At 39.4% G+C, this 72089-nt stretch overlaps 2 protein-coding genes across 4 annotated transcripts in view; both read left to right on the forward strand.

Annotated features, from left to right (window-relative positions):
- Positions 1–723, forward strand: part of NDUFAF4 (NADH:ubiquinone oxidoreductase complex assembly factor 4) — an 8253-nt gene extending 7530 nt beyond the window's left edge. The window contains exon 3 of the mRNA XM_085217611.1: positions 1–723. This exon is cut by the window's left edge and continues 4553 nt beyond it. The gene's annotated coding sequence lies outside the window, so the exon portion shown is untranslated.
- A 24979-nt stretch (positions 724–25702) lies between these two features.
- GPR63 (G protein-coupled receptor 63) lies at positions 25703–54019 on the forward strand. Of its 3 annotated transcripts, none has more exons than XM_085217612.1 (3): positions 25703–26145; positions 43389–43505; positions 48561–54019. In XM_085217612.1, exon 3 carries the CDS (start codon positions 48705–48707, stop codon positions 49962–49964), a length of 1260 nt encoding a protein of 419 aa, XP_085073738.1. In that variant the 5' UTR covers positions 25703–26145; positions 43389–43505; positions 48561–48704; the 3' UTR covers positions 49965–54019. The 3 variants fall into 3 exon arrangements, with proteins under 3 accessions (XP_085073738.1, XP_085073739.1, XP_085073740.1); XM_085217613.1 differs by lacking the exon at positions 25703–26145 and adding an exon at positions 26472–26575; XM_085217614.1 differs by lacking the exon at positions 25703–26145 and adding an exon at positions 26631–26853.
- Positions 54020–72089: the final 18070 nt, after the last annotated feature.

Consider the following 72089-nt stretch of genomic DNA (forward strand, 5'->3'; position numbering starts at 1 on the left):
AAATATTTTTATGTTTGATATGAGATGTCATTTATTGCTAAGAATATTCAAGCTGAATGCAAAATATTTGGTTTTAAGATATCCCTCACCTTGCCATATAATGGGAAATATTTTGTTATTGTTCTAGTCAGTCTCAGAAACAAATGCTAAAACTTCTGATAAGCAGAAGTTCATCCCAAACTGGTTGCTGCCATTCACTCCCTTGCCATGATCCTGTCCTCCCACTCTCCCCACTAATTTGTTGCCGGGTGCCATCTGGCAAGTCTCTAGCCCTGTGTCACAGATCTGTAATTAACTGTGTACAATGAGTGAGGCTGATTTACTGTGTATCTAAAGCTACAGTGAAACTGGAATAAACAGAAAGCAAGTGCATTGAGTAGCAGTGAATTAAAGCAAAGCAGGCTACTGAAGATGTCTTCTGGAAGAAATAATGCCACATGGCTCGTTTTGTTCCTCCACAGGGGAAGGAATTGGGAATAAAATTCATATTGTGTTCCTCCTTTCTCAATTACCTGTCATCTGTTAAAGATTTCCTGTGTGGGAACAAATTCATAGTTGTTGTCACTTAAAGATAAATTCTATCAGCTCATTTCTGCACATGCAGTACTTTAATATTAAACTGGAACTATTTTTCCTGTGACTGGCATTTAATCGCGGTTTCTTAGCCTTTTTGGAAACAATACACTGTTTTGTATATTTTTAATAAAGGTTATTTGAATTTTACCATGGCCACAGGTCGTGACTAAAAGCTGACAAGATGCAATTAAAAGCAAGTCTTGTTTCCACCAATGACAAATATCCATTTGTAATGCATAGGTTCAAAAACATAAATAGTTCTCTAGCCTTAAAAAAGTAGTGAAAGAGCAACGTTTCTGAGAGATCCTAAGGAAAAAACATAGTTTCACTGACAGAGCATTATAGGAAACCCTTGTTGGGTTTTTATACTCAAAATGTTGCATTTTCTGCAATTCTGCTGCTTTGGAACTTGTTATGGAATTCAATCCTTGCTTCAGCATTGTGCTTTATAATACAACATTCAGTTCTTCCAGGATATGCAATTAATTCTCAGGACAAAGGCCTGAGCTGAATGTGAGCCATACTCCTCAAATCCCATTAAGATTGCTGCAACCTGAAATAATACTTTTCAGAAATATGAACCAATCCCATTGTGTTAGCTGCTAGCTACTTCTGAAAATGAAAAAGGAAAATCTAAATCTAGTTAAAATAGAAATGCAGAATATGATATTAATGTAAATAAATTACATAAAGCTTTTGACATGCTGTTGTTTGTTGTGTCTTGAATTTAACTTCTCTGTGGTAATTTCCCTTTAAAAAAAAAAATCATTTTTAACGGAGTATGAAATGCCTTTCTTGAAATAATACTTTATCCTTGTTGAAACAACAGCATCTTCTTTGCTATCCCCTGCACATATCATCAGGATTTCTCAGAATGAGGAGAAAAACCAGCAGACAAATAGTGCCAGGCTAAAGAACACCATGAAGGATTTTGATACGCTTTGCCCTGTCTGTGCAGGGCACGGTTACAAAGCACTCGTGCAGTCTTGATCAAAGCTTTGTTTCAAGTTGAAGGCAACTGGAGTCTGAACTAACTTCACACACTGCTGGCTTCAAGTTATTTTTGTGATAAGGAAAAGTGATTACTGAAGAGATAAAAATGCAGGGTTTGTTCCAATTGGTCAAACCGTTTCTATGGTTGCAGAGTGGTATCTGAGGATTCAGCTGAAAAAAATGTGTCTTAAAGATGAGAAAGCAGCTTATCTGTTGCATCCCTGCACTACATTTGCTAGGCAGGAATGGAGTTCCAGGCTTGAGAGAAGATACAGCTTGATGGTTTTGTTACTGGATCCTTATAAATAACCCCTTTCCCCCAAATAAAACTTTCTAAAAGCCAAATCCATCTTAATTGCAGTTTGCTTCCTTTCTTTGTTTTATGCTGTTAACTGGGAAAGCTTTGAAGTGCCCCCAGAGATTTACCAGAATATCGTGTGACTTTTTTTGGAAGGGGGATTCAAGGGACCTGAATGCATTTTTTGGGAAGATGACCTTCCAGGATGCACCTACATCTGAAATATGAAAGCAGATGTAGTGTTTGTTTTAGCTGTGCTCTGCAAGGTCACTTCACCCCATAGCTTTTAGGTAAGTCATCGCACAAAGGACTACTTAATTTGCTGCTACGTTTTTTCTCTGACTTATCATTAGGAATAATCTTGTCCAACATCACCTAGCACCGGAGAAGGAATAAAAAGAAATATAAGAAATTAATATTGAATTGTCTTAGTCAGGATTTTTTTTAACATATGTATATTTTGCTTTTTCTACATTTAGAGAGGTTATATTTATTTTACCCGTAAAATTGCAGATCATTAGAACCATATGTAATTCCTGTAGCTCTCTCAGAGCTTGTCCTTAGTCTGTTAAGGTTATACAGTGCCAATTGTACTGGATTAAATGAGTGCTGGATTCTTATTGACATGCAGGAGCAGGGTGACATAGCTTTAATAGGGGCTGAGCAACCTCTGTGAAAGTCAAATGTAAGTAGCTATCTAGGTATCTGGGACCTAATCATTATGGTGTTGAGGAATTATCTTAGTGAAGGGAGAACTCAGCATCTCATATGGAAAAGAGGCAGATCATTTGCTACATTGAAAGGTTGGGTGCCATGTTGTAAGCAGTCTTGAATCCATAGAATTGCAGCGTAATTTATATTGTAAGGAAATATTCTATTGTGTGCAGTCAAGCTCTGGATGCTCCCACAGCTGAAAGCTGCACAACTTGGGCAACCACTTCTGGTCCCTAAGGATGGGGAAAATTGTTTCCTTACATTGAGGCAAAATTCTCCTTGTTGCAACTTACCTGTTGCTGTTCTGCTGTGCACTGCTGGGAAGGGTGATTTCACATTTCCTATGCTCTTGCCAACATTAAGAATTCTGAGAAAGAAACTTGATTCTGTTCACCTCTGTCTTACTCCTCCACTTGGAATATCATTCTTATTCCTGCTTCTTCCTGGAGCTCACTTTTTTATCTCATCTGTGAGAGAACAGGAAGGTGAAATACAACTTAGAAGACAAAAGGATCATTCAACAGAATGCAAATATGCAACGTAAGGATTAGTCCCACAATTGTAATAATGTTATTCTTTTTCCTGTTGTCTTGTGCGTTTTCTCTGTATGTATTTCACATCAGGAAATGCAGTGATGTCTGAGAAGCACAAGCCAGGCTTCTGAGCAGGAGAACAGGGATACATGAGTGAAAATCCAAACAAAATAGCATTGCCTTATTTTATTTAATGAACAGCAGTGTAGAAAAATTGCATGTAAACTCACAACCTCTCTTCCCCTAGCAATTTCTCTCTAGTAATGTTTTCTGATAATAAGGTTACAGAACCCACAGTACCATCAGAGCACTTTATGAAAGGAATTGCTTCCACTTACTGCACACATTAAAGATTTTTAGTTGTTACTCATTTTCAAAATCCTCAAACTATACGAAATTGTTGGGAGCAAGCATGTTACAGATCAGCTTTAGAATTTATGTTGCTTTGATTCTGCATTTTGACAATATTGTATTGATCCATTGAGTACTTTGATATTTTGCTTGCATGTCTCCCATGTTTTAACAGAGACGCTTCACAAAAACTTGCATGCAATTTCTTTATGCTTCAAGTTTGCATCAGATATATGAAGAAATCTGGGTGTGAAGCCTGATGTTTTCATTTTTGAAAAGCCATTCCATAGCAACACACATCACATTTTTTCAATTATATCTCTTGATTCACTCCAGGAATCCCAGAATGGCTGGAGTCAGAAGGGACCTCCAAGTCTATCTGGCCCAACCCCTGCCCAAGCTGGGACATCCAGAGCAGGGTGCCTAGGTCATGGCCAGGCAGCTTCAGAAGATCTCCAAGGAGGAGACCCCACAGCCTCTCTGGGAAGTCTGTACAAGTGCTCTGTCACATGCAGAGCGCGGAAGTGCTGGTTGGTGTTCAGAGGGAACCTCCTGTCCTCCAATTTAATGCTATCTGTGTTTTAAGAAAACTCTCTAGTGGCTTAGCGCCATGTGCACATTTGTCTCCGTGGCGAGTGCTCACTTTAAGTTCAGGTTGGTAGTAAAGAAAACTCAAAAACCTCACTGCAAGAGGATGGTGAAATGGGAAACCTCATGCTCCAGTTGCAGGGGTATGACTGCTCTTGCTGAGTGAATGGAACAGGGTAGACTCTCAGGTCCCCTGGATTATATGTGTGAATATATGTGTGAATATTTGTGTGAATATTTATATACAAAAATGATCAGGTTCCCACTGACTGAAATGACTCATGAGATTGAAAATATGAGCAGTCAGGCCTTAAGATTAGCTCTGAGACTCCAGTAAATTTCTCAGAAATAAGGCTATTTCAGTTCACTTTTTTTTCCTCTGAGGGATGAAAAACATTGAAATGCTCTTCTATGGAAGTGTGAAATGGCACTCTTGTGAGTACTTAAAGTTATCACAATGCTCTAGTCATGTGCTATTGATCTGACCATGTGAGAACACTTTTAAAGTAAAGATGATTGCAATAAATTCAATTAGTCTAACACTTTAGAGATTTCCTTTTTACACACAGTGATAGAATATTATGTTCATAGAATCATAGAATAATTCTAATATTTTGTTTTATTACAAAATCTCTGACACTAAATCCTTAGCCAGTAAATGAGTGAACCTTGAACAGAGAAAAAGACTGTTTTGCTTATAGACAAATATGCATGTCTGTGTGTATACAAAAACACAGACAAATAATGCCAATCATTCTACTATTAGTGCGATAGCTTAGCTCTTGGGAGCAGTCTAAGCTTGTGAAGTGTGCGAAGTGAACAAGTGTGCAAGTTGGAAAGAGGTGCTTTTTTTTTCAACTTTCTCATTGCAGTGTTCAAGAGTGTGCCGTTCTCTGGCTCACTCACTGCTGCTAATTCTGTCACATGGGTCAGCTGGATCCCAGGTCAGCATGAAGTCATTTCTCCTGCGTGCAAAATGAAAGTCAGTCTATTTATGTGTAACATCAGCAGCTGGAAAGCACCAATGTTTTATCTCTTGTCACTCATTTAAAATAAATCGTATCCTTCTTCAAAATTGCCATGCAGGATAGATATCAAGGATTTGTATGATATTGTTCAGTGTTTAGAAAATATTTAATCATCACTGTAGGGTACAATTAGCATTATTCCCATTTTTCATGCCAACATGATTTGTATGGCAGCCAATGTATGCTAATTAGTCAAATTTCCCTAATTAATTTTTGTCAATGTGTTGTCCAAACATGACTTGAAATGTACAGCTTATTGTATTAAATGTATTAAAACTGCTTCTGCTTTCCACCGTATACCAGGGAATAATTTACTACCAACAGCGTTTACAACAATTTTTAAATGCATGTATTCTAATTAAAGTGAACATCCAACACGTTGGCAAAGAGTGAGTCATACTTCATAATAGCTCTACAGGGAAGAAGGTTTGAGTTATGTGTTCTTTCAAAGCAATGGCTGTGAGAATAAATTGATTTCTTTTGTACGAAGTACATTTTGTGCTGTTTGTTGCACGCCTAAAAGATGGATCAGTGAATATGGAAGTGTGAAGACTGGGCATGTGTCCTGCCTGGGACAAGGAAGGCAGCTGTGCTGCAGGACTACTTGAAAACTTTCTTGGTTTGCTTTTATTGCTAAGCTCAAAGCCCAATCTGTGCATTTTTATCACTGAGGAATGAGCAGATGCCACCCTTGTTACCATAGTTTCTGTCCAGTCACAGTGCCCTCTCAGAAAAACAAGAAGTGTAGTTTTATATTTGATACATATATTCCTTGGATATCTTAAAACAGAACTGCAACTTGTATATCCATGGACATGTAGTCAGGGTTTGACTCTTGAATGAGGCACGTGCTTCCCTGGGCCTAAAAAATTCTCCTTGTGCCCCAGAGAGGGCTGAAAATAAATGTCACCACAGCAATGCCTTCTGCAAAGAGCATTGGATGGTGTGCGAAGAACCTTTTGAAAACCACAAGTTATGGTGGAATGTGTGCAAAGAAGAAAGACATGAAAGGAATCAGTGCTGTCAGAACAGTAGCGGGTATTACCCATTTTTTAAATGAATTTTTAGCTTTTTCTTGTAGTTATGGTTCTCAGAATATGATGAACAAAGGGAGAAGAAGCTGTTCTTTAGGTAGCAAATTATGTGTGAAATGATATGATACATGCCAAGACAGATGAGATAATCTTATTTTAAATGTGCTAGCAGAAACAAGTCAGAATGAAATCTCAGTACAGAGCTGAATCCAGGGGGCTTCAGAGACATATCACAATCACAATCACTACCCAAACCTGTTTGTGATTTTCTGATCCATTACCACTTCCAACTTTCAACACATACTAAAATACTTGTGAAGTGAGACACAAATAGCACATGTCACTAAAAAACTGTAAGGAAGACTCCTCCTGCCCTAGCTTTTCCCTTCTCCTCCCTCCGTAGTAGATGAGAGCCATGGTAAATCTGTAAACCAGTGAAAATGCTGATTTTCTGACTGATTAATTGGGCTCATAACTGCAAAGGCAAGGAGACATTTCTGCAAGTGTTTAGATCAGCTTTGTCAGAAGTGAGTCTGTTGCAACAACTACACATTTAGTTCTACAAAGAACACATGGGGAATAAATCAACTTTTAGGCTTGAATTACAGTGCAGAAGGGATAATTACCATCACAGAAAATTTGCTTAGAAACAAAAACCTCTTGTAGTGCACAAACACCTGGAATAGAATTATGCTGAAAATTAATGCCAAGCATCCGATCAATATCCAGTGGGAATATTGACTAGTTACACCAGTCAGAGCTATGAGAATTTGTATTCTCAGAGGGAATGGAGAAGGACAGTATTTGAAGAGACTTCCAAAAGATACTGAGTGATGCTGATGGCTCACAAGGATCCATTGTTCCCCAAAGCCCCAAGTACTGTGGAGCTATTTGTTTTGCAGACCCCATGTGTTTGCCAGGGAAATTACCTAGATGTTCATTATGGAAGGCCTGCTTCAGCCCTATTAATTAGACACTTGATTAAAAGTTGTATCAGAAATCTAAGATGTTCTTTAGGATCTGGACTGCTGGAGCTAAGCTGCTTTACACAACAGTCCTGAACCAAACTAAGCCAATTTTGCATTCAGCTAAGTACAGACTGGCAATTTGTTCTTCCCTGCAATGTGCGTTCCCATCCCTGCTTTAAAATCTAGTGATAGTATATTATATGCTCATTAAATTGTATAAAGCATTTCAAGTCTACCTAGGTAAAATCGTGCAGGTTACTGAATTTTGCAAAATTTTGCCTGTTGTAAAACCTTGGTTTCCTTGTTATTGATGCCACTAACTGTTCCCAGTCATCTGAAGTCCTCCAATCCGAACAAGATTTGTTGCAGTTATCTTGGAATGCGGAGTCAAGGCTATAACACAATCTAAGATCTTATATTAAATAACTATAAAGAGGTAGTAATTACAATATTATCAGTCCTAAGCACTAAGGTCTTCTGCCTCAGTTGCCAAGAATCATATCCCTCTGCCATTCAGAGGGACCCAGACAGGTTTGAGAGTTGGGCTCATGCCAATCTCATGAAGTTCAAGTGCATGGTCATGCATCTGGGTCAGGGCAATTCCAAGTACAAGCACAGGCTGGTCAGAGAATGGCTTGGGAGCAGCCCTGAGAAAAAAGATTTGGGGGTGTTGGTTGATTAACGTCTCAACACGAGCTGGTAATGTGTGCTTGCAGCCCAGAAAACCAACTGTATCATGGGTTGCATCAAGAGAAGCATGACCAGCAGGTCAGGAGAGGTGATTCTACTCTACACTGCTCTCATGAGACTCTTCCTGGAGTACAGCATCCAGTTCTAGGGCCCCCAGCACAAGAAAGATATGGAGTTGTTGGAGTAGGTCTGGAGAAGGGCCACAGAGATGATCAGGGGGCTGGAGCACGTGCCCCAGGACAAGCTGAAAGAGCTGGGGCTCTTCAGCCTGGAGATGGGAAGACTCCAGTGGGACCTTATAGTGGCATTCCACTACATGAAAGGGGCCTACAAGAAAGATGGGGAAGGACTTTTTATAAGAGGACAAGGCAAAATAGCTTTAAACTGGAAGAAGGTAGATTTAGATGAGATATTAGGAAGAAATTCTTTTCTGTGAGTGTAATGAAATACTGGAACAGGTTGCCCAGAAAGGTTGTGGATGCCTCCTCCCTGGAGGTGTTCAAGACCAGGCTGGAAGGGGCTGTGAGCAACCTTGTCTGGAGGGAGGTGTCTTTGCCTATAGCAGGGGATGGAACTAAATGATCTTAAAGGTCCCTTCAAACCTAAACAATTCTGTGATTCTATGATATTACTGCCCAGGCATCAGATAATTTGAAAAGAAATATGAGATTCACAGGGGTGATTTGATTTACAATTATTGAACCTTTGCTGCTGACTTTTAATCTTTTCTTCACAATCATAAGGCTTAAAACTTTCATTAAAAAAGAGAGAAATAAAGCTTTTCACCTGCTAACAGGACTGAAGGAATTAAAACTTCTTTTTGAGAGGGAAAAAAGTAATATATTTATCTCTGAGAAAAAAGATGGAAAAACTAATGTAGGATAAATTATATCTTAATCGGATAATATGGTTTTGGTTTGGAGGAAGGTTTTCCAGCATATAATTAGGCATTTTCTTCAGCATTTATGTCTTCTCATTTTTCTTAGAAAATGAAAACAGACAGCTCATGCATTCTGCCTATAAATGGAATTATACCTCAGATATCCAGAACGTACACTGCTGATTTAGCATATGGTGTATTATGGTTGACAGAGAACAATCACATTTCTTTTACTCAAGAAGAGATTGCATTTTAGAGATGCATGGAATAATGCTGTATGTCATCTGTATATCACTTTGGATTACCACAAAGAAAAGTAAGACGTAAATCAGCAATGGTGTTATTTGCTATCAAAAGACCTCAGTAGGTTACCAAAGGAGAGTTTCTGTGTAAACAAACTGATCTTTATTTCTTGTGGTTTATTCCAGAGCAAATTGTCTTTCACTGGTTTATGGGTATTCTGGATTTTTCCTTTATCCTTGTTCTCATATTTCGTACAATCTTAGATGTGACTGCTGTGATGATTGAGTGTGATCTAAAACACAGTGACACAGTGTTTCTCTATTCTTTGAAACAGAAAACAAACTCCGGGGGGGGGAAAACGAAGTCTTCTACTGATAAATAATTACCCAGGAGAAAAAAAATCCTGCGTGATCCTTAGAAAATCACCATTCTGGTTTATTATCTTTATGACTCACAACGGGGCTCTACTTCAAGACTGACCATTTGTGTTAAACTTTCAGTTGTTTTGTGATTTTTACTGGCGCTTATTGTACTGAAAACAGATTGCAAACACAAACTGTGATTGAGGAGTATTGTGAAACATCATCTCTGTAACGTGTACGTAAGCAAACACAGTTGGTATTCATCTAACAATGTATAGACGATAGGAAATACCTCTAGAAGAACAATTGTCAGGAAAATGACAGGCCTGGAAAAAATACCAGTGATGCCCAAGGAGATGTGCAGGCAGCTCTAGCGTGATTCCTGCCCTATTCCTTGTGGAGGAGAGACACCCTGGAGGCAGAAGTCATTTTGGTTTTGTTCCCTGCAGACTCATCAGAGGCAGGCTGCATCTCCTACGCATGCTGATGTCGTGCTGTGACCAAAACACATTTCTAATAAGGCTGGAGCTAGCACTGTCGCAGCAGATCTTTTCCACTTCTGGCTTCTGTATATGTCCCTGTTGGTGCAACTCTGAAGAGAGAGTACAAAAAGGGCAAGTGGCCTTCGAGGGACACAGAGATACGGCATGCAGACAGATCTGCAAGCCAGTCCTTTTTTTTTAGTGTGTAACTAAACTGTAGGACTCACTGCCATGAGATGTTGCAGAGGTCAAAAGTATAAGTGGATTTAAAAAAAAAAAAAGTTGAACAACGTACAGGCAATGAAGTGGAAGTCCATCTGTAGCTGTTAAACACAGCAGTTGGGATGTAACATCCGATTTAGGAAGAATAACTGCTTTAGGAGGTCCATAAGTCACTGACTGCTAGAAACCAGATGTAATCACTCAGTACATGGCTGTGCCTGCAAGTATCTATTGATCACTCTTAAAATGAATGGAATGGGTCAAATGGATCTTGGCCTTGGTCAGTTTTGTGTCCCAAAGGAAGTTTAAAATGGTGACAGCCTCATGATTGAATCCACATGGCAGCATGCCAGCATGAATGCTATCTTCGTCCTCCTACTTCTCCTCCTCCTGAATCCCACCCCAACTGCTGAGTGTTGGACATTTTTCCTTCTGTGCTTCAGGAATTTCCCAGTGTGCCACAGGAATACAGCTGAGAATGCTTAAATCTGATGCCGAAGTATTTTCCTTCTGTCTACAAATAATGCAAGTTTAATAATTCAGAGGTCTTTGCCACACAAACCCTATCACTTAGATGGCAGTAGAAGTAACTGGTTATTATAATCAGACATAGCAGTGGCTGCTGCTTCAGGTGATCACTGCAGACGTGGGAGAAATGGCTGAAGCTGTTAAGGCAATTTCACTCACACTTCATTGACCCTGCAGTCCAGCTGGTGGGATGGGCTCTGTGTGCACCCCAGTCTGCTCCTGCACAACTCAGTGGATGCACTTTGAGCTAATCTTGGCTGACCTTTAGCTGAAGCAAAGAAGAAACATTTGTATGAACCTTTCTGCCAACTCAGCTCTGCAGACAGTGCCCTCCAGCAGAAAGGTAATCATGTCAAAACTTCTACAGATATTTTCACAAAAGTTATTTAACACAACTCCACAGCCCAGCAAGAGCTCACTCCCTCTGTAGGCAATGCAGAATATAGATTTTTTTCCCTTTCATCCCTGAGACAGAGCTGGAGCTATGTTTCCACATAGGCAGCAGGTTGCTCAGACTGCCAAATTCCATTTTTTCAATACAAGGAAGAAAGACGCCACGCTGTGTTGCAGACTTCTGATTAAATTGGCAGAGCTGGAAATCATAGATGTCATCTTTGTACCGAAAAGAGTTCATTCCAATGTGGCTTCTACTGAAAAGCTGTTCCAGAACCAGATTCTTCTGATGATTAGAGACATTCTACATTTCAAATCTGAATTTATTCATTGCTCTTCTTCCTCCTTGGTGATTGCTGTCTTAATGCCTGTGTATTTATAGGCATCAATCCTAATATTAGAAAAGACTTTATGCAGAGCAATCAGGACAACTATGATTTGAGATTGTAAAAAGGACAATTTTATTTTTCCAGTGATGTAGATTTAATTATATCTTTGCTGTACCCACATCCTCTCTGCATAAGAAAATCAGAACTGGCAGCAGCTGGTTTGTTTGAAGACAGAAAGGGAAAGAAGTATGCCAACCAATAGCAAAAGGTTGAATCTTTTAATGTTTGCTTTTAATAATCCAGAATTATTTTAAAAGGGGATAGAACTCCTTCAGTACTAACTTTCTTCTCTCCAGTTGTCAGCATTCATAAAATGGAATAGACAATAAAGTAGAAACTATTCATTTAAAGAGATAATTTACTTATTCCTGGATATTTTATCACCATCCCACAAAACAATTAGCAACAAAGCAGAAAAAAATCCAAAACAAACAAACAAACAAAAAAATGGGTAGAACTTCCTCTTATTTTCTAGAAAGGTGATTTAAAATACTTGGATTTATAAAACACAAAATTAATTAGCAAAGAGCATTATAAAAGAATAGCTTGTGATCTGTGTGACTGCCTTTACAGGTGCCCTACCTTATTGTTTCTGGTGGAAACCAAATTAACAAGGAACAATGCATCAAGCAAAATGTAATATCCGTATCTTAATACAGTCCACAGGGATTCTCCCTTCTCCCTAAGTGTTAATATAGATGACAACAAGAAAAGTGATTTAAGAGCTTTTTTATTGCTTGGCAATCTCCATATGTTTGATTCATACATATGGACAAAGAGAGAATAGCTACTGTATCAGGAGTTAAAGGACTATGTTAATCTTCCTGTTCTTTCTCAGACTTCTGTCTGATCACTAGAAAGCTATTTGTTCTCTCTTTGTCTAAGTAAAACAGATAAGGAAAAAATACATTTCTTCAGCTTGTAGCTAACCATTTGAATTCCACTAAATGGTCTTCAAGTCAGGGGACATATCATATAAGAGCTGTAGGCACACACATGAAAAGCTCAATGATAACAGCATCTTAAGTACTCATTATTGGTATTTGTGCATCTAGAAAACTGTGATGAGTTTAAGAGAAAAATTAAAAATCTATGGAGGTCACAATGATGTTTAAGAAATATCCATTCCCTTATTATTTTCTCAGTGTGGAGACCACCAGCCACAAGGAAAGCTGATTTTTCTGCTACAGGACTCAGATGCTGCTACAAAGGTAACAAATTTTCTCTCTCTCCTGTCTTCCTAACTTGGATCTATAACTGCAGCATTTTCACCTTATCTACCTCATACCAAAGATAATAAGTCTGAACTTATGTAAGAAAGAATTCTGCTTCACTCAATGTAGATCTGTTCAGCTGGAACACACACAATAAATACATTCATACCTAGACAATAAATTTTTAGCATAATCATACAAAGGATTCAGAATGAAATTCCTGTGTTGTTAACGTTGCCTTTAAAAATTAACACCACTGCTTAATTGGCTAAATGAGTTGGCTTTCTTGGAAGCACACAGATTGTTAGATAGCACTGCCAGATCTAACCAGCAGATAAAACACAGAAAAGGTATTGGAGTTGCTGGACAGCTCTCTGAAACCACTGGGTGAACTCATAGCAGCACTTAAAAAGGGAGAGGAGGGAAAGGCTGTTGGCATCATCTGAAAGGAGAAAGACAAAGCAACATTTTGCCATAAATCTAGTTGCACACATTTTGAATGATTGACATAGTTCTGTTCTTGGTAAATGGAAAAATAAATGATAGAGTTACAGAAGATGGGAGGCAGGAAGATCATAGAATAACAGAATCATTAAGGCTAGAAAGGTCACTAATGTCATCTAGTCCAACCATCAATCTGTCACCACCATACTCACTAAACCACATCCCTCAGTGCCATAGCTACCCTTTCCTTGAACACCTCTAGGGATGGTGATTCCATGAAGAAAGTAAAGGGATAATGAAAAAAAAAATTACATCAAATACCAAGAAAAAGCAAGATAAGTTGGACAGCAAATGAAAGAAAGGGATGAGTTCAACATTAAAAAAAGTACAGAAGAATTGGAGGACGACATAGAACAGAGAAACCCTGACATCACTCCTTGAAGAACTGAAAGACAAGTGGTTTCTGCCCAGAGGTGCTCTGCCTGATGATGTGGGAATGAGCACAAGTCCCACAGTCTGCAGAGATCCACATCACCTATCAAGCTTCTTCGTCCTGGTGACATGAATGACCAACAGTGCAGGCCCTGGAAGAGATTGACAAATAGCTCTTAGAACTTGGAAGGGACATGGTGAGAGGCAAAAGTGCATCTGGCACTTCAGTCAGAGGTTAAGGCAGAGTTGAAAGAGAGACCACAGCATGGGCTATTTGACATACACCCAAAGTACCTGTCGTGTACCAGGACCTCTTTCCACTGTCAGAGAAAAAGAGGATCCCTGGTCTAACCCAGAAGGATGTTTCCTGTGTTTGTGTATGTTCTTAAACATTTCATTTCTGCCTAAGGAGCGTGAGTTGTAAAAGCCTCCAGAGGTGGAAGTCATTGTTCAATTATTAACTGTGTTCTAAAAATTGCAGTGGACGTTTAGGACAAATGGAATTTAAAAAGAATTTGAAGAATGAGCTAAATCCAGATGTTATTAAAATAGAAGAGAGCAATATCATAGTAAAATTTTAATATTCCAATACCAAATAAAATTTGGTAGTGAACAAATGCCAAAAGTTTTAACATAATTCACAAAATTAGACTTTGTAATACAAAATTTGCCACACAAAAGAAAGTGTCTGGTAGTAGAAGTCCTGTTTTATTATGTTTGTCCTATTATATTTTTCTGTGCAAAACACGGGGCATGTTCAGACACTGCATTGTAGCTAGTTTAAGGCATTTAAAAGTCAACCTAGCTAGTGTTATTAGAGTTCAGTTTAAGGACCTGTAAGGATTTGCTGGAAATAACTATCATGTAATTTCTTATGTTGTCAGTTAAAATAGTTATTTTAAATAAAGGTATCAATACAAACCATAGAGGTTCTACTGAAAATTGAATAAAACAACCAGAGTGGATATAAGTACATTCTGAATGTGACAAAATAGCAGGCAAGATACTTGAGGTATTCCTAGGAAGATGCATTTCCAAAAACCTTTGCTGCATATAATAATAAAATTGTTATAACTTGTCACATACACACCTTGTTCTTACAGGTGTTGCATAAACTGTTAAGCAGTTCTGTGTAATTGGGATGATTTTGATAACTGAAGTGCAGTGTTTAAAGGTTATCTGGTATTTCCAGTAGGAAGTAATCACAAGAACTTCAGTACTGACATACTCCTCTACTGCTGCTGAGGTTCTTTTAAGAAAGTAAAGTTTCTTTGAGTTGGCTTTTGCTGAGCTGAAGATGGAAAAGCAAGTTGATTAGTGCAGAATTGAAGCTGAAGATAAAGGTAGAAGCTTTGAACTAAATGAGGAGTTAAATATTGGTGTCATGTTCAAGATATCATATAGTTCTGACTTGAAACAGTCTCTCTTCCCTCTCTCATGCAACTTTACAAGAAACATATTACAGTATTTTTAAAATATAATGAAATCCTTTTGCTACCTATATACTAACTCATTCTGCTCTAACATGGTATTAGGGGAACCCTGTGCTTCCGCTGCTGTCTTCTGGGCTTTTTCTCATTTATAGTAAGCAGTGTTATTGGCACCACACAAATAGAACACAAGTTGTGAGAACTGCAGATCACCACTCATCATCTTCATAGAATCACTTATGTTGGAAAAGACCTTTCCACCTGTGATGCAGCTTGTGGCCATTGCCTTATGCTCTATTGCTTGTGTCCTGAGAACAGAATCACAGAATCACAGAATGGCTAGGGTTGGAAGGGACCTCAAGGATCATGAATCTCCAACCCCCCCTGCCAAATGCAGGGCCACCAATCACCCCATTTAATACCAGACCAGGCTGCCCAGGGCTCTATCCAATCTAGCCTTGAACACCTCTAGGGATGGGGCATCTACAACCTCTCTGGGCAGCCTGTTCCAGCACCTCACCACTCTCTCTGTAAAGAACTTCCCCCTGACATCCAATCTAAATCTTCCCTCCCTCAGCTTAAAATCATTTCCCCTTGTCCTGCTACAGGCAAAACACAGACACCCTCTCACTGCAATCTCTTTTCAGGTAGTGGTAGAGATTTACGAGGTTTCTCTTTTTTCCAGACCGAACAACCCCAATTCCCTCAGATGCTGCTCATATCTCTTGCTTTCTAGCCCATTCACCAGCTCCATTCCTCTTCTCTGAATGCATTCCAGCTACTCAATATTCTTCTTGTAGCAAGTGGCCCCACCGTACTTGAAATATGGTCTCACCAGTGCCATGCAGAGGGGGACAATCAGTTTTCTGGTCTCAATGGCCACACTATTTCTGATGCAGGCCAGGAGCTATTGGCCTTTCTGACCACTGCATTGGCCTTCTTGGCTACTACTTGTTCAGTAAGCTGAACAACCTTAGAACAATATAAAACTGTCTCCTTAGACTTATTTTGCTGCAGATATTTAGGAAGCCAAGGTTTGTTAGAAGATGAGCAGTCAGACTGGAGCTACATGTTTGACAGTTGCACAACTTAAATTGATGTAAGTAGTTTTCACATTTCACAGAACTATTGTGCCAGATTAGACATGGTTCCAGAGTGAGCTGCGTTTGTTAGTTGGTCCAGCTACTGAAAAATCCTGACATTATTTTAAATGCTTGAGTGGGTCAACCTTTCAGAGCTCGGTTCTGCAAGCAGCCTTACCTACTTTGTAAAACTGGAACAGGGCCAGAATATTTCCAGCCAATCCTACTCCCGAAAAATAATTGATGTCACTGCCTCAATACCTTTGGAAACCAAAATGGCAGATTTTTTTCACCTGTTTCCTATTCACTTTACAAACTACAGGAGAAGGCAGAATCTGTGTATTTCCATTTTAAGGCTAGGGCAATCTAACAGTAGAAAGGAGTGGTTCTTTTTCACTCCTAATTTTCCCCTCCAACTTTTCTTGTATCCTAGAGATCTAGTGATGGTGGGGGTATGGGGTGTGTTTATTCAGCTGGTTGATTCAGCAAAATGTCTTTACTTAAGGGTGGGACATAAATTTTTCTTTGGGATCAGCCAGCTGCCCAATTCATCTGCCTGCCCACTGTAAGACCCAGCATTATTGGGACTGGTAGCAAAAGGGCAGGGAGGATAGGGAGTGAGTGAGGATTAGAATGGGAATGAAACATTCCCACATTTCTAACCGTCCTGTGGGGAAGAAAGTGTGCAGCAATCACTAGTTTCTCTGTCTTAGGCAGTGGCAGCCAGCATTCAGCTTAGTTTAGCTGTAAGCCAGTTTCTGGTTTCTAAGGAGATTTCTTAAGGACTACAGTCTAATTTAGGGCTTGGGCAGTCCTGGCTTTTCCCTTTTAGTTGCACTGACACATGGGTCATCAAGGAGGGACACAGCTGAGATTGCTGAGCCAGCAGGCAACAAGCCAAAAAGAATTTTTTTTCTTTTTTCTTGAGGGACCAGCTCCCTTTGTGCTTTTGGCTGAACAAAGAATGTGAATGTACAGTAGGGAGTGGGATTATAGCATAGAAAGCATGAGGTACAACTGCTAGCCTAAGTATGATCTACTGCTGAAAGGGCACATACTTGCCCTTTACTCAGTCCTGAGCACACGTCCAACCTCCCTCTTATGTGCTCAGATCATAGTGATGGATAGTGAGCAATCTCAGAGGAAAACTAATGTGCTTACTCTTTCCTTGTCCCTTGTCAGTTGCCTTCTGCAAGATTAGTGATCAGATAAGACCAATTCATGGGGAAGCAATATGAATGTTAGTGCTTGGTAGTTGCCAAGAAGGCTGAAGTGGGAGCCCAGAAGCCTTTTTTTGGCCCTCAGCAATAGGTTATGAGGTATCCCAGTGTCAACTTGTAGTCATCCATACATTTCACTTTTCAATTTGCGCTTTCACAAGCTATTTAAAATCACACACACACACACACACACAAAAAGCCTTTTTGTGATCAAAGTCCTTAATACAGAAAACACAGCGTTCCTCTAGGTTCTTCTGTTTGCTTAGCAGTCTCCAAGTGAAGCACTCAGTGAAGAATTTTTAAAGCAAACGACGAAGTGAAATGCTTCCTCTTCGGATCTGCACTGTGCTCCTTAAACTGGGATTTATGAGTTTACTGAGTTGTGGGTTGCTGAACTCAACCAAGGATAGTGGGTACTCCACACCTCCAAAAAATCAAAGCATAAAATCAAGATCACTGCTACTGCACTGCTGGCATCACACTGGCCTCACATTTCAGAGATTCACTTGAGAGAAGCTTTGTTTTCCTGTTCTCTCTTGTTTCAAGTTTACTGCCAGTACTGACATTAAATCTAGGCTGGTGTGAAAATGCCTGTTAAATAAATGACAAAATAATCTTGACAAAAGATAATTCATGACTCAGATTTGTACTTAAAACATTTGTTTCTAACCAAGAAGTCCAACTGTTGCCAGCAGGAATGGCATAGTTCTTAGTAAATTTGGAATGGACAGCACGCTGTCACTCAGTAGGTTCTGATTCCTAATCAATGATGAGAAGAACCGCATGTTCTTAAAATCAAGAACATACTGTTTTTCCAAGTTTAAAGAAAATGCTGCATCCTCTCCTGTTCTTTTTCAGAATACATGGTGCAAAACTCACCTCTTCCTAAGCATGTGTGAACTCCTAATGAAACCAAAATCTGCTTCAACCAGAATTTAATCCTGCTAGAAAGTATAATAATACTCTCTCTTCTGCATTTCAGTGTTATGTAGTACTTTACTGTTCTATTTTCCATTTCTGAATTATCAGAAACAGTAGGAGCTCCTCTAAAATTATCCTATATTTGGTAGCACTGAGGCAACGCTTTACTCAAAGGGTGAAGCTAGGGTTTAAAGAGGGCCTTAGCATAAGAGATTATATTTAGTACTGGGGAAGCATATTCTAATAAATATTTGCTAGTTGGCTTACTAAGTGAAAGTATGTTTTCAGGCTTTCTGAATCTTACATTTTTCTCTCATTTCCGTTATGTGCAATGGCAAAGCAGAACTCCAAAAAAAGGACTGTAACCATCCAATTTTCAAGTGTCTTTATGATGCAAACAAAAGAACATCCATTGCAGGTTAACCAGAAATTCATCTGCCCAAGTCTCTGTCCCTTGCAAAAGATGACAGAAGTCAGATCAATTGGGCCATGGAAAGCCAGGTAATAAGGCTGGTGAAAACGCCAAGTCTCACTTTTCCTATGTCAGTCTCAAAGTATCTGTTGTTCAGTATGCACCTGCCCCTTTGAAGCAACAAAATGAACAGAGCTGGTAGACAGCTCTCATGCTGGAGGCACTTGATAGCTAAGATTCTCAAGCTGTCTAGGAATATGATTTCCCAAGATCCTCCTCCTGTACCAACATCTCACCATCTGCAATGAGAAGGACCTGAACAAGATGCTAAGAAAACCCATAACTGACTCCCAGTATCCATGTTGAACTGCTGCACAGGAAAGTTAGCACTGGCAAAGCTAAGAGCAAGCAATTTAAGAAAGGACAAGTGGGAGACTACAGTCCTAAGGTAGAAGGAAGCTAAATGAGATAAGCATGCACTCACGCTTCCTATGTACAGTAACATCCTCCCAGGATGCTAACTCATGTTGTCTCTAAGTGCCAGCAAAGGGTTCCTCTTCCGCAAGTTTCTCTAAAACTCTTTTAAAACCAAGTTCTTTAGAGAAATGTAACGTCCTTCAGCAAGATGTTCCAAAGGCCAACTAGGCTTTTATGACATCTTCTCTTATCAGCTGTTGCTGTTCTGAATGAGGCCAATAGTCATGTTAGGTTGCAGTGCATTTTCTTCCTATTCAGAGCCTTATGAAGTTTGGAGTTCCTGACACTATGGTCTAAAACTGGTTCAAACATTACTCTGGGCAGGCAATGCTTAAATATGGAAAACAAGTAGGCTCTATATCTCATTCCTTTCTCCCCTCAGCATCCCCAAGTCTAGAAATTCCTACTGAAGGGAAGTATGACCAGTTTCCCTCTCTTTCATTTCTGAAAAAAGTGCATGGTCGTACTTAAAACATGGGAGTTGATATCCCACAACTATTTCTATTACAGCCTGGTGGTCAGAGTAGCTCAGATGTGGAGGAGCCCAGCATAAAATCCCACCTCTGTTAAAAATATTTGAGTCAATTGATCTGAGATGATGAGTTGAACTGTTAGCTCTCAAACTGTCAGGCTACATTTCCTTGGCACAGGATTCAGAGAATTCAACAATCCTATGGGACCAATGGTGGTGCCACTTTTGAGATTGCCTCCTCTCTCATAAGGTGCCAGTCACCTTAAAAATCAGATGTTCAGTTCCACCTGCCCCAAAGCATTTTGAGGCTCACAGAACACCTCAGGGGCAAGAGAAATTCAGGACCTCCCATTTGCAATTCTGAAATTCCAACACAAAAACAGACACAGCTGGAAGCTCTGTGACGGCCATGACTACACTTCTTTTACTGTGGAAGGAAAGGACAGAGAGTTGGGAAAAATGTTTATAGTACAGTTCCTAGTTCTCTAGGAAGTCTGTCTGTCTAGATTTTTTGCCTCTGGTTCTGATTTAAAGAAGAAAATAAAAACAACATTACAAAGAATATACTGACTTCTATATCTATCGCCCCCATGTCGATATCTGAAATAACAGTATGAGCAGACTGAGTACAAGAGAAAGTTCTTGCTGGAGACTATAAATTAAGAGAAGTGCTGAGAGTCTTTTCTTAAAATTGGGAGCAGGAATGAATACAAACATATGCAGAGCTGAGTTTAATGGGAAAAATAACACTTTCAAGACTATTCCAAGTCCTGTCTTTAGCCTCCATGAGCTTCAGAAGTAATTGCTAAAGGATGGAGTCACAGTCCAGACACTCAGAGCCTTGTAGATCAAGAGCAGAATGCTGAATTTTTCCAAAACATTTTTTTCTAAGGCAATGTGTTTGGTGCACAGATGCAATAGAGCCTTGGTCTACCCTGCTTCAAAGATAAACAGTAGCAACTGCAGCAGCAAGTGGCCTTTGAGAGGAAGGTGAATTTATGATGTCTGTTGATCAGCTTTTATTTTTTGCTATGAGAAATAAAAGAATGAATTCAGTAATAGTCAGATGGTCAGATGAGAATACAAGACACTGAATGCATGAGTGTACCTGAAATTACATAATAAAAGTAATGACAAACTATAAATTATGTTCAAATACTTTCACTTTCTCTGTCTTCCCCTCAGAATAAAAACAAGACAGAGAACAAAATACTGAAGCTGTGAGGACACGTGTAGTTGATATTTGCTCTACGGCAAAAGCAGCTGTAGAGGATCTTATATCTATAGAGAGACAGTGGAAGTATTTTCATGCCAAACTTCAAACTCAGCTCCAGTTCACAAGCCTTCTGCATCAATTCGCAGATAAACATCATAAATTTCCATTTCAAAATGACAGCCTGTTTTTTCACCATAATCCTCACTAATCCAGACTTTCTTCACTCACTCTTGTTATTGCAGTGAGTTTGCTTACATTTCACATATGGTCAGAACAAGACACTTGTGTAAGTTCAAACACGTGAAGAACTGCACTAGGGTCAAATTTTGGTACTGTCCCTTTGTCATTATGCTATACTGTGTTTTTTCATGTCTTCAAATTCATTCCACTGCAACGGAAAAGGAGGTTAAGAATTGTAAGGTTTTTATTTTGGATATATCAGAAAACAGTTTTGAAGCCTTCCTTTTTTTCAGAGTACAGAGTTCAGAAGAAGCCTTGAAACTCTGGGCTCTTTTGGGGAGGTAGGCATCTTATATCTAACTGATTAATAAAATAAGTGCAAACAAAATCTCTCACCACTTGATTTTTTATTTTTATTTTTTCGTTTATCTGCATGATTTCTTGCTACTGTTACGGAACAAATAATTGCATTTTCAATAGAAAATCCACGTTTGATGTTTCTAAAAAGTGGACTTTTTCTTTTGGGGAAATAACCTTTGTCCCCCACTTACCATTACACTTCAATTTATTCTGTATGGAAAAAAAAAATTATCTGTGAGGTTGGATTTTAGTAAAAGGTGAAGAACAGCCATGCTACAGCCTGATTTCTCTTCAAAGAGTGCTGCTGGCTTCATAAAAAGGCCTGACCATGTTCTCTGATGTTTTATGTATTGCACTGGAAATGATCACTGAGTAAAGTATCATAAATAAGAATAGAATAATCAGAAGAAGTCTAAATAATGCTGAAATGCTCATGTAAAATGCTTTCAAGTGACAACTGAAGAATACTGACAGTGGCATGTGAAGTAAATTAGCATAAGCATTATGTTACTTATATTGTAATAATAATAACAACAAGTTAATGTAATCACTAGAGCAATGAAGTGATGACTCATTGCTCTAGGAAAATGACCAAGAAGCCACCAAAAGCCTAATAAATATAGTAATCAACATATACTCCCTGCCTTTGGTGTTCTCTGGAATTAATGAGACCTTCCTCCACCATTATAATAGCAGACAGAAAGAGATATTCTACCTTTATAGACTGGGTTGCATTGAGGCATTACTCAAAAGAGATCAATTTTACCCTGCAAGGCTTAGCAAGTTGGGATCAGAAAAGTGTGCCAGCAGTCAGAAGTTTGACCACTGTGTTGCCAAGTCCCTTCATGCTAAAAAAAAACCAAAAAATTGTAGCTTTAAGATTGGCATTGCTATTCCATGCTGCGTCACAGGGAGAGGTATGTGTATTAGTGTTAGTACAAGAGAGGGCAGAGCTCTGTAAAGAAGTCATGGTTCACTCTTGCATATTAAATTTAACCTCAATGTGGAGCCTGTTTCTGGGGTGAGGTAACTCATAGAACCCTCATTTGTACAACAGTTTCCTCTTGACTTCTACCTGCACTAGACCCGTTTTTCCCTGTCTTTTTGGGTCTGAATGACTAAGCTTTTCGGCAGCCCTTTCTCAAGATAACCTTTTTTCTTCCCTATAAGGAATAGCTGGAATAACTAGGCCTTTGTATTTTAAGTTATTCATTAAAGTTAAATGGCTTTCTCTTCAAACTTGTCCTAGGGCAACTATTATAAGGTTAACCTTTCTATAGCTGTGAATCCAGATAAGTTGCTCAATTTCCTCTACACCCAGCCAGACACAAATATGTATGAATATGCCTTTTCCATGGTTCATAGCTGCTGCCTCAATACCTATTCCGATTTCCCAAAGCAGCACTGAACATCAAGAGAAAAAAAGGTCAAAAGCCATGAAATGCAGTTTTGAGAAAGGCAGTGAGCACCTCATTGTTTGTTTGTTATTTTTGTAAGACAGATGGTGATCCTCAGTACAATACCCTAAATATAGCCAGGGTATTTCACTTATTATAAGGTAAACAAACAAGTATCCCTACAAAGCAATTGTGTTTAATGGAGCTTTTACCACAACCACGTATCCCCACAGAGCGCTGCTCAACCTTGCTGTTCTTTTCAATAGGCTTCTTCAGTCTTACAATGAGTCACTGAAATTTTGGGGACTCCTTGGTAGCCTCACCTCGAAAACATGTTACTTTCTGCTTTTGCTCTCTAGTTCAGATTGCACACTTCAATATTTTCCTAAAATTCCTTCCTAAAACAAAGAATAAAGAGATCTGATGGTCATACCTAAATCCAAGAACATGCGCACAGATCCATTGGGCACAATAAGGCAGACTGAGAATTAAAGAGCCCAGGCAAGATATAGCATTTCCTAAGGGACAAAATTCATCTCTCCAAACTACTGTTTTTGTTTTTGTTTTCAATTAAACACTATACACAGGTTGCATAATAGTTATGCAAAGTGCTGGGGGGAGCACTAATCTCCACAGTGGCGATTAAAAGCACAAACTCAAACAGTAGGATATAAAATTTGTCAATGGAATAAAAAGCTCTGAAGAGATATTTTAAGGCTGTCAAGGAAGTTCATTGCCTCTGAACAGCAAATCATTCTTACTATGTCCTTCTTGTATCTGCAGATATTTGCAGTTCCTTGATTCGGCAGTGAGAAACAGACATTGTTAAATTTAATTACTCAAAAAAAAAAAAGTAAAACAAAACAAAACAAAAAAACACTGCAGGATCATTTTAAATATGTTGCTGCCTCTTCCACAAGATGGAGTGTAGTGATAGTATCTGAGGATTTTCAAACTGAATCAGTAGATTACATCTCCCCTATGTTAGGAAGAGCCTTTAAAGACTTCGGTCAACTACAGCAAAGCAAATCAGAGGCCCCTGTGGGGCAGTTGCTCACTGTTTAGTTATGGTTGTTTTAGATGGGAGGAACTCAGATGCATCCCAAAAAACAAATGGAGCTCACAACTATTGTATTTATTTTTTTGTTTTGTTTTGTTTTAAACTGTCCAAAAAAAACAGTAGAACTTGGCAGCATTTTTTTCTCTGATAAAGAATGAAAGAAAAAAATAACAAACTCATACTTCTAGCCACTTGTTAAATACATTTAAATAATAAATGTAGTTTTATTTGGTTAAGAATTATTAACACCAGATTGCTTCCTTTGGCTTTGTGTTGCGGTTCTCAGCTCAGTCAGATAAGAGTGGTACTTCTTAAAAACCAAAGCAAGAGCAGTGGATGGAGCTGCCGGTGTTCTGCTGGTACATTGGCCTCATGTTCAAGAGACCCATTCGGAAGAACAGAAGCTTCCTTTTCTCTCTCTCATGTACTGAGCTCATTGCAGGTGGCTGTGATCTGATACAGGGATCTGTTATTGGCTGACAGGTAACTGCAGTTTGAATAGGGAAAAGGATTGTGAAAGACTCTCCCTGACTCAGACATCAAGCAGTTCTGTGATATAATAGAACGCAAGAGAGCTCATATCAATTTGCGGTGTTCTAAACCCATTTAATACGATACAGCAAGTCTTGCCAAATGATACGTATTTTAATTATGACAATAGAACTAGTAGTTGAATTGTGTTCCAAGCACAGGAACATGCTTCCTTATGGGTTGGTTGATGTCCCATGCTTGGTAGTGTTCAAAAGGCATTTGGACAATGCTGTCAGTAATGTGCTTAACTTTTCGTCAGCCCTGAGGAGGTCAGGTAGTTGGACTGGATGATCTTTGTCCCTTCCAACTGCACTATAATGTTCTGTTCTAATTCTGCTCTGTTCTGTTCTATCCTATCCTATCCTATCCTACTCTGTTTAATTGTAACCGTGGATCACAAAGACCTCAGCCACAAATTACAAGCTATAACCTTGCAATTCTCAGCATCGGGAGTCCCCCAGCTCAGGTTGAGGTTGATATGGTTTTGGCCAAATCTTCCTCCTTGGAGACCAAAGTGGGTTGTTCATCCATTCATGCGCATCACTAATTAGATGATGAGGCATTTGGCTACCTTAAGAGAGTCATAGTTACTCCCACCATTTTCCCCCACTTCATTAAATTTCTTCACTTTGACATTCAGAGCACTGGGCAGAAATCACTTTGCGTCAACAACTGCGTGTTGGCATAAAGGCATAAAGGCTTATCTTAGTCCTCAGACATTAGTCAATGTACACAGTGATTGTCCCACTCTGCTCTGCACTAGTGTGGTGTTACCTGGAGCACTATGTGCAGCTTTGGGTACCACCATGTATATGGACATAAAACTATTAGAGACCATCCAAGGTTGGGCCACGAAGATGGCACATATGTGGAGCGGCTGAGGTCCCTTGGTTTGTTCAGCTCAGAACTGAGGGGCAGAGGGGAGGCTCATGCTCTTCATGAAGGGAGTAGAGGTGCTGTCCTGAGCTCTGCTCTCTGGTGACAGCAGCGGGATCAGAGGGAACGGCATGGAGCTGTGTCAAGGGAAGGGCAAGCTGGGGGTTAGGGAAAGGTTCTGCACCAGAGGGTGGTGGGCATGGAACAGGCTGTCCAGAGCAGTGTCATGGCCCCAAGCTGCCAGAGTTCAAGATGCACAGGAAAAACACTCAGCCACAGGATTTGAATTTTGAGTGGTGCTGTGTGTAGCCTGGGGATCGACTCAGTGATCCTTGTGGATTCCTTCCCACTCGGGATATTCTAAGATTCTATGAGTTTATCATTATTTCTTCCTTTACATATGGAAGAGCTGCAACATCACCACCACAACGCACATGTCCAACCAGACAGGAGGTTGGAATTACTAGCTCTGCCTTCAGCACCTCTCTAACCCGGCTTTCCAAGAGTGCTGTCTCCGACTCAACAGCAGCGCACAACACGCTCAGAGGCGGGCAGCGATCGCAGACCCTCTCTCACTTGGCACAGGGCTCGGGCGCACCAAACGGGATCGAGGACGGGAACCGGGCAGCGCAGTCGAGAACCTCAAACCACCCCCGCCGGCAGCTGCAACTCCGCCGAGCCGGAGCGTGCGCGCGCCCCTGGGAGGCGGAGCCCCGTGCGGAGGGGCGGGACCTGGCGGCGCTGCGGCGAGCGGGACGGGCGGCCGCGGGGTGGCTGCCGCGGGCGGGCGGTCGGTCGGTCAGTCAGTCAGGCGGGGGGGAGAAGAGGCGCTGGCTCGCCGCCTGCTCGCTTCTCGTCCGTCTGTTCCGTGGCGCTGCCCGTGCAGCTCAGCCGGCGCCGAAGCGCATGGGGAGGCGGCGCTGAGCGGGCTGCCCTCCGCGGGGCCGGTGGGCACGGGCAGCGGCGCCGCGGGAGAGCGATGCTCTTCATGTTCCTGCCTGCGCTGCCCTTCCTCCTCCTCGTCCTCCTCTACCCTTTGAAGCTTTTGTTTTCCGCGGCCGCCTCGACGGCAGGAAACTTCCCGGAGGGATGGGCTTCGTCCGGGCTCGCGCCGCGCGGGGCTCTGCAGGGCGCCGGCCACTCTGCGAGGTGAGGCGAGGCGTCGTTCGGCTGCCGGGCTGCCCCTGCCCGGGATGCTCCGAGCGACGAGAGCGCACTCAGTTCCCCGCGAGCGCCGTACGGCTATGCCGGCTGCCCGCATTCCTGCCCGCTCCGGCCGGGGGTGCTGCGGGCTGCGCTAGGCCGTCCCGGGCTGGGAGCCCCGAGGGGGCTGCTCGGGCTCGGGGCGGCCGGGAGGCGGCGGGACCGAACGGCCGCGGGGTCCTGTCGCCACGGCTGGGCGCTGCCCTGCGCTGCGGGGGTTCCTCCGAAGGCGGAGGGTGGGGGGGGGCGGCGCTTCCGGCGCGCTGCTTGGCCCCGGGGCCGGGCTCGCTCCGCGGGGTGAGCGAGGCGGCGTTCTGTCGGCATGTGGGCGTGCGGGAGGGTTGGCTTGGGGACCGACTGCTGCTGGTGCTGGCAGGTACGGGGTGCTGCGGGGGCACTCACGGAAAATAGAAGTGCCTCGCTGAACAACACCGGTTGTTCTTTCGTCTTTTCTAAAGCCTGCTCTTTTCCTTTGGATGTGCAGCGTGGTCTCGCGTGTGCTCGGCTTTTAAAAGTCAGTAATACAGAGCAGGCTACTGTAGCTCACAGAGCACGTCGTAAAGTTCACCTCGCAAAGCAACCAGAAGCTTTCAAGAGACGGGCTGCGCGTAAGGATGCGACAGGAGCGGGCACGGTTCTGATGGCCGGGATTGGGTACGGCTGGCACGTTCTCAGTCGTGCTCAGAGGGATTGCTAACCAAAACTGTGTGTTCGTACTGCATTGGTTTACAAAAGGGACAGTTCTGTGTAGGTTATGTAGACTCTTCCTGGATGTGTGAAGTTATGAAGGGATCTCAAAGAGTACTGCTTAAACAGCGATCTACCGACAGCTCTCCGATGTCTTTTAATGGATGTTTTTGTGGTTACCTGTTGTGAAAATGTTTGCTAACATTGCTGTAGCCAAGTTTCCAGGATAACATCATAGATTCACCTATAATTATATTTTTAGTCTGTAAAAGCAGACTTAATAGTTCTACTAATTGCTAGCCATTACCATTTCTAAATAACTTTCAATTGAAATGTCTACTGCCAGATGATCGTCCCTCAGAAGCCTGGCTCCTTACACTGTTGTTGCATGACTCACTTATTAGGCAGTGGCCTCGCAGTAAGAAGGCATGTCAAATGCATGCAGAACTTTTCTTTTTTAAACTAAAGAAATTAAAATTGGACAGTGGATGTCATTAGACCATGTGTGAAGTCTGCCTGCTCCGAGGAAGCAGGAACAAGCCAAGATGATCTCTACTCATTTCTAGTTTTCTTCTTATGTTATACAAGGTGTAGGTAATTTTTGTGTGTTTCGTGGTATTTGGCATTTAAAATCTTCCTGTAAGAGTAACAACAGATAAAGCCTGGAGATGCTGCGTCTTCTACCTGTTAGTTAAATATCCCCAGGATTGTTTTCTGATCCTGAAGCCTGTTGGCATGGATTAGCCCTTATCAGTGTTGCTGACCTTCACAGAGGGGGGAGCTGTGTAAGGGCAACTTGCTGGGAGTGTTTCCTGGCCCTGCTGCATCCAAATCATGCTCGAGGGTTGTGTGGGAGAGGTGTAGTGTGCCGGGGTGTGAAGCACACTGTGCTGGTCTGCAGCAGGTTGGCAGTCTGTGTCATCAGGTGAGCTCCATCGCCTGGCAGTAGTTCCTGGTGTTGTTTGGTGCACTGATGCAGGTATAGTCTATCAGTAACACTGTAAGTAGTCTTTCTTAAGTCTGTGCTCAGTCACAGTGATCTAATTTGCCTGCATCAAAGAGCACAGGCACTGCAAAATGCTGTTTTTCTTCGTCAGTTGCTGATACCTGCAGGGCTGCTGCTTTCTCCTTGTGCAGGTGGGTGCAGAGAGGGCAGATGGAGGCTTGGTGGCTCTCCTGCTTGCCCATAAAGGAGAGTAAGCAGATCCAGGAGATGGCACAACTTTCATCTGCCTTCTGTGAGCGTGCTTCCAGTGCACTGCATGTCCATAAGCAATCCTAGTGGCTAGATGTGAACTCATCCGTGGCCTGTGTTCTGATGTTGTTTTGATATCTTCCAAATTGTTTTGCTAACAGTACTGAGCTGGGCAGAGTAACTTTTTAAAAAATTCTCTAGAGAAGATTATTTATGTTTAGATGCCAGTAGATATTTCTACACTGTTAAAATTATTAGAGTAGATATTTAAAATAAATCTTGTGAGTCTTGATCATTCTTGCAGTCTTTCTTTTTTGACACTGAAATTGGTGCACGGTTTTGCAGTATCTCACAAATTGTTTCAGTAATGAAATGCTGTGAATTTTACACTTTTTGCTATGCTTGCTTTTTGGATATGGATATATCTAGGCTATCTCACAGAATAGTCTCATAAATAATTTTCAAAGCAATTCTCAGGGATATCAGATTTAATTGTTACAAATGAGAGAAGTGAGACAAGAGGAAGTGTGGCTATTTTTCTGAGGAATCTCAGTTGTAGAATCCAGAAATAGAGTCTCAGATTGAAAATTGATCTGTCAGGTCACACTGCCTCTCACAGACAAAGAAAATACTTGAACAGAATGGTGTATTTTATCCCTATACTTACTAACAGCCATTATTTTGCTAACCTAGCTAGTGGTGTAGTTTGAACTTGAGGAAAATTGTTTAGTTGCCTCATTTTCAGCTGAGGATAGCTTATTTAAACCTTATGTGTGCTGTGGGACTTGGTAAGTGCTTTAAGTGCTTTCCTGAAAAGGCAGTTTAAGCGGAGGTCTCTGTGAAATTCCATTCAATTTCATTTGAATGAAACTTTAGAAAATATTTATTAATATTTTCACTTTAGGAGAAAGGTGAGCAGTCCTTTCCTTCTCCCTTTGTGCAGAAGCACTATTTCAGTAGGTTGTTTGCACTTGGGCATATGTTGAAGTGTTGAAGGAGTCCCATTGGTTTGAACGGCACTTAGAGAAATCTCTTGCATAACTGTAACCTAATTTACCTCAATCTAGATGGAGATTATACAAAAGCTGTGTTTAAAAGAATGTTCTTCAGGCCACATAAGCACAGAAGTGTTTGAAAATTTAAAGCTATGAAGTGTTGGTGATAAGGCCTTTGGGAGCTCTGTTTTATGCAATGTAGGATCCATTTTTTTTTTTCCAGAGCATTTAGCGTCTAAAAACAGGCAGCCAAAATCAGTGGATGCTTTTTGCATCCCTTCCCTGATTTTCTCCTTCATGGAGTTACTGAAATGGAGTTCGGCTTGCGTTGATTAAATATGACATGGTAGTACACAGTAATTATAGGGAGAAGGAGTGCTGGGCCTTCTAAAGGAAGTTGGATTCTGTGTGGATAAATAGTTTTTAGTCACATAATTAAAGACTATGTCATAGTGTTTAATTGGATTTCTGTAGCTGTTAGTTCTCAAGTCTTGTGAGCCTTTCAAACCTTAGTAGCATTTACTTTTTAACATTAAAGAGTGGTTTTTTTTTTTTCCCCTCCCTAAAACAAATAATTATTTTGTGGAGTATCTATGATCCCTTCCCTTGTCTTAGCAGAGTTAGAACCTGTAGCCACAAGTTGTGATTCATATGTGGCTAGACAAGGAAGGGAAGTAGCATGACTTATATATGGAATGTGAAGATGATTATCTCAATTTACCCTTGTTATCTAGCAGTTTCAATGTAATATAATGTAGCTGACTTAAGAAGGATGACAAAATGCTGGGGCATGGTTTCCATTCCATTATCTGAATGGCAATGCTGTCTGGTGAATTTACAATACTTTCCCCTTGCTGCCCTGTTTCTTCTGGGCTGTCTTGTTGGCCAGCTGCTTTCTGTGTTTTTCTGCCAGAACCTTCCCTTGGTTGATCTCATACATAATTTCTAGTTGCTGGTCACTTTTAATTGGGCAATTAGAATATTTTATCTTGATCTAATCTGCAGCTATCTAGTCTCTTTGAAGTTTCTATTTTTTCTCTCACATGATAATGCATTGCATTTTCCAATAGCTGCCTGTGTTATTATGGTTGCTGGTTTAAGAGGTAAATCTAAGCCTTCAGCCTGACGATCTGAAAGCTAGCTATCCTGTTTTGGTTTTCAGCATCATTAGGTCTATGGACCCCTGCCTGGCAAATTGAACCCCGCAGACAACAGCTTCCTTTCAGAGATCTGTTAGAAGTTAGCTGTGTTGTGTGGTAACACTGCTGTATTCTCAGCTGCCCTTCCAGACACTTGTACAGTTACTGGAGAAAAATAAGCTTGTTCAGAAAGTGGTTTATCCCAGCTGTGATTGTATTGCTGTCTGTGTTGCACCTCTGCTCTTTGTGGTGAGAACCCTGATACCTCTATTAGCCTTGCTATCCACCTGTTAGGACAGCTAATATTAGGGAAATTAATCCTTAGTGAGCACCTTTGCAAACTTCTATTTTATTGTCATTATTCAGTATATGGTCGCATGCCTTACTTAAAACCCACTCTGAATGAGCAAAAGTTCATTTTGATGTGTGCTTCTGCAACGTTATTTATCCCTGTAGTGTCTCAGTTCTTCAGGAGCATTGTGTTATTCATTACTTCACTATCTCATGTAAACTTTCTCCCCATTTTAAAAACATTTATGCAATAGACACAGATTTACAAGAAAAAGTTCACAGACAGAAGGTCTTCTGTTTGAGTTTTGAAAACGAGGGGAAAACTGCAACAAATGAGGAGGAAGTGTAAATTTTAAATACAAAAAATAATACTTCTATCTTTCTAAAGCTATCTTAGAACTTGAAACTTAGTACTTGATACTTCTTGAAAAGATTATTGATGTACGTTTTCTGTGTCAGTGTAACTTGCAGAATTACTCCTTACGGAGTATTGTACAAGGTTCATTGTGCATAATGATAGAAAAGGTATGTGAAAAACAGATGACTTTTTCTTTGTCAAATGTGAAAAGTAATTTTAAAACACACAATATTATAGGTTGATTCAAATCTTCTGTAGATAGTATTTACTCCAGCAAGCCTTCTATTACTTAATAACTTTGATTTAGAATCTTCTGTCTGTTATCACTTCTGAGTTTTCTCAAGACTTTTCTTTCTTGAATTGTACATGCTTTTTGTGGATGTGTTTAGAAGTACATGCACATAATGCATTTATGATATTTTTATTTCTGCATCACTAAGTGTATGTGTATGTATTTTATATATGCATAAACTCTAAATTGAAATAATTATTTCAAGCTGTATTCCTATCCAAATTTCTTGTTCTTCCTCTTACTACCAAAATCATTTTAAGAAAGAAAGTAAGAATCTCCAAACTGAACTCTAACCTTCGAACATTTAGCTACATGAAGCATCAACAGAAAGTGTGCAGTATGTTGGTGGTTAAATTCCTCAAAAGTGCACACTGGTACCCCAGAACTTTGTGTGCATGTATTGAGTACTCTGGACAAATTTGTGTGTGGTGTGGAGAGGAATTACCACATCTGGTGACAAACCAACTGGCTAGCAGTGGAACTTCCCACCTCTTGCTTCATCTCTGATTTGAAAGGTACGTGAGTTGGTAGAGCTGAAAAATTAATTCCATCCTTCACGCTACCAAATCTTCAGCATGTTTACTCAAGTGCCAAGTGTGTCATTTATGATAAGGAGGTGACATTTAAAATAAATTTAGCAATATTTAATGCTGACTCACAAAGACATGTTCAGAGTATTTATAACAGGGAGAGGTTGTGCTATTCTTTACTGGTGTTGGGACATCTGCGTCTGCCATAAGAAATTTTCATTGCATTTATTATGAGGATAGAGATGGGGCTAACCTAAGTTAAGAACCCTTTCCCCTTCTCATTCCTTTTTTTTTTTTTTTTTTTTTTTTTTTGTAAGATAAGGCAGATTCAGACTGTAGGCATCTTTCCTAGAAATATCAAATCAAAGCATAAAATTTCAGGTAATAGCACTTCTGCTGTTAGACTGCTAGATACAAATGAGTTGGATTACATCCGTGTTTTCAAGGCCACCACAAATAATAGACTTGAAAAAGCATCTGCACAGTACATTGGCAGTACAGTGATGTGCTCCTAGCTGTTGTCAGCAAGGCTGAAATCAGTCGTCATATATTCTGTCAGGTTTCCCTGCTGTTTTCCAAGTCTGTCTCTGTTCCTGGGTGGTATGCACCTATGAAGCATTATGCAGCTGTTACATGGAAATATATCACTGAAACAATTGTTTAGACAGTTCAGATGCATGTAGGTAGATATAGTTACTTAGAGAAGTAGAAATCATACACTGTACTGTTAAGAAACAAGGTAACTGTTTCAGGTATCTATTTTAGCTTAGATTACTTCTGCTTTCCAGAAATAATGTCTGACTGCTGACCAAGCCGACGTGACTACTTCAGTTCTCTGTTGAAATTAGCTGAGATCAGTCTCAGCCTTAGTAGGAAGGATATGGCTGGTGGGGAACAAAAAAACATTATTAAAGGAAACAATCTGTTGTCATATCTTAAGATGAGGTTTCTTATTGATGAGTGCTTCATGCAGTTTGTGAGATGTTGTCTAAAAGGCTTCTCAGTTTGCTGCTCGGTGTGGGAAGTAGCAACAGAACTGGATCCAAAGAGCTGTCATCTACACAACAAAGAGATTACATGCGTTTTGAAAGTGATTCCAACTATATTCATTAGTTAATCTGTGATTAATAGATAACCTTCTGAGATCTTGCTGTGGTCACTCATATAACATGTAATTTGTATGTAACAACTTCTTCTTTATTAATATTTGTGAATTCGAGCTGTTAGGTTGGAACTGAATTTCATTTGCCAGTGGGAGTTGCCAAATTTATGCAAAATGATGTATGTGCGAGATGCATTCTGCTATTTTAAGTTGTATCTGTTCTTCCTGCTAGGAGATGTCCTGGTGGCGTTCACTGTTTCATCTTAACTTGGCTGCATCACTGCAGAATTGCTTGCTGTCCTCCAGTCTCAAAATTGATTTTCCTGACTATTTTAGGTCTTACTTAAAGTTTTTGGATGAGTACGGTAACAAATTACTTCAGCAAGTGGCTGAAAAATATCGTGGTAAAGACTTGCCTTGAGTCACGGATTAGGGTTGAGCTGGATCCACACAAGGTTCCAACTGTTCTGTGGGCTAGCTGAAGGTGTGGCATGCATGGTCTAAGGAATCTAAGGAACATCACACAGTTGGACAGTGCTTTCTAATGTGGGACATCCACGCTGACATCATCTCTGACGTAAAGGCGGTGTGCACAATCTCTCCCTCAGCGCAAAGGACCTGGGTCTTCAGCAGCTTTGCTTAGGACCGCAGTGTCAAGAAAGTGATGCTGTTGTAACATCACTTTCAACTTGGAAGTTGAAAGACTGCATGCTGTTTGCAGTACGCGAATCACTGATTCAAGTGATGGAGAGTTTGTGTCTGCGTGTGTTCTTTAAGAACGTTATTGCCTTTTGGATTCGCTTATGTGCTTGCTAATCACAGTGACTAGATGCTGTTCAAAATATAAATGTTTTTGAGGCTATTTCCGGTGTACAGGAGGATATGGTTTAGGAATTTAGCTTTCTGCAGCCAGATGGATTATAGTGTTGCTAAGGAAACGGACTGTAAATGAAGTGGCAGCTGAGTGTCCCTAGAACATCAGACTGCTTGAGGCTGGTATTTTCAACTCTTCTAGGTGGGTAGATAAATTGATGATGCAATGAGAAGTTAATTTCCTGCATTTTACACTTCATTAATTTTCATTGCTTTGTTAGTATTTACAAAAGATACCTTAAATTCCCACTCAGCCATCCTGGTGTGTGGGTCACTGAGTAAAAATTTGCTATTAAAATTAGAAAATGGACAAAAACTGTATAGTAAAGCTGATCCTAAAATAGACATTAAAACTACAGGACAGCAGTTAGATTATGGTTTAAAAAAGGCCTCGCAGCCTCACGGTCCTACTGAAAACCCAAGACTATGAAACTGGGATTATTTCAAGTTTGTGGGAAAGAGTGGAGCTACTGATGGACCTGATGAAGTCATAAATCTGGAACTTCATGTAAAGCTATAAAACACGTGTATTTTACTTGGCCGCTGCCATTGACTGGACAAGGAGAAGGCAGGAACCTGAGCTATGAGTAGCCAAAGTACTTACAAACCTTCAAAAAGGGCATATAGGTGGGTTGTAGGTGCTCCCCTTCCACTTAACCAAAGTGGTAATTTAAGAGGTAGTAAACCACACGCTTGTTTCACATTTCTTGCTTTACTTCTAAGTGCCTTGTCCTCGTGCCGTTAAAGTCCTTTCCTTGCAAGCTTGGTGGGGTTGGAACAATGACTGACTAGAATAACTGGTGCTATTCACTTTCTCAGTGTTGTGTGAGTTGTGGCTTAATGCATGAGGAATAAGTAGTCTGTATCCAGTAGGACACATTTAGGATTACACTCACTTTCAAACAAAAGCCTCAAAGTGACAGTAGAAGATAGACAGTAAAGGGCAGCACAAAAACAGGGGAGTCTGCTCTGCTGTTTTGAAATTGTATCCTGTGGATACATGGGTGTAAATTACAGTGTATGAGCAAGTGCTTATTTTATTTGAACGTGTTATTTATGGGGAATGCTTACTCAAAATGGAACAATATGCAAGAATTTCATGAGTTATTTTTGCTTAAGAGAAGAAATTAGAGGTCTGCAGTGAGATCAGGCACAGGTTGAGTTCTGTAGCGCTTCAGAAACTTCAGTACTTCTATAATGAAAAGAGGATATCTGAAAAGCTCATTGTAAAAATAAAAAGTATATGAACTTACCAAGCAAAGATAGTTTATGCCATAAATAGGAAATGGGAGGCTGAGGAAGGATTTAAAGTACGTACAGCGGGTTGTTAGAATTACCATTCTATATTTGTTGAATTGAAATGAAATTTTCAATAAAACACATTCTGGTGTTCAGTGTTAAACCTCTTCAATGTGCAGCATTAGAACTGCTATTCAGAGTACGTTGGAAGAAAGAATTTCTGGCCTTTTCAGCCAGGTAGGCAATAGAGGTCACTGGAGGAAATAACATTAAGTGCACTAGAGCCTTTCCCTACATATTTGTCATATGGCTGGCTTTATTACATTGAGAGCGGTACTGTTAGCTTGTAAATCTATCAGCACCTGCCACTGTCATATCACTTGGAAACAGCCAGGAACAGGGTCGAGCTGTTAAAGGATATAAATCATAATTTATGATTTGCTCTTGAAGTACCCGTTTTCCAAGAAATTTTAGGATTGAGACAGATTAATTGCTCAGGTGGCTATTTCCTTTCAGAAAGACTCATGAAAGTCTCTCTTCTCTCCTGTATGTCTGTTGGGTGCAGAGGGAGTGGCTGGAAACCATAAGAAAGCCATCAAGGAGAAGGGTTTGCTGGTGGACCACATTAACTGCTGTTGCAGAGTGCCCTTAGGAAATAAGGTAGCAGGGAGAAGACAGCAAGCAAGATAAAACTTTTCTGAAGGATGAATTGTGCCTCTTAGACTGCTGGTTTAACCTCGATGAGAGCTGTACTTTAGTAAGGGATGCTGGAATGAGTCTTGCTGAAATGATCTTTTCTCTTGTAAATGAAATAATGATGTGTAACAGGGTTGGCTTTTATTGGAGACATTATAGAGAAATACATTATTAAAATTTTTAAATAGAAAAACACAATCTTTGTTAGTCAAAGGCTTCTGTTATTTTGAATCACCTCAGAGTGCATGAGAGCTGCTTATAGAAGCTTGACATCTGGAGTAGGAAAGTGTTTTCAATAGAAATAAAGAGAAAATAACTAGATCAGGCAAAATTACTTCATCTATCCTAGAGAAAGGCAGAAAAGATACATTTTAGTTGACAGTTTAACAAGTAGTTTAAAATCAACATTTTTGTCTTGAAATATAGGAGGAGCATCGCTTCTGATTTGATATGTATCCTTTTCTAGATCTTGTACTAAGTAATGTTAATTCCAACACAAAGAATATTTTAGGGATTATAAAGGGATTTTTATAAAGCACACTGGCAAGAGTTTCATTTCCTGGCTTCTTCTGATGGACATTGTTACTTTTTTTTTTTCCCCTGTACATCTTGCTTGTAACTTTGTTACAGGCATTTTTTTTTTTTTTTGTTACAGGCATTTGTCAGCATGCTTCTCTTTCAAAAATCAGTATGAGTCTGAATTTTTTCAGCAGTTTCTAAGTAATTGAAATCAAATTAGAAATTGTGTTTTAGGCTTACTACCCTCTTCAGAGTACTTATGAGGGGAAAAAGAAAGGAGAAAGAGACTGAGGGGGGTGGTGAGGAGAAAGAGAGACAGGAAGAAAAGCATCACCAGTCCAGGTTCCAGTGTTGACCCAGCCAATGGAGGGGAAGGTTGCTTGATCTGTGAGAATGCTTATCCAGAGGTTCTGAAGCCCCTAAGGTACCAAATACTTCAAGACCTTCGCCTTAAACTTCTCTCAGGCATTTTCTTTGTGCCTGCCGTGTTTACCATCAACAAGTTTGTCATCAGCAAGTCTGTAGTCAAAACATAAAAGTAAACAGAAGTTTTGGACCAAGCAAGATTGCCTGCACAGGACTTCCTTGTCTGACCATGTCTTCAGCATTTAGCGTGTTGTCATGGCAGTGGTCTATCTTGCAAGTGTTTGAGACTACTCCAGATATACCATAGAAAAAGTGTTTTTTGTTGGTCTGGCATGGTCCATCTCACGGCTCAAACTTCATTTTGCCCCTGTCCGTTGCAGGGGAGTTGGACTAGATGGCCCTCAGAGATCCCTTCCAACTCTAACTCTAATTACAGAAACTCTGTAGTTCACAGACTGTGATGATCTGAATATAATAGATAGGGCAAAAGAAGAGAGAGAATGAGGAGAAAGGATAAAAGAGATGTAGTTTTCTGGAGATCATAACTTATGAGAATTCTATGTTAATAACTAAAATCAGAATTTGAATAATTTACAAGCCATTTTCCCCACCGCATCAATCTTAAAAAGCTTAACAGGGGATCAGATCCATCCAGCTTTCAAGAGATCTGCTCAACAGTCACATAGTTTGAAACAACTCCTTGGTCATTTCAGTGATTTTTTTTTCCGTGTAACACAGGCCTCCACACCATGTCTCAAACATCTTACAATTTGTCTTTGATGTTGATTTGTACATAACGCGCAAAAAAAAATAGAAAAGAACAAGCAAGCATAGGCTTTACACATAATAATGCAATATAAAATAGAAGCAACATGATGATTACATTTCCTGTTTGTAGAAGCAACACTAAACCATCCTTTGAGTGAAAGTCCAAGAACAAGTAAGATTTTAACTAGCCACCCTCCATGTCATTCTGCTGCAGATATTGAATAGTGTCTTAAATTTAATGAAGATAATTTTTGAAGGCAGTTGATTCATTCAGTATGTTAAAATGTGGCTTTTCTAATGCCACTGTAGGCAGGCGTTCTATCAAATCTTAAGAGAACCCTTTCTTGATACCTTCAGCCCATAATATACTTCTCCTTGCTCCAGGGGGATGGTGATTTCCTTGCTGTTCCATTCTCCTAATGGCAGGCTTAGATTTAACAATATTTCCTGAGTTCCCACCCTTCTGAGCTATTTCTCTCCGGGTTATGGGCTCTCTTTGATTTCCCTGTCTTGTCTGATTCACGGAGCCAACACATCATGCAAACAATCTTGTAACTTAACCGCACATAAATTCAAAGAGTCTGTCAGACCCTGGATCAGGGAAGTCTCTATTGGAGTTGGCTACTAATAACGTAGGAGAGTGCTGGTCCTGAATTAATTGCCTATTATGCATCACTTGGAGACAAGCATCCTTTTGCATGCTTTCTGTCAAATGATTTACAATTGAGGTTTCAGTACACACTGGGTCTCTTGTTTCCCCAAGAAAACCAAGTTAACCAGCCCAGTATGCAGCTCTTTACGGACCAGTACTCTGCTCAATCATTGATAGTTAAGAAAATTCCAGGCCCATCATATCCCCGTGCTTCATCTTCTGGTAACGAAACTTGGTCTCCACCTGTAAGAGATATGTCCCATACATTTTTTTTATCCTTCTGCTTGTCTGTTGAAATATCTATCTTTTTGAGCTGACATCAACACTACTCATAATACAGCATGCATCATGGTGTTTTTTTGCTCTGCAGCAAGGATTGTAATCCTTTCCTCTGCAGGATTGGGATCATACCAGTTGTTCTGAGCCTAAGCCCTCCCCTCCGGCGGAGGGCATGCATTATGCTTTTTCAACTTCTCGGTTACAGGAAGCAATCCAGCACTGGCATTTCCTGGGCAGCCATGGCTTGCCATCGCACGTAGGCCCTCCTGGCTTACAGCCATCCTGGCATATAGCTGAGAGGTCACTTCCCAGCGCTCCCGCCCCCAGGTGAAGTGTCAGTATCCATCATACCTCTCCTGTCTTATGGCAACCCTGGCATATAGCTACGGGGTAATCTCCAGAACTTCCTGCAGTGGGAGGATCCTACTGACTATGCCAAATTAAGATGTCGTGTCCTGTTAGGTTTGTGGACTGGGGATGCCATAACTGTATCCTGGGAGACAACTGATCTGGTGTACAGTTTGTTTAATAGTTTCTAAGTAGCAGAATACAACAGAGTATTGCAAAAGCCACTCAATTAGCTATAAAGTTATTTGCAATAGCAAATTATAAGATGCTTACAAATATTAGTCCTACAAGGAATTTGTTTGATTGGTATTTGTTTTCTTTGCATTGTTATTTAAAAAAAAATCAAAGAATTAGTGTTATCTCTTCTATTACATTAAAACAAAACAGCATGCCTTAAAAATCACCACATTTGTTCATTTAAATATTTTTGACTTACAAATATCTTTTATTAAAAAAAAAAAAGGTTCATGATTCATGGAATGTTCCCAGTTCTTGCCAGTCACACCTGTATAGAAATTGTTTCTGACTGTACTGCACAGGATCTGCATGTCTGTTATATGTCATCTCAGCCTGAGCTGTCCAAATGAGAACTCTTCAATTTAACAATTTTTCTAATCTGTTGTACGAGCAGGATTGATTTCTAACTAGGATTGTTTCTTAGAGGTGAATTTGCTGTCTTCAGACGGTGTTATTTCAGTTGACTGGCATGAGACAAAAATTAGTCTGAAGCCATAAAAACAATAGATGACATGGCTTAAAATAGTTAAGAGTTAGCCTCTTTCCATGTTATGAAAAATAAGATAATAGTCTAATGTGTAACTATTAGTCTGAGTTAGTCTATCACAACAAATTTAGAGTAAATCTGGAAAAGAACACAAGCCACTGTTGTAGTATGTTGTGTTAAGCATTTCTGGTTTTGGCTGATTAGAGATGCTAGTAACTATCAAAGATGTATGCGCACACATGCATATTTAAAATACTAAATCTTTATGTAGCTTATATCTAAATCTTATCTGGACAGCATTTAAGAGCTCTCAGAGCAGGATGCCATAGGAAGCAGCATTTCTGTTACTGAAACGTTGTCAACTCATTTAACTTGTTATGGACATGTCTGCTCTGTAAGCCAAGTAAGAGCTATGCAGAGAAGGTGGATGAGGCCAGGCTCTTCTCAGTGATATGCAACAATAAGGAGCAGTAGCCTAAAACTTGAACACAGGAAGTTCCATACAAGTATGCAGAAGACCTTCTTTACGGTAAGAGTGTCAGAGCAGTAGAGCAGGTTCCCTAGAGAGATTGTGGAGTTTCCTGTGGAGATATTCAAGACCTGTCCAGGTTCCTACCAGTGCGAGCTATTATGGAGAATCTGCTTTATCATGGAGACTGGACTTGATGATCTCTTGAGCTCCCTTCCAACCCCTGCAGTTCTGTGATTTTATGATTCTGTGACATGCCAAGAAGCAAGATCCAGATCACCTGTAGGGCATCAGCAGGCCTCTTGGGCAGAAGTAGGATTTGTCTGTAGCATGAGCTGAATTTCTGTGAGAAAAGCATAATCAGGACTGACCCTTTTGCTCTAGGAACTCACCTGCATCTCAGGAACCCAGTGTGGGCTTCACAATTTGAAGAGAATACAAATTCAGTGTTTTTTTTTTTTTGTGTGTGTGTGTGCTGTGTGTGTGTGTCATTCTAATAGAATTATAGGGATTGGAAGGGGCTTCCAGAGACCATCTAGTCCAACCCTGCTAGATCAAGTTCCCTACAGTTGATAGCACAGAAAGGCATCCAAGTCTTGAGTAACTTCAGAGAAGGAGACTCCACTACCTCTCTGGGTAGCCTGTTCCAGTGATCTGCTACCCTCACTATAAAGTTTTTCCTCATGCTCGTATGGAACTTCTGATGTTCCTGTATGTTCCCTATGTCTCTTGTCCTATCACTGGGCATCACCAAAAAAAACCTTGTCTCCAGCTTTTAGATATTTGTAAGCATTGATAAGATTCCATCTCAGCTTTCTTCAGGCTGAGCAGTCCTAAGTTTCTTAGCTTTTCCTCATAAGGAAGATGTGTCAGGCCCTTAAACATCTTTGTAGCTGTCTGCTGGATTCTCACTAGTAATTCCCTGTCTTTCAGGAACCGAAGAGCCCAGAACTGGACCCACTATTCAGAATGTGGCCTCACTGGGGCAGAGTAGAAGGGGTCACAGCTGATCACGCTGTTTTTAGTGCACCTCAGAATACCACTGGCCTTCTTGGCCACAGGGGCACACTGTTGGTTCATCACTTTTCAGTGGCTAATCACTTATCCAGTAGTGTCTCTGTATCTTTCTGTAAAAAGGATGAGTTTTCATTACATTGATTTTAGTTCAAAATCAAGTTTATTCTTATGGGAGAGAAAGCTTAATAAATTCCATCAATATAATACACTGTCGATGATAACGTTACTCATTTTAAAAAGTTAATTTTTAGCCCTTTGCATTTGGGAAAATTTTTATATTAATATGAAAATGAACCAGAAAATGCATTTTCCCTTATTAGAAGAGGACAGTGCAGCAGTGCGCTGAGTGTATTGCAGCACTACAAAGGAGGAATGAGCAATTTAATACAGGGAACCTGTAGGTCTCTACCTGTGGTATATGAAGATGAAATAACAGTTTTCCATTCAATTGGAGAATGTATTGGAGAAGTTGCTCATATATATGAGAAACTAAAATAGTCTTAGTTAGGACAGATGTTAAAAGTTTGTGACTCAAAGCAGATTTTTTTTACTTGCCTGTAATCTTTTCATACTGATATATTTTTTTATTTTTTTATTTTTTTGATGGAGAAAGGAAGTTTTCAGTACTTAGGTACATTTAAGAGTTTGGAGTACATTTTGAATTGCCAGGAGTACATTAGGAAAAATATGTAAAAAATGACCAAGGACTAAGTGCAACTAAATGTAGAGAAATACCAGTAAAGTACTTGACAAAAGTTACAACTCATTTGAAAGGCAATAGAATACAGGAGGCATAACATTTTTGAGGCCTTATGTAACCTGTTGCTAAGTCTTTAGTGCAGTCCAAATGCTGTGGGAAATGTTTTAAAATTTAATGATTTCTTAGATTCTGCTCTTTCAGGTCTTTGTAAATGACAGTTCCTGGCTTGAGGAGTTGGTAAGATGCAAATTCCTCTAAGATCGTCAGTGTTCACAAGTTTTGCACAGCACTGTCTTGAATGTGATCTATATTAAGCACCTCCTAGCATTTTGAGGCCAGATCTGGGCCATGCTCTTATGCTTTGATCTGTGTATGCCAGCAGCTTCAGGCCAGAAATGTGAAGCTGTTAACTTGGCTTGCCAGGTTCTGTCTTAATCCAGATCAGTCCTCCTGCTACGGGGCTGGAGAATTTCTCTCAGGAAGGCTTTGTGGTGGAACTGGAATCCTCGCATTTAAAATTCATTGCAGAACTGTGTAGGATTACAGAGCTTTTCCCCTCTGTTCACATTATCAAACAGATAAACAAAAAGCCCAACAAATCGCTTATAGTGGGGGAGAAAAAGGAACGTCATTTGGAAAATGTTGACTTCTGCTTGCCAACACAAAACTACCCAAATAGGTTTGTTCTGTAGAAGGCACATTTCTCAGTAAGTGCCTGTCTGGCAAATCAGGCCTTACATTTTGAATGTTTGAAGTCCATGTTAAGTTGGTTGCATGTACAGAAAATCAGCACTGCAGTGGCTGAAGGAACCAGGACACTATGAGTGGTCTTGAAGTATAAATTGTTCTTAGTGCTTCCCTACTAGGAGATCACTGTAAACTTGTTGGCTAGTTTGCCCTCCAGCCCCCATATACATTTATTTAGAAACTTGTTCATGAAAGATCCTGCTGTCCTTTGTTCCAGTGTGGCGGTGACTTACTAATGTTTTGAAAGAGATTGATTGTTATATCTTTTAAAAACAACAAAGTATCAGTATCCCATCACTTTGTTTGAAACTCTTTTGATTTTTATATTAAAACAATATTTAGAAATAAGTCAGGTCATTGGCATCTTTTGGTATAACATACACACAGCTTTCAAGGCTCGTAGAAATTTTCTAGCTTCCTTCTGTGTGTATGGGGAAGCTACACTGAAATTTGATGTCTCAATTAACAACATATATGTCATGAATGAATATGCAGCATTTACCTGTGGTTGGCCCATTTTGCAGAAATCATTTTAGCTACTTGAGACGTAATAACCTTGATAGCTGATGGTTGATTGGTACTGGAGCATATAGTAGAAATACTAAGATCCTGTTTGTTCTTGTTGTTTGCTCATGCTTGTTCTTCCTCTCCAGACCTGCTTTCTTGCCTTTTGTTCTGCCAGTACCATTACTCTGATATCTTTGCTTCTTGGGAAATGCTTACTCAGCTTATTTGTGATGTTCAGTAGTATCCTGTGAGGTTAAATGGCATTTTTTCTAAGAGGCTTTTGAGGTCTCAACCTCAGGTTTCTCATGTTTTAGACTAAATGTGTAGTTTAACAGATTGAATAAGACTTGTGGCAACCAATTTTGGTACACTTGTTGCCAAACTAATTACACATATCTGGGTGAAATTAAAACAGGATGCAGCACTAGTCCTGGAATATCTCAGTATTAAATGTTGAGATTTTAATGTTCCACGGCCGAGACCTGAGGATCAATTTGGCTTAATGAAACTGTCCTGCATAAGATCTGTACCTTCTGTAAAATACAGAGATGTGATCTGTGTTTTGTCAGGATACACAGTGTATTCTACCTTTCCCAATAAAAAAATAAAGTTTTATTACAGGAAAAACTGTTGTAGTTCTGTTCTTATTCTTTGTGTAAGTATGTCAAACAATATATATATATTTATTTTGGACAGGTTATTTGGAAAAGGAATGATTTGCTGAGCAGAACAGCACAAGATGACTTATGATTCCTGTTCTTCATGGAAGCCTGTCTGGATTCATATACTTTTTTTTCTCCGTTGTCAAAATTGGTATGTAGTGACTGCATGTATGGTCCAAAGTTCCACTTAAAATTTAGGAAGCAAAGTATTTAGAAAACTTCTAACTTGATAGTCTTATATTAATAACTAGGCAAAGATAGAAGTGAAGATCATGTTTTCAATAATATTTTCAGCGTTTACTGTTTACTTAGCTCTTCAAGAGTATTCCTATTCAACATATATGGTTAATATGGCTATTGAACTTGTGGGAAAAGCTGGGAACAGGAAAGAGTCTGGGACTAGAAATGAACTAAAAATATGTAAGTCCTTTCATATGAGCTACAAATTGAGAACATGATTTTTTTCAAGAGAATATAAAATTATTAATTACATTTTGCATGTTTGTGGTTTAGAATAATAATAATGATTTTCATGGTTGGCATTTCTTGACAGTTAATGGCTCTGAACTAAGGATAGAAATAAATATCCTCAAGAGGTCAATTAGTTGTACGTAATGACCCCAAACAGAAGTGGCTCTTCCCCCACCATGCTTCCCTTTGAAAATTTCTGCAGTAATATTTATAGAGTGGAAAAGAGGAAAACTTTCTAAATTAAACTAATGCTTCTTGTGAGTAGTTTTGTGCGTTACAGTTGATTAGTTTCAATTTAGGACATGTAAATAGTTATTACAACTGAAAGCTGCTAGTTCCTTTCAGGGGGTTCAAATGAGTAAGAGAACATTGTCCCTGCTGATTTGTGCTTCGATTCACCCTTTGCACTGGCTTTTGTAGAAGGCATTCCACTGCAATGTGTCTCTGCTTATTCTTAATGACATGAGAAACAGTGTTCAACTCATATTGAAATGGGGTTTTAGTTTTCTTTGTTCAATAATGGTGCATGACAGAACACATGCTTCAGTATTTTCTGTCTATGTATGTATGTATTATATATATATATATTTTTTTTTTTCTGAACAAAATAAGCCCTTGACCCTCCTACTTGATTTAATTTTCTCCTAATATTTTACTTTTTTATGGTTGTCTTAATGATTTGTTCTTGCCACGTTTAACTTCAAAATTTTAGCAGCTGCAAAAAGATGCAGCGGGTTCTCTTTTGTGATTACATAACACATTAACAAGAAATAGTGCACTCTACCAGGCACTGTGAGCTTTAAGTTTCTGAAGAAAGATGACTTCTGTATGCTGGATCAAATCTTGAATCTGGGCAATACTGGAAATATGCTTACTTTTAGCAGATAAATTTAATAAATCATTGAACATTCTGGCAGCACACCATAGCATGTTCTGATCTATGTTAAACATAACTGTTACTGTGATACTGTTTTTAAAAGTAGGAAGTTTGCTGTTTTGGCTATGTTGGAGTTACTGGTTTTGTTTGATGTATTTGCATGTAAGATACAATATTTTATTTCTGGTTCAGCATGCTACCCAGATTTTGAACAGAAATGTATTTATCTTTTAGCTTCTAAAACTGTTAAAAACAGACACCGTAGTTCTAGCAATAATTATATTTGATGAATAGAATTTGTGTGGTATTTAGCTTTAAGTGTGTACTTCATTGAAATAATTCTGTCTATTATGTCTATAAAAAGAAAGTTGCATATGAGTGAGAACCTTTCTTTGGAGCAAATTTGCATACCCAGTAATTTTCAGCACAGAAGTGGAAAAAAGTGATTGTGTGAAGCTTTTTTGAATCTGAAAAGAATTGGTCCAAAAGTGAGAATGCTGTGACAAAAAGATATCTGCCTCTTGCTTGAGTACTTTCATCATCAAAAAGCGTACCTATTTACATTACCACAGCATGGTGATCTTTCACAAGCTGTGCTGTTACCATTCAGCAGTGACTCTGGCTTTGAAATTACAGGATCTGTCTTTTTCAAAAAGCAGTGAGGACTGGATTTAAATGCTTATGAAGTTATGTTATTGGTCCCTTTCTTTCATTCGATATTTTTGTCCTTACGTAATTTTGTATATGTTGAGGGGGTAGGAAGATACATGAGAAAGGAAGAATATGAGGTGCATGTTTAATAATTGTGTGAATGCTCATGGCAGAAGCCCTGTGAATATAAAATATGTATGTGACTGCTACAGAAAAGATCCTTTTGAACCTGCTGTCTGAATGCTAATGACTTTTATGAAGTATGATACCCAAGAAAGAACATAACCAATTTGCCTGAAATGGTCACACAGCCTTTGCAGTCAGGTGAGGAAAGCAGGGTGATTCACCTCTTTCAGTTATAAGCATCCATATTAAGATCATGTGAATTATCTCTTAATTTGCCTTCTGGACTCACGGAAGTTCTACGGCATTCACAGAATCCCGTGGCTAATATTTTCACTATTTTAGGATAATCGTTTCCTTTGGCTTCTCCTACTCCTTATGAGGCAGCGATCGTTTACTTTTTCTGTGCCACTAACAATTCTGTAATGATCCTGTGGTACCTTTTTTCAGTCACTTTTGAATGGAGATCACACAAAGCAGAATTGAACTGAAGATAAGTGGTGCCATGAATGTGTATTGTAGCAGGTAGTGTATCAAATATATATTGTACATGGATAGCTCCTTTCTCCTTTCACTTGCGCCCAGTGTTGGTACCAAACAGAACATGAATGGATACTGTGAGTAGGATTTGTGTTATCAAGTACAGGCATCTCAAATTAGTCACGCAGATTTATCACAGTGTTAGAGATGGAGGACGTTGATTGCCCTCCATCACGAAGACAGCCTGAATGTGACTGCTGCTATTGTCCAGACTGAATGAGAGGAATCCCACTTTGTCCTTCTGGCTGTAGTGATTTTTATTATTTTTTTTAAAGACATAGAATACTTCTGGTTTCCAGCTTGTTTAGATGCCAGAGTACTCTGTGAGTCCAAGATAATAGGAGTCCAAGGTAGAGAGGAGTTCTGTAAAGAGCTCCTGGGGAGCTCTCAGCAATTTTGCATTTTATTTGTCTGTAAAAACAGTGAATATTTGATAAATACATAGGACAGTACTGTAAATTCTAAAAGGAACTGTTGCACTGTATCAGCATAACAATGAGGGAGGGAGATCAGCATAATGTCTGAGGGTTAAATTTACAGGAAAAAAGAGAATGTACAGTTAAACATAACATAAAGTTTGCTGCAGGGGAGAAGGGTTGTAGCAAGTAAAGAATTAGTTTCCTATACATTGATGTGAGTCAGTCACTAAGTGAAACAAATTGAGAAATACTTTAATCCTGTGGATGAGTTACTTGATAATGAACAGCAGGTTAGGATGATTTACCTGTTTTTTCCCAAGGCATTTGGTGTTGACTGACTTGAAACCAGGGATTCTGAAATATGTAGGGAAGCTCAGATGAGTTCACTTTTCAGTGCCTAGCAAACAGGCAGGTAGGTGATAGTGGTATTATGTAAGTTGTTTGGAAATATTACTAATGCTTCCAGCTGTAGGTGATTTCAAAGCAAAATCATGAAGTTATGAGATTATTTAAATACTAGAGAATCCAGGCAATTACAGATTTGGTAGTCTGACCTCAGTTCCCAGGAACATTATGGAGCATATTATCTTAAATGTCATCATACAGGATAAATAGTGATCGTAAGCAACCAGCACAAGTTATGAAGAGCAGGTCCTGCCTGGCTACCCTGATCTCTTTCAACGACAAGATGACCCACCTAGTAGATGATGGAAAAGCTGTAGGTGTTGTTTACCTGAAATTTTATTAAAGCACTTGGTACCATTTGTCACAGCATTCTCATGGAGAAACTGGCCATTCTTATTTTGGGCAAGTGCCTACTTTGCAGGGTGAAGGACTAGCTGGATGGCTGGACTCAGAGTTACAGTGAACGGAGTTCAGTTGGTGGCCAGTCACCAGCGGTGATCCCCAGGGCTCATTAATGTGGCTAGTTTTGTTTAACATTTTTTTCAACAATCTTGATGAGAGGATTGAGCGCATCCTTAGTATCACTTACTTTCTTACTTTCAAGCAGAGGGCTTTGGATGGGCTAGATCGATGGGCTGAGTCTGTTCGCATGACATACAGTAAGATCAAGTGGTGGGTCCTGGGTCATAAGAACCCAATGGAATGATACAGTTCTGGGGGAGAGTGACTGGAAAGCTGCCTGATAGCAAAAGACCTGAGGGCGCTGGCTGACAGCTGAGCATGAGCCAGCAATGTGCCCATGTTGTGATGAGGGCCAATGGAATCCTGGCTTGCATCAGAAATAGCATGATCAGCAGAACCGGGGAAGTGATTGTCCCCTTTTACATGGCACTGGTGAGACTGTAACTCATGTACGGTGTTCAGTTTAGGGCCCCTCACTACAAGAACTATGCTGAATTGCTAGAGCAGTAGTAGTAGAGAAGAGCAACAAAGCTGGTAAATGAACTAGAAAATAAGAGTTGTGAGGAGCCAGTGAAGGAACTGCAGTTGTTTAATCTGGACATTACGGAGATAAGGGAAGACCTCACTGCTCTCCGCAACTACCTGGAAGGAGGTCACAGAAAGGAAGCTGTTGATCTCTTTTTCTTTGGTGACAAATGATAGACATGAGGGAATAGTCTCATGTTGTCCCAGGGGATGTTTAGATTGCACATTAGGAAGAATTTCTTCATGGAAAGGGCAGTCAAGCATTGGAGCAGGCTGCCCAGTAAGTGGAGGTACTAACGAGACTTGTGACATTAAGAGACATGGTTTAGCAATAGGACTTGGTAGGTCAGCTTGATAGGTTGGACTTGGTGATCTTTGAAGGACTTTGCAATCTAAATAACTCTATGATTCTATATTGATTTGAATTATTCACTCTTTGTCAGTAAAGTTTGAACACAAAAGTTTTCCAGTTCTGGTTATCACAGAGAAAAGCCTGGTGAATGAGAGCATTTTACAATATTAGCAAGATTTCAGGAGCAGGATCTTTAAATAATAAGGACCAAATATTACTAGACTCCTATCATGTGTGCTTAAGTAAAAGGTGTCAATCTAAAATGTAAAGATGTGTTAGGATTACTTCTGTCGTTAAGGAAGGCAAGTACTCATTTGGTTCCCATTGATTTTAGAGAATCTTATTTGTTGTTTTGTTTCTTTTTTAATTCTTCTTTTTCAGATGGAAGTACAGACATGGATTTAAGAGCTTTGATGCTTTTGGATGTTTAATTCAGATTTGGTAAATGACATGGAATAAGATACTGCCTGAACAAGCTGAAATGCCTTGAAGACCTTTGGTTCTGCTTTCATTCTTCCTGAAGCAATGGTTTTCTCAGCAATGTTGACACCAACTAATTCTGGGACCTCAAATGCTACTTTTATTGTTTATGAAAATTCCTATACGAATTTTACCACTCCCCAGGTCTTACTTCGTAGTGGCACAACACAGCCACTGAGATATAGTTCAGGTGCTGTGCTCACCACTGAGAGAAGTACTTTCCTGGTACACACTACAGCTGTCCTGCCATCACAAGAAGTTTTCAGGAGCTTGGGTTTGCCACTCCAGATCATACTTGCTGCTGCTATGATATTTATTGTGTTGGTTTCTTTCCTTGGAAACTTTGTTGTATGCCTCATGGTCTACCAGAAGGCAGCCATGCGATCTGCAATTAACATTCTCTTAGCAAGCCTGGCTTTTGCAGACATGCTGCTGGCAGTGCTGAACATGCCTTTTGCTCTGGTAACAATCATTACCACTCATTGGATTTTTGGGGATATCTTCTGCAGAGTCTCTGCCATGTTTTTTTGGCTTTTTGTCATAGAGGGGGTAGCAATTCTTCTTATCATTAGCATCGACCGATTTCTTATTATAGTTCAGAGACAGGATAAACTGACACCTTACCGCGCAAAGATTCTCATTGTGATTTCCTGGGCAGCATCCTTTGTTGTTGCTTTTCCATTATCAGTAGGGAATCCTAATCTGCAGATACCCTCGAGAGCACCTCAGTGTGTTTTTGGCTACTCTACTAGCCCAGGCTACCAAGCATATGTGATAATTATCTTGCTAATTTCTTTTTTTATTCCATTCCTGGTAATGCTATATTCCTTTATGGGCATACTCAACACCGTCCGCCACAATGCAGTTCGTATCCATAGCCACCCTGACAGCATATGCCTCAGCCAGGCCAGCAAACTTGGTCTCATGAGCTTACAGAGACCTTTTCAGATGAACATTGATATGAGCTTTAAAACTCGTGCCTTCACCACCATCTTGATTTTGTTCCTTGTTTTCATAGTGTGTTGGGCACCCTTCACCACTTACAGCCTTATTGCCACATTCAACAGCCACTTCTACTACAAGCACAACTTTTTTGAGATAAGCACTTGGCTCCTCTGGCTCTGCTACCTCAAGTCTGCACTGAACCCACTGATTTACTACTGGAGGATTAAGAAGTTTCATGATGCATGCTTAGACTTGATGCCTAAATACTTCAAGTTTTTGCCACAGCTACCTGGCCATACAAGGCGGCGCATTCGACCCAGTGCCATCTATGTGTGTGGAGAGCATCGGTCAGTAGTGTAAAGCTGCTGTTGTATGACAATGATTGTTACTGTTTGGGATAACTTGTTTCCGGGCTTTTTGTTTTGTTTTGTTTCTATATGGCTTCTTCATTGTGGCCATATCTTATAACTTGATAAAATTTTCCAGTACTCTGTGCAATTTTGAGAGGAAAGACAGAAGGAAGGTAATTGGTTATAGTTGGGTTTACTACCATAATATAATGTAAAGAAAATAACAAATGTTACCTCTGGGATTCCATGGAAATCCATTCTTTTAAACAAAAATTGCATTTGTAACATTTTGTCAGGCCTATGCTTACTAGGCCTGCAGTTGCATCTAATTGTAGGGATTTTTTATGCTGCTAAGATACAGTATATTTAGTTGGTGTAATTTTTCTGAAAAAATGTTGCTGCTGTCTGCCAATATATTGGAGCCAAAAAGTCTCATTAGATAACTTCTATTTAATTTTAACAATATTTCAGAAGTTTTGATGTGATGTTGTAAGACAGGTTTTTTTAAATATTTCCATTAATGTTTTTGTGCACTTTAAAAAAAAAAAAAAAGCTATAGATTTTTTCCATTGGAATATTTTGTTCTGTACTGAAGGGGCGTTATTGTTATTATTTGTTATATTGGTGAATTTCAGTGAAAATCCCATGTAAGCTCTAGGAGGGCAATTTATGTTGTAGCTACAATTACAATCATAGATCTACTTTTTTTTTTTTCTAACAATTGTTCAAAAGTAACAACTGCGCAGTTCTTGAGGGAGCTGGGAGGAAAAAACAGGAGACAGAGGGAGAGAAAGGAGTGGAAATATCATATCCTGAGGTCTAGGCTAAAATGAGATTTTGAAAAAAAGGAGTTCATTTGAAAATTGTCTGGGGGGAAAGAGGTAGGCTGTAGTTACTTTGGGTTGTTAGAAGCTACTCAAACCTAATGATACTCTTGAAAAGCTATCAGGAGTTGACTTTGTGCTTACAGTTCACACTGTGTTGAAATAGCACTGTTTCTGCGTGAAACTCACACAGGGCTAGGAATGCTCCATGCGGCTGAAATCGTGTTGCCAGGTTATGCAGATAGAGTTAGGGATAGCAGAAACCATACCTCAGGCTAGGACCTAGTCTATAAAGAAGGGAAGAAAGTCCTCATTGCTTGTTTTTCAGTGTAAGTATTGAACTGAAACCTAATAATAATGAATAACTGCTGGCCAGCAAATTTTGCTAGTGCTAGAGTTAAATTCCCATATTCCCATTGAGGATACTTTATGCTGTTTTTTTTTTCTTTTCCCCCTTTCCCTCCGTAGTGCCTGCTGCCTCAAGAGTTTACTGTATTGTTCTCATGCATTAGGCATCGGGTTCTCTCCCTGAAATGCCAAACCGTGATTCTGATTAATATCAGGCTACCTTGGTACCTGCTTGGAAAGTAGGAAGACAGATGTTTTCCTTGATGATAGCAGTCTAGGCTCACACTTTTTTTTTTTTTAATCAGCTAAATAAATATTTAATGAGAGGCAAGTAAAATCAAGACTTAGATTTGGCCTTTGAAGAGAGATTTGCCAGTTGCTCTGAGTCTAGGAGTGGATGCTTGAAGATTTAAGGAGCAAATAGCAATTTTATCTGTTGTTGCATAAGTATTGAACTAATTGTATGAACAAAATGCCTTGTACAGTGTGGATATCCAGGGACTGCTTGCTTCCAGAGGCCAGCTAAACATTTATAGCACAGGTTTTGTTTTTCTTCAGTCAAGAACTAATTTAACAATGATCTCCATTCCCCTCATTGACAATTATTGGCAAAACTGATGGCAGTTTTTACATTTTAGGAGAATAAAAGGAATCATTCTGAATTCTAGTGGTTTTTTTTGTTGTTTTTTTTTTACATTAAAAAAAAAAAATCCTGCAAGTGGAGGTTGTGGATTGTAAAGGAATCCAGGTGATGGTGATGTTATTGATGTCTGCTTTCTATTTTTTGTCAACTAACTAATGGTACAGATTTTTCCACTAAAAATGATAGTAAAGGATTTCCCCTGCAGAACTGTAGAAGAATGTTTTATTATGTCTGCATTATAGCTTTTATTTCTCAGTTACATTTACATTGATAGCAAAAGTTTATGACCTGGGTTGTATGGATTTTCTGTTTCAGAGCTGCCATCCCTGTTATCTCTGTAAGCAGCAAAATTGTGCTTAGAGCTAGTGTGATACAGTGAGAGTATACGCTATCTAAGATGGCAGGGACAAATATTTTTTGCTGTCTTCCAGAGCTTATAATGTGGGGCTTAAATGAATGTTGTAAAATATAGTAGTTCAAGAACGAAACAGGATTGAGTAATACAGGAAAGTTAGTGAAAGTACTTTCTTGAAGGAAAAGAAGAAAACATTGTGGTGAGATTTCATAATCTCTGATAAGTGCTTGCTGTGAATTAGAAATTTCAAACATCAAAGGATGTTAATTTGTTTGAATGACCTGCTGTTTGTTTATTCCTGCTATACCAGGGTTTCTGCTCAAAGCTGGGTCTGCTGATACTTGAAGAAAAGAAACCCTGATAGTGTAGCCCGAATTCAAATATGACTGAAGTGGTGATGCAGTATCCACACTTAGTAGACTTTAGAGATGATCAGAGCATCCAATAAACAGAAGGGTGTTCAAGAAAAGAAACAGCATGGTAGAGAAGTATCCCCAGGGTAATTATGTTTACAGAATCATTTGGCCTATTGTGTCTAATGGTCTTTAGAGCAGTGCCTTGACAATTACAGCTAAAGTCCTAGGACCAACTTAAACACCACTTAAACTGCTCAGTCTTATTGTTTGTGATCTCGCCAAGATAAATTCAACTTTGTTGGTGTCTGTAATGTTAAAACACATGTGCTTGCATGATCAGGTCTGTTAAGGCATTTTGGTGGACTTGATCAAGAAGGAATTTTAAAAACTGAAATTGAAACTTCTTGATTCTACTGGGAAATTATAGTCTTCTCCAAAAGTGATGCTTATTACTGAACTCTATTCTTACATTACATTTTCAGAAATATTTGGTATGGAGGATTGAAATGAATGTATTTTCAGTTATGTTTCAGTTTAATTAATTCTGCCAAAGCATGCTGCTTACATGAGACTCATTTGTTGAAATCTGTTGCTAAAATGATTCTTTTGTACTCAGTTGTGTATTTTTGGCATTTGTTACTCATGTAAGGATATGTATATAGAGAAGAAAATTGTTTCGCCTCTTACTGCTTTCTGTTCTTTTCTTATTTTGTATACAGAATGCTTTTATCTTTTAAATTTGGGCATATGCATAGACATCTGCAAGATTTCAGTGGTCTTTCTGTAACCAGTTGAGACTTTTAATTCTCAAACCATTCTCAGTACCCTCCTTGAAAGAGATTTTGAATTATTTTTAAGTGAAAAATAAACATTAAGAGCACAAGCTTGTTGCGGTTGGAATGGTGAAGAATTTCTTAGGTCCAGTTTTCTAGGAGCCACTACTTTGACATTATGAACTGGTTTGATCTTTTTTTGAGTAGTCATTTTCTGATACGAAGAAATCTTGAATTACTGTTTGTAATGAACCTGTTAAATGGAATGGTGTTGTCTTTTCTGTACATACTACAACTGTGAACATACCTGAAGGGAAAAAAAAAATAAAAAGGAAAAAAACAAATATGAATTGTCAAAAAAAAAATAAAATGGCAAGAGTCAATACAATTGCTGTGAATGTGTGCATTCACAGGCTAAGTAAAAGTTGCCTTCAGTTTAATGCCCAGCTTTCTAGATTCAAACTCCTTATTTTGTTTGTAAGTTAAATCACAGTATAAGCTTGCTTTTCTGAATTTCATTTTAAAACAAAATGGTTTTTTTTGTGTGTGTGTATAAAAAAAAAAAGTTACAGAATGTTCTCTTATAAGAAAGTGGAAATGTCAATATATCCAAAATAATTGAAGTACTGTAGAGTAAAAGAGAAGCTGAAGATGTAAGAAGAAAATAACCTTCCAAAAGATACTGACTGAACTGGGTGTGCTACCATATAGCTTGGATGAAGTAATAAAAATTATCTTATTTTGCAATAAATGAAACAAACAGTGATACTGCATGGCATGATTCATTTCAATACAAGACAGTGACCTTTATGATTCAAGTGCTGCATGTTTGTAGGTGACGGATTACTTCTCATTTTTAGTAGAATGAAAAATGCTCAGCATCTTGTCTGTTTTGGGGAAAATTTTCTGCTAACAAACAATGTAGCAGAAATTCTACAAGACTAATGATATATCATGATAGTATCAAGGCGTATCCCTAAAGAACCCCTGCTAGGGAGGTGGATATTCCAGACGCTAAGGAAGCATGTCCAAGCTCCAGCCTGACATGGCTGGCAATGCGGCCTCCCCCTGCCCCCGCCGTCATTGTGGCAGCTTTTCCCAGTTGAGTGGCCCTGGGCACACACCAATTGCTCAACAACTCTCAAACAGTCAGTGCACTATTAACACTGTGTTGAATGAAACCAGGACAGGGGGAAGGCAGGGCTGACTCAAATGATGGCAAATAACTCTATGCACTTTGATACGTTGGCTAAACAGCGCTCTGAACAACAAAGAATATGCAGCCGTGCTTTCTGTTTTGGTAAAGGAATTTCAGACACCTCTTCCAGTTGATATAAATACATTATCTGCAGATTTTCAAGTGGAATGTATAGAATTGCAATCAGGTATCCAACTCAAAAGTCCAATCATGTCTGTTTACCAAACTTTCATAAGATCTCTTTAACAGAGAGAAACGTCCTTCGCTTCACAGTCAAACCTTATTGATGCTATTACTTTGTGATGTACATACATTTGTGAACAGTTGTCAAGGATGAAGCACAGGATGAGTAAAATTTCATCAGATATCTCTGGTGACCACCTTGAGAGCTCAGTAAGAATTGCAACTACTGCAATCTTTGGTTATAAGATTAGAGCTGTCAGGGAGGAGCTGTTACGGGAGCATGTATATTACAACAGAGCTTCAACAGTCTACAGCCAGCTCATCACTGAATTTGTCCCTCTGTCTTTTTGAGTACACCAGGTACAGAATCTGCCAGTATTTAACAGTATTTAACAGAACCGAAGTTCCTACTGCTTGCTCTTGAAAAAAATGGGATCAATGAAGACAATCAGAGCTCTGCTCTAACAGAAGGAGAGAAGAGCCTTGTCAGTGACTGCAATGCGTGGTGGAGGAAAATGTGACTTTAATAGGTGATAATTCTCAGGTGCACCTTACAGGACTGATTTTTGTTTTTAAAGGGGCAGTTAGGGATACTTTAAGCACAGAACGTGTCGTGTTATTTTGCTTTATTGTGCAACAGTGAGTGCAGCTTGATATAAAACCACTAACAGTGCTGCAGGTAAGTGGCATAGTATTCATAAATATCGAAGTAGAACTTGTTCCTGTTTTATTATCCTGTGTAGATAACCAGCTTTGCTGATGTGTGGGAGCAGAACACAGCAATAGTGAGACATACTCCTTGTTTAATTGGTGCTCTGCCTTAAATAGATGACTGCAATTCAAACCTCTGTGTTTGACCTGAAATAAAGTTAAGCCAGTTCATGGGTAGGAATTCCACTAACACTCTCACTCCTGTTGAGAGAAAAGTTCTAGTAAAATAAATGGCAGTAGTTTCTCCAGGAGTGAATTAATCTCATCTCCAAAGGGGCTGTAATCACTGCTTTGGTATACATTAGTGCCTTCCTTAGATTTAAGGGACCTAGGCCCTGTGTCAAAGACATGGGGGAGATGTTGGTGGCTGACAGTAGTGCATAAACAGCTGGAATGGCAGGAGAGCCACTGTTGCTTACAGGAAATCTCAGTACTGGAACTGTTCTTTGTGGTGTCAGTGCTGTCTCTCTGAAAAAATCATTTCTGTCAACGGAAGAAAGTGGCCTGTCTTCTGTCCTCTCTTGTCTGATACGTCAGTGCTGAGAGCAGTCATTTAGAATTTGTTTCCTTGGACATAGATGTCCTTCCCTTCCTGCAGCGTGTAAACTGCAGTATGTCCTAGAGGGCTTGGGAGATAGTGACAGTGCCTTCCTGTCTTTCTCAGTATAAATTTAGTTTTTCTATTTGTAGTAAAACAGCCCTAATAGGAAGGAGTGAGAATGCCCTTTCTGTTCTTATTCCACGTTAAGTAAGAATCCACTGACTTTTTAATTTTTAATTTTTTTAATTTTTATTTATTTATTTATTTATTTATCTGTCTCAGCTGTAGAATGAGCTCTGAAAATGCCTGTGGATGGAATTTCTCCTGTGATGTAGGTAATATAAAGTCCACTTTGTCAATCCTGTTGCTCCAGGGACAGACACTGCACTGTTCACTACTTCTGTGCATCTGCAGAGGCACATGGATATGATGGGATTGATCTGTGTTACTTTATCTATCTGTAGCAGAGACTCCAGTAATCACTTGAGGCTCCCTTGCAGTTAGTGAAGATGAGTGGATGCTTTTAGCTGTGATTTTTAGAAGCTACTTTTAAGCTTACCTTAGGGTAAGAGAAACTGAGCCTGGAAAAGCTGGAGTTTCTCCACTGACTCTGAAGGAGACCTGTTCATTTAAAGGTATATGTTTGCAGTTGGTCAGATTAGTCTTGCCCAAAAGCATTTAAGGAATGTAAATGTGGGAAGCTTAGGCACCCATGAACTTCAGGACGAAATGCAGATGAATGCAGCTTTAAATCTTAAATTTAAATTTTCTGAGTTTGAATCTACCTTTTATTCTTTTTAAATTGATATATACAATATGTTCTATATATTCTAATATATTCTATTTCTGGTGATAACTGCATTGTAATGAGAATTGTGCATTTTAGAACTTAAGACTAACTTTCTGCAGTGCTCCTTTGTAGACTAGAGGCATGAGACATCAGCAATTTTTCTGTGGTTTGAATTTTTCCTGCAGGAGGAAATTGGCCTTAGTTTGGTCCAGTTTTCTGAAGGAATTAGACAACTTCTTGGTGAGAGCATCTACATAGGGATTTAACTTTATTTACCTAGAATGCATTACCTTTGTACCTTTAATTACTTGGTCTGCAGTTCTTCATGTTTCAGTGTAGGTGAGTCTTTATAGAGTAAATTCTAAAGTTATTCAGACTTCCAGCATATTTTTTTCAAGTTTTGGCAATTTTCATGCTCTTACTTCAAATTAGAAATACAGAAGGCATAATTCCATAGACTGAGCTGTTCTTATGCTGTCGATTTTATTAAATTAGATAGAGGGTTTGATGCAAAATTTATAAATTACAAATAAAAAAGAAAGTGAAGGAGCAGGGAGACTTCATGTTGGAGCGTCATTCCACAGCCTACTAATCTGGACAAGTCAGAAACCTTGAAGACCATCCTAACTGTATAGTTTGTTTCAGTTTTTATTCAATGAGTCTCTAATGTGAAATGGTTTCACGAGCCACATAGCAGATTGTATTTATTTATTTTAAAACTATAGTGGGTCTCTAAGGGGGAAGAAAAAAATCAAAAAGCATTTTATATTCGGTATTTTTTAGAGATTGTTGTATTAGGACAATAATTAATTCACGTAGCTTGTACAGGAGGCCAGGTTATATGACCACGGTAATTCTTTCTGACTTCAATTGGTGTCAGAATCTGATTTCACTTACATAAAACTTCACTTTATTAGTGCCATTGTTAAGCTGAGCTTGGCAACTGCCAGGAAGAATCTTGAATATAATTTAAGGGATACAAAGAAGTGGCCCTTTCAAGAGAGTTACTAGCCTTTGTAATTTGTCTTGGTTCGATACTGGTGGTATTTGATTCTGGAAGGTTAGGTTTTCTAATCAACTTTCTCATGGGAATTCATTATTTTTAAACCTGTGACTAATGAAAGATGTTTTGTTCTTTTGAAGTTCATGTTAATTTCTTGAAGGTTACTATTACTAAGCAACAGATTCTGTTGAGTGTCTCTTGAGGGACTGAAGCTACAGTACATACAGAAATAAAGTAAAACGCAGTGAAAATCTGTTGAAACAATAGCCCAGATAGAGTGGCCACATTTCCAGGAGTTTCCTTGAAAGCTGCTGTTTGATTAGTGGGAGAACTTCCACAGGAGCTAAAGGCGTCATATCACCATTTACTGCAGATTCAACCTCTCCTCAAATGTAAATGCATGTCAGCATGACCATTCAAAAGTGAAAGGTCCAAAATATAATTCATCATACTCAATTATTTCAAGAAAAGTGATTGGATGTAGGATATATTACTCATATTCAAGGAAGAGTGCTTATTCTAATTATGAGGGTAGAGTGAAATGAAGTAGAGAAAAGCTTTCTTATGTCACAAAAGATAATACTGTCTTTCAATATTTATTCTATGCAGCTTTGTGTAAGAGTAGAAATAGAAATTTACAGATTCCTGAAGGAAAAAAAAAAAAAGATATTCACATTTTAGGGTAGGGATTTCACTCTCGTTGCTTACTTTATCCACTGATTTTGTTAAGTAGAAGACACAAATGATAGAGGATAAAGAAGAATAAAATAGACAATTACTTTCAAAAATCTTCTGAATGCTTTATAAGTTCCTTAGTTTTCGTTTGTTTTGTGCTCAAGAGATTCGGTTTTCTAGAACAACTTTTAAGTGAGGTGAATTTGAGTATTTGTTCAATAGTATTTGTAAATTAAGTAGCAAAATATTATTATATTACAACTTACATGGTGTATGTAAGGGTATGTAGAATCTGGAAAACAGTAATGATCAAAATATTTGAGTTTAATAGTAAATATTAAATAACATGAATGTCAGACTCCCAGATATATGGATTTTAGCACATAAATCCATGACCACTGCCAGTTCTAAGCATTTTGATCTCTGATCATTCCAGTCACAGTTTCTTTTTAGCCCTGTTTGTTGTTTATCCTAAATATACATCTTCTAACACTGTATAGGAAAGATGCACTATTATCCAAATTTCTGTAAAGTGAGAAATGAGACACAAAGAAATTGATATAAACAAAACAAAAAAACCCGGATGCCTAATTGCTACCGTAGTTAAAGTAAGTAAATAAACAAGATCCCTAGTCAGATGTTTCCCTGTCTCTGGAGATGCTGAAGTTCACCAGGAGCCAGATGAGGTCTATTTACAAACATGCCTATGAGCGGCTGTATCCTCACATTAGTGAAAAAATGCCTTGGAATCTGATTCCTTTTCTCTCCTTCTCACCATTTCTCCTGTCCAGGCCTTTATGGAAACTTTCTAGCTCTGTTTGAAGTTCACAGCTTGCTGTTGTGTATCTGCTTACGTTACATCTATCAAGTAATGGGATGGCTTTTAAAAATTAATGTGCTGTTTAGAATTAGATTCTGTTCTTAAACTACATAGTCAGTTTATGTTGCAAGCTCATTTTAAGCAAGGGTTTGGAATAAGTTACATGAAGTCTAGTTAATTGGTTACGGAAAGCATTACTTTCAGTCTTGGACCAATTAAGATTTTATGATGTCGCCATAGATCAATTACATTACAGTTACTGTGGAAAATGCCAGCATTTTGATTCAAAAGATAACTTGGTGCTTTCAGAAATTCTCTCAGCAGGCAAAGAATCACTTCCTTCAGAAAAGCTGCCTTCAGTTTTGGTATTTTTTCAACAAAATTCTGTCTTCTCTGTTCCAGAGACCTCAGACAACCTCCAGAGAATCAGTCTGGAGTGTGGAGATGTCTCATTGTGAAAAGAGGTGTCAGAAAGTTTAAAATCTTACATTTCCAGCTCTTAATGCTTTTAGGGACTCTGCTGCAAAGTTCGAGACAAGCATTCAAAGTGCAGGTTAAACTTGGGCTCCAGAGGCGTGAAGTCTTTTATCTTGGTATCAAGGAACCTGGAAGACCCAATGTCCTTAGTTTCACAGAGCCTTGCATCAGGGCCTAAAACTGCACACCTCAAACACCCTAGCTAGCTCTGGTCGTGGTGAGGGGACTGCGGGTTTCAAGATTGCATCTACACTGCTAAGTAGGCCAAGGGTGAAGTTATAGCAGGACTGAATGAAGGAACTGGAACACCTTTCCTGTAAGGAAAGGCTGAGAGAGCTGGGACTGGAGAAGAGAAGGCTCAGAGGGGAGAATCTATGTGTAGAAATACTTTAAGGGATGATGGAAAGAGGACAGAAGCAAGCTCTTTTCAGTGGTGCCAACTGTCAGGACAAGAGACAATGGGCACAAACTAGAAGAGGAAGTTCTGTCTGAACATCAGGAAGCACTTCATTGTGCAAGTGGCAGAGCTGAGACATTGCCTTGAGAAGCTGTACTGTCTCCCTCCTTGGAGATCCTAGAATCATAGAATGGCTTGGGTTGGAAGGGACCATAAAGGTCCATCCAATTTCAATCCCCCCACGACAGTCAGGGACACCTCGCTCAGGGTTCCGTCCAACTTGGCCATAGGTCAAGGGCATCCCCAGCTTCTCTGGGCAGCTTATTCCAGTGCCTTACTACCCTCTGACTAAAAGATCCCTGTTGTCTAATCTAAATCTTTCCTCTTTAGTTTAAATCTGCTATGTCTTCTCCTATCAATAGACTGCCTGATAGAGTTCTTTCCCAGCCTTCTTGTAAGCCCCTTTCTTTCAGGCCTTTTCTTCAAAAGCCACCTGGATGTGATCCTGGGCAAGCAGCTCTAGATGGCCATGCTTGAGCAGGGTTGGGCCAGTTGGTCCCTTCCCACCTCAGCTGTTCTGTGATTGTGCACTGCTGCACAGTCCTTGCTGTTAAATATTTAACAAGCTTTGTATTTATTTATTTATTTTCTTAACAGGTCCTTTTTTCTGTAAGTCTTTTCCAGGTCATGGCTCAGATACTAGAACAGTACAAGGGTCCATGTCATTTAGCAATTTGGATATACAGATCATATTTTAAAGGCAGAACTTAATTGGATGAATGTGTACTGAGCTGTATCGTTTGGTTTGAGAAATATATCCCTGCTTTATTTCATTTGCTCATTTAACTCAATCAGTATAATTCTGAATTGGTTTTCAATGATAGGTACAGCCATAGCATAAAGGAAAGGCTCTGCTTCTACATGTTTTTTTAACTCCATTTTAAATATGTATCATGATGACAATGTGACGATTATGGCCCTTTGTACTGGCTTTCCTCCCTATTGAAGTTGCAGAAGACCACTTTGTCATTTGTAGTGCTGACAAATACATATTTGTCCCAAATATGGTGGTACCTTATCCGATGACCTTGTTTGCAATATCTGAGTTATTTTGGAATGGGGATTAAGCTGTCTTTGAGTGCTTAGACACAAAGTCTTTTGATTATTCAGTGATCTAGGAAATTGTCAGTCTGGAGGGGGACATGAAGCATGCTTGCAACATAAATTTTGATAAATATTTTAGACAAGCAAGTTTAATGGCTCTTGAAGAATACCAAATCCTTTTATCTGTTATGCATTTATGATCTATATGTCGTTTGTCCTCTCCAGAGCTCATTAATATTACTTTGTAAGCAATTCTTTGAGAAAACAAATTTTGACTTCTCTTTTTCCAATGAATTCATCCAAGCCAGTGGTATTTTAATTTAATCTATTTCCAGGCGAGGGTATTTTATCACAATCTCCATGTGAGATGTGCCACAAGGTACCCTAGTTTGCTCGTAGCGTTTAGAAAACCTTGGTTTACTTGTTTTAAAACAAATATGTGTATCTGTGAGTACATATAGTAAAATCTGACTTTGTATGGCTTTTCTGATCCTTTCATTAAATTCTAGTTATGAAATTTCTACAAATGCAGAACAAGTGCAATTATGGCTGGGAGAGTAATATATTTAAAACTGTGAAAGAATAAACTATTTTCTAAATATCTTGGGCAGAATGTGTGATTGCCCAGAGTGTCATGCTAGTCCCTAATATTCTCCAGTGTCTGAGGACTTAGTTCAAATGGCTTTGCCAGGATTTGGGATTATCCTTTTTCAAAGGAAGGCTGAAAATAACAAATGTGTGAGTTCTTTGCCTGGCTGATCTTTTCTTACCACTGGGACCAGTACTGAAGAAGGAATGTGGTAGGTTCTTGCTAGCTGTCCATTCACATCTGACCCACTAAAAGAATTGCATGGCTATGTAGACTGAAACCTCTTCCAGCTGAAGATATAGAGACATACGTTGCTATGAAATAGCTTCATATGAAGCTCATACAGAAGATGTTTTATTTTGAGAATGATATCTAATTATTTCAGTATGCATATGTTATACTCTCAGATGCTTTAGAAAACAAGGCATTCTATCTCCAGGATGGATTATGAGCTGAGAAACTTCCACAGTTGTGCAGCCTGCAGGAGGTATATATCCAGTTCTACCATGCCAAAACATTTGTTCAGCAAAGCAGTGAACTGAGCTTACGTTCTTTTTTTTTTCTGGTAGATCCAGGCTGACAGGTTTTGAAGGAAACAGGCTGGATGTTTCTTAATGTTCTTGATGTCAGTGTCATGGATCAATGTGATTTTGTGTGGGTTTTTATGTCTTATAGTGAATTGCACATTGCTTTAACAGGTTTGTGTTTCAAATGTAATAGAGGGACCCATTATGGTTTCCTGAAAATATCTATGCTACAAAATCACTTTGTGTCTCCTTTCTGTAATTTTAATGTGAGAAACAAAAGGAACAGAAAAATGGAGCCTGTTACTCTGCTTAACCACTTGGTACATGTCTTTTCACGGCATTTGCTTTGAATTCTGTCAAGAGTAAGTTGTAACTATTGTCAGTTTTTGAAAAGCAATGTAATGCTATTGGAGTGAGCCAAATTCATGCATCTGATCTTGAATTTTTTCTTTAGATTCTGAGAACTATTAGGTAGTTACTGTGTTAGAGATTCATTTTACTAAACTTTCGGCACCAGAAGATAGGCATTCAATCTGAGCTATTCCCATATGCTCTCTAGGTGTCTTTAGGTGGTGAATCATCCCTTCCACACAAGAAACGTATTTGGATAGAATGAATCATACTCCAGAAATGTCTGCTTGCTTTCAGTGACTCTAGAGGAGGGTAAACTTAGGGTGTGGGCCAGTTTCTTCTCTAAAGAGTGGTCAGATGAAGCTCATTTTTTTCTCTGCTTGTGTGATGTGACTTGTTTATTGCCATGGCCATAGCTGTTTTAAAAAGGGAGAAGCACAAAATTACACCATGACTATTCCATGATAATTAGTATATGATTTTTCTGAATCAAATTCTGTATGGGCAGGGAATTTAGATGTTGCCCATTGCATACTGAATATGACAGGAAGATATTCTCAGAAGTATATGGAGATTGATTTAGTTCAAATTTTGGCTGGCAAAGTTTTTGTTGTCTCCTCTTTCTTCTATCCTGCTTCTGATTAAGAGTGTGAGCAATGGAATGAATGAATTCTTTGCTCCTGTAGGGTGTTACTTAAGGCTCACAGATGATTCTTAAGTTTTTAGGTAACAATTCTAAGACTCTCTGAATGTGATCAATATCAAAGAACTTGCAGAAGAACTTCATGACTCATTGCATTTTGCTTTCTTCCAGTAACTTCCTTAATATTGCCTATTACTAACTTATAGCATATTTGCATCATTACCATAAGACACTGACTTTCAAATTAAAAAAAAAAAGCCCTTCCTTCCTTCCTTCCTTCCTTCCTTCCTTCCTTCCTTCCTCCCTTCCTTCCTTCCTTCCTTCCTTCCTTCCTTCCTTCCTTCCTTCCTTCCTTCCTTCCTTCCTTCCTTCCTTCCTTCCTTCCTTCCTTCCCTCCCTCCCTCCCTCCCTCCCTCCCTCCCTCTCTTTCCTTCTTTTCCTTCCTTTCCTTCCTTTCCTTCCTGTGGTGCTCCATCCAAGTTACTGGTGCTATGCTAAATAGGCAGACATTTTATCAAATGTGATAGCATGTTGTGTTCCCAACACACCTCTGGGCTAGCAAGAGGAATTTCTAATGGCTCTTCCCAATCTCTAATAAACTGCCACCAACACTGGTGCTTTTTGGTGTCCTACTCCTCTGCAAGGGCATGGAACTGCTGCAGCTTTCTTTGTTGCTTACAGGCCAAAATGGGACTGACTAATTTCTTCAACATCTATTTCATTATCCTGGTCAACCTAACTGATACTGGAAACCTAACAGTGGACAGGAAATATTTTACCTTTCCTTCATTTTACTTCTAAGTATGAGGAATAAAAGCATCTTGTTAGCCAATTCCAGGTCCATTTAACCTCACTGAATACACTGAGTAATCGCATATACTTCCCTTGATTATAGTTTTCCCATTAAAATGGAAGCTTAAAAGAGTTTGATAATTTTTAAATGAATTGGCATGGATATGTTTGAATATGTTTTCGAAGTGGATTTCTGAGGTTTTCAGATAAATGGTGATTCTTCAAAACTTAACATCAATCCATTTTTGAAATTCATGTCATGTTTTGCTTCTGCTATACTAAGTAGAAAGTACAGCAGTAAATTTCAGATGCACTCATTTTCTGCAAATGCAGTAGATCCATTTTTAGCATTCAGAAATGTCATTGCCTTTGAAAAATCCTGAAAGTTGGAGAACAGAATTAAAACTATGGTTAGTATTATTGGTTTAAATCCAAAGGGATCATTTAGATTAGAGATGTTGCAGCCCAAGACTTGGAGGACCTTCAGCAACCACTAATGTTCTCAGAAATTGTTAATAAGATCCCACTACTCTTATTTATTTATTTACTTATCCTGGGCTCCATCAGAAGAGGGGTGGCCAGCAGGGACAGGGAGGTGATTGTTCCTCTCTACATTGCTCTTGTGAGGCCCCATCTGGAGTACTGTGTCCAGGTCTGGAGCTCCCAGTATAAGAAAGACAGACAGCTGTTGGAGAGGGTCCAGAGGAGCCACAAAGATGATCAGGGGACTGGAGCACCTCCCTTATGAAGACAGGCTGAGGGAGCTGGGCTTGTTCAGCCTTTAGTTAGCATCATCAGTTAAGCTGAGAACAGAACTGAGCCTTATCGTACTGGGACTTTGCTAGGCCATGCTTGAGATCAAATAAAGGAGCTTTATAGAATTTTGAGAAGAGAGTGGAGATGGCCATGCAGAGTTTAGTCCTTAGGCTTTGTACAGGAAAAGGCCTCCATTCTTTCAAAATGTCCCAGGGGGCCTCTAACATACAGCCAAATTTATCCTACTGTGAACACTCGTTGGCAGCTCAATGAATCAAAGCACAAGCTGCGATTATAGAGGAATGTAAGACAATGATTCAGATATCCTCAGAAGATGGGTGAAAACAAGTTTGGTTAGGCATTTTTTCTTCACAAAATCTGATATGCAGGGCCATTCTAATGTGGATTTCATGTGCTTATGAAGCCAATTGAAAAGCAAGGTGAAATATTTTGAGATGAAGAAGGGGTTTTAGAACATCTATCAATGTTTTAAATATATATTAGAAAATATTCAGTCAGTTATCCATGAGGATACTGGTATATGGTGCAACCTTAACTCTAGACAGCCTTTCTTTGTATAGAGTGAAAATGAGTGTTTGAAGAAAAAATGTTCAAAACTGCCTGTAATATGCCATGTATGTTATCAAATTAGAGAACCAGATATTGAGGAAAGTCCCTAATTATTTCTTCTACATGTTCAGTAGACTATAGCATTGTATGATGCTCTTCTCAATGATACCTTAAGTTACTTTGCCCAGCAGTTAAACAGTGGACATAGAGTTTATACTTCACTGACAAACAGTGACTTAACACCACCGTAGATAATAGGCACGTTTTTTCAGAAGAGGTACTATGTAGGGCTCTGGGGAGATTTTCTTATCTCTCTGAGTACTGTTACATGGGAAACAAGTTTGATTCTATATTAAACCTGGAGTGAATACATTACTGTCAAAATAGTTATTACTGGTTTACCTGGCCCTATAGATTCTATCTGGGTGGGTGCTAAAAATGAACAGATGGATGTTTTTTGCCATACTTTATCAAAAGCATTGAATGAGATGGTAATTACATATTTGACTGTGACAATTTCTATAACTGGAAATCTCTGAAACTGAACATGTTGTATCAGTGAATTCCTCTTCCTAACTTCTAAACTATTCTGATTTGTCTCTTAATGACTGAACTTTTCTGCTTTACGTGCAATTCTAAATGTACTTGTTATTAATGCCATTGCCTCAGCTATATTTGGAAAGGTTTACGTTTTCCTCACATTGAAAGCACAGGCAGAGTTGGGCAGTATGCTGGAGTAATGTATCTCTTTCAGATTAAACTTTGGGTGAAGACTGGACTGTCACCTGGATGCTAATCGAATCAAAAGTGGCTGCAAGGTCCTGGAAATCAGATGTGGTTATTTATTTATTTTTTGTTATTGTTGTTGTTTTTTAATAGAACTTGTGAGTGCAGCACTTTCCAATGCAGGAATAAGAAAACAAATTCTTCATTGATACAGAAACATTAAGCAACTTTTAAAGTGGATGGAACTATCTTTTGTTAAGAGTTTATGCATAAAAGATTTTCCAGTGCCTCATTTACTTATGTTGTTATGGAGTTGTTTTTTAATAGAAGAAATCAGCGAACAAATCAAAATATATGAATTCTCAGTCTGCTGTAGTTTTCCTTAAAATTGGATTAATCATTAAGTCTGGATGCCATCTATTTTTATGAAATGCTATTTATGTAATCTTTTATGATTATGTTCATGAGATAGCCTTCAATGGTTGCTTTCCTGTATTGGCAGAGCTGTTTTTTGTGTATGGTGTATGTCAAAGTGTCAGATAGATGATATGAATGATGCAAACTGGTCAAAAACCTTGAAGCTGCAAAATTAGCTGACCTCTGCTCTTGATATTTTTATCTTCCGTGTATCGCATTTTTAAAAAGGTTACTGGTCTTTTAGAATTGGCAATGACAGAGGGTGACACTATCACCAAAATAGAGGCGGTGAAACATATCTGCTTATTTTAGCTATCTGACGGTGTGTTTTTTCTCTTGAGGTCCATCTGCTACCACTGGCTCAGAAATCTGATTTAGATTCACCACAATGCCATTCCTCCCAGAAACTGCATGCATGCAGTACTGAATCACAATCTTAAATCTAAGTGGGTGGAAAGTGCATTTCATTACACCAGAGCTTAAATTCTTCAATTTCCTTTATCTACTGGAAAGCTTGAATCCTTTGCTATTCTAGCAGTGGTATTTGATATAAACCTTAAAAAAGCCATTCTTTCCTTGAAGAGGGCACTACAGGTTGCCTGGCTCTCGCTCTGGTCAGAACTCGCCTTAGACTTGCCCATTTATCTTGCTTCAGTACGGTGCAGAACTTGGCAGAAGAAAATTCTATCTTTCTGTTTCAGTTGCTTTTCATGTCTCACCAGCATATGTTGTTCTATGCGCACATCTCTTACAGCTTGTCTGTATCACCTCTCTAACACCTCTTGATTTAACTCTGCCTACTATTGCAAGCATAGGTTGCAAAATCTATACATCTTTGGTACACTGTTCAGGGGGCTGATATTCATGCTACGAGGCAAAATGGCTATGTCCCACCTTGGAGCTTTCATTAAATCTTTCAGGAGCTCAATATCATCATCTTGAGTTTGGCATTGATCGCCTCAGGGTAAACAAAAGTATAATGATTGAACAAAGTTCCTGTAGCTGAGCAGGGGCAACAAGTACAATTCACAGATCAGTCTGCCATAACCTTCCCAGATAGGTGCTAATCAGGCCTTGGGATGTGGAGGACAGAGAACTGAGAACTGTCCTGGACCACGAAGCAAGCATTCTGGCATAGGATACTCTGTAGAGCCAGTTTTTTGTCAGTGACCTTTACGTCTTTATCATAGAAGGGCTAGGCAAATCTGTCCTGTCTCCAGACAGGCTGTTATCACAGATAGACATACCTCTAGGCAGAACTTTTTTGTTCCCTGTCTTCCACACGTGGGAACAAAAATGTCCCTTCAGGGCCTACAGTTAGTGCCTCGGCAGAAGTCTGTGTGAGATGGCAAGTGGAACCAAGCTTCTGTACACCATCTCCTTGCTGGGCAACTTTTATGAATTTCAATACTGGATGGGAAGAAGGAGGTGTCCATAGATGCTGCAGTGACTGAACGCTGTCTTTCCAGTAAGAGTTTCAAAGGGATCTTGTAGCTGAGAGAAGTAGATTTTCTGTCAGAGACTTCTTGTAGGAATTTTGTTGAAAGAGTAGGTGCATCCTCAGAGTGGTAAATGTAATCGTAGCCCTTGAGATAGGAGGTATTGATTTTTTTACAATTTACATCTATTTTGTTGCTCTGTCCTAGTGTGCTCTACCTGGATATATCCCAGACATGACCTCATGCTGTCCAGACATTTTATGAGCAGAAAAATCATGTTCCTGATGGGTTTCTTGTAGGCAACCACTATAGTAATGGAAAATAAATGTGTGTTATTCTGTAGCTCTCTTCAAATAGCATGGGGCTGGGACTAAGTCCATGTGAAAACGTGTAGTCCATCGGAGCCATTTGGGTGCTGAAGCCCTCATTTTGTTTGAAGTGTTGAGTCTAAATGCCAACCAGAACATACTTCAGCTGATCCAGAGCTGTACATGGTCTGGTTGGTAGCTGCTTCGGCAGGGTCCTTTCTTCTGGATTTCCCTCTAATAATTCATAATGCTTTATAACATTTATGAGTCTAATTTGAGTGCTGCTTCCTAAAAAGCTTTCAAATAGGGAATATAACCTGACAAAATGTGTAACACAAATTTTCTGAAAGAAACTGCTGAGGCTGACTAAAGCCAGCCTAATCCTTCCTGTGTTGGTATTATTAACAATGTTTACTGCAGGAAAATGGTGCTTGCCTGATTACTCTTTCAGGTAAAACAGCTATGTAGAAACCAAAAGATAGTAACAAAAGATTGACAATTTAAAGACAGTTTCCTGACACAAACTTAAAACATAAAATGGTTTCTTCACAGAAGTCCACCATAGAGATGAACCATCTTGAAGCTTAGACAGTAAGAGTTTGAAAGCAATTTTGAAAAACTTTTGAATATATGTCTCTGTTTATCTGGTTGTTCTGAAAAGTAAGAAATTATGACAGTGGCAGAAGGCCACAGATGTAGTTATTCATGCTCCCCCTGTTCTCCCCTGAAAGACGTGTGCTCCTACTTCCTACAATGTCCCTCTAACACAGCCTTTCATACTGTTTTCTGCTCCTCCCCTTTCTTCAAAATGAGAGCGGGTGAAATAAGAGATGCTGTACAGGAAATTGAAGGATGAAATGTGGATCACTTTCTGTTGTAAACCTAGTTCTGGCTGCTTCACTCTTGTCCAATCAACAAATGATTGCTTTTTAAATATGATTATTATTTTAAAGCCTTTTCCATCTAAAATTGGCAGGTGGAATGGAGCTGCAGCCAGAAGTACAGATTTCTGGAAATTTTTCAATATAATTGGACAATGTCTATTTGCACACAAGGGGCTGTAAAGACCTAGGTCTTCCATTTATTTTTATGCTCTGTGATATCTTCTGTAAAAATCCTATCTCAGAATCAGCTTGACCTAGATATATCAGTTCACTGGAGATGGTTGCTAGTGTGGATTTTGGCAGTCCAGAATGTCTCAGCAGGTTCTAACAACTTTGCCAAAAAGTTGCGTGGAGAAAATTAATCTCTAGCAGAACAAAGTTGCTTCAGAAAATAAAACAGTAGCTTAGATGTTTTACCATAGTGAAGTATCTTCAGCAATTACAAACAACCTGCCTTGTTCCCTATCTCATGCCTCTCTGGCTGTGCACTTGACCCAAAATCATTTCCAATGTCTGGAAAGCCTTCCTACTGTAGAATCATAGAATCTCAGAATGTCCCATGTTGGAAGGGATCCACATGGATTGTGTAGTCCAACTCCTGACTCCATCATGCCTCTTGCATGGTGTGTGTGGGTGGTGGAAGGTAAAAACCATGAAGATTTTTCTTTGTTCACTCTGTTTCAATGCTGCATCATATCTTTAATGACTAAGCCAGGACTGCCTCTTGTTTCCTAATATCTAGTCAAGCTGAGTGCTTCTTCCTTCTCCTTGGGAAAATGGCGCTATAAAGAACGCTATGCTGAATCAAGGTGTGTGGGGTAAGTTGAGAGATACACAAAAGGAAGGAAGACAGAAGCAATACACAGAATGGACTGAGCTAGAAAACACTGACATCCATCTGTGGCTGTAGGGGTCTGATGTAAACACACAGGGGAAGTATGTAGCAGAGCTGACTACTTGCCAGCTGCTGGGGTACGACTGCAATCTTGTTAGTGCCACATGCAACTTGGCAAGGTTTGGCAAGCCCTTAGCAAGCAGAGCAAACAGACTTGTGTTGTGGTGCGATCTGTCATGGATAGGGAGCTATCAGCCTCTTGTAACTAACAGGAGGATAAGTAAAGCTGATCCATAAAGCCTGGTTCCCTGTTTTGCTTCTTTGCATCCATGCCACCCAAGTACTGCCTTCTCAGAATTACTTAAGCAGCAGATTTGTGTTGTGAATAAATTTTGCCTTGGCTGTAGGCTTCACCTGGGTGTCAGGGGAGAGAATGTTCAGCATGGGAGAGGCTGGGACCAAATATTTGACTTGGGGTTTCTCCCACATTCTTTTCTCCTCTGAGCGATGAATGACACAGCTTGTGAATATTGTTAAGGTAGGGTCTGTAGAAAGATTGTGAAATAGGATAGCCAGCTTTTAGCATGCTGTTAACCTGCTACAGAAAAAACAGAAAGAGGAAATCTAGCTCCCATTTGGCTTCACTGGGCTTAGGGAGAAAGGTTGAGTGAGTCAGTAGTAAATAAATAGGGTATGTGGCAAGACAACAGGTGGCTGTATCAGCCAGAAAATACATGACCTTCTGTTGTTCCTCTGAGCTCCTGCTTGATAGAAAGCTCTAATCATTTTTGGGTAAACAGAGCTATAAGCTACAGATAGACAAAAAGACGTAAGAAGGAAATTATTCAGTGGGCAGAGAAAGCAAACCTGCTCTCTTCAGCTTTTTTCCATCTGTTGGTCCCCATTGAGGAGTTGAAAAGGCAGTCACTGGGGAGTCCTGACCCAATGGCAATCCAAAGTGATTATTTGATTTGTTTTCTCACGGTTGCAGTGCTGAATCTCTGTGTTCCGGCAGGAGCCAGCCTTATTATTTCAGAGTATTTTAGCTTTCACAGTTATCGGCTTTCTCCTAAGGCTTTAGTTTTCAAAATATATTAAAATATCTATCTGTAATCTAACATAGTGCAAATCTAAAGATTATCCAAGTGTTAAGGTAACGTTAAGCTTTGCTAGTGAAAGGGAAGGGTCTGGCAGTTTTCAGTTTGTGCTATGTTTTTGGAACATGGATTTGCAGAAATAATAACAGTGTTTAAAGGAGCCAACAAGGGGTTGCAATGAGAAGAATGTCTCTCATGGCTGTGAACATGCTGTCCATGTAATGTGTGTGATTAATTCAGAATCGCCACGTGAGGCATTTTTCCCTTATTGTATTTGCTACTGTTTGCAAATGCTCTTTGTGTCAGAGAAATCCACGTTTACTTTTTCTGAGGCCCTCGTTTCTCTGGACCTCTAATAATGAATTGAAGCAGACCAGCTTTGTCTAACAGATGTTAATTTGGGCTAACTCTGATCATTTCTTACTCTTCGATAGTTCAGCATAATAAGCCCATCGCATATATCTTAACAGAAACAAATATTGGCTTCCAAAGAATTCATGCTAAAGGTCCTGGATGTCTTAGGGAACCATCACATGCAGACTGATGCAAAAATGTTAAGCCTCACTGTTTTCTGAAGGCTTTTCAACGTATGTGTAGGAGCCACAGCACCTACATGATCCTGCCTCTGCCTGTCCTCCCATAACCTGAACCTGAAGTCAATACGCAGATTCTGCAATGTATGGGATTGCTTTAAACAGATGATCATGTGTTAAGGAAATGACTCACCGGGACAATTCTGGACGACAAAAGGCAGTTGTTACAATATAGATCTTTTGAAGATGAGTAAAGAGGAGAATAGAAACTTGATAAATAGATTTAATAATAAACAAACAGACAGACAGACAGACAGATAGATAGATAGATAAAGGGAGAAAGCAAAGGAAATGAACTTTGCAAATATCTGCAGTGTAAGATTTTCAGGCCAGCAGATCCTTCCTCTTGGAATCCAGAGTCTCTGCCAAACAAGCTGTAAAAAGAAAGGGGGGATGGTTGCCCTGAAAGA

This window comes from Meleagris gallopavo, chromosome 2 (assembly GCF_905368555.1).
Source record: "Meleagris gallopavo chromosome 2, MGAL_WU_HG_1.1, whole genome shotgun sequence".
NCBI lineage: Eukaryota > Metazoa > Chordata > Aves > Galliformes > Phasianidae > Meleagris > Meleagris gallopavo.

What these genes read in the sequence shown, in the direction of transcription:
- GPR63 (XM_085217612.1), top strand. Translation starts at nt 48,705, where the DNA reads ATGGTTTTCTCAGCAATGTTGACACCAACTAATTCTGGGACCTCAAAT.